At 54.4% G+C, this 69,894-nt stretch overlaps 2 protein-coding genes across 5 annotated transcripts; one reads left to right on the top strand and one right to left on the bottom strand.

Annotated features, from left to right (window-relative positions):
- The first annotated feature begins 16,934 nt into the window (after positions 1-16,934).
- Positions 16,935-32,520, top strand: SLC7A10 (solute carrier family 7 member 10). Its single transcript, XM_027079345.1, has 10 exons — positions 16,935-17,085; positions 25,977-26,181; positions 28,281-28,432; positions 28,693-28,818; positions 28,902-29,055; positions 29,803-29,926; positions 30,009-30,112; positions 30,469-30,916; positions 31,519-31,696; positions 31,939-32,520. The coding sequence occupies exons 1-10, from the start codon at positions 16,935-16,937 to the stop codon at positions 32,070-32,072; spliced, it is 1,776 nt and encodes a 591-aa protein (XP_026935146.1). The 3' UTR covers positions 32,073-32,520.
- Positions 32,521-33,369: 849 nt separating this feature from the next.
- On the bottom strand, positions 33,370-45,713 carry LRP3 (LDL receptor related protein 3). 4 transcript variants are annotated; one of them, XM_027079341.1, is made up of 7 exons: positions 45,162-45,712; positions 43,213-43,260; positions 37,778-37,952; positions 36,217-36,431; positions 34,641-35,757; positions 34,264-34,396; positions 33,370-34,025 (listed from the first exon to the last, which is right to left on the bottom strand). In XM_027079341.1, exons 1-7 carry the CDS (start codon positions 45,232-45,234, stop codon positions 33,441-33,443), a joined length of 2,346 nt encoding a protein of 781 aa, XP_026935142.1. In that variant the 5' UTR covers positions 45,235-45,712; the 3' UTR covers positions 33,370-33,440. The 4 variants fall into 4 exon arrangements, with proteins under 4 accessions (XP_026935142.1, XP_026935143.1, XP_026935144.1 ...); XM_027079342.1 differs by having other exon boundaries at positions 37,778-37,916; positions 45,162-45,711; XM_027079344.1 differs by having other exon boundaries at positions 33,624-34,044; positions 45,162-45,713.
- Positions 45,714-69,894: the final 24,181 nt, after the last annotated feature.

The following is a 69,894-nucleotide window of genomic DNA, read 5'->3' as shown; positions in this document are numbered from 1 at the left end:
AGCCACTGACCGCAGCCCTGAGTGTGGAGTGAAGGGAAGAGGCTGGGCCGTGGAGACTGAGGGCCTCACACTCCCTCCCCTCACAGCCTGGGCTGGAGCCATGGGTCACCGCTCATCCACCCCAGAGACCAGGGCAAGGATTGGTGGAAATGCCGAGAGGTTCAGGGGTCACAGTGCATGGCTGGGTCGGAGGTCAGAGATTTGCTGACAGCAGGCTTGGAGGTATTGATCTGGTGGGGGAAGTGACAGAACTCTGTCCCCTGCCAAGGGCTATGGGCATGGGCTGGGGGTCAGCAAGCTGGACTCAGCAGAGCCCACCCCAGAGCAGGCTCCTAGGGGTGCGGGGCTGGGGGCTGCGGAGCCAGGTCCCTCGACAGGCAGGGGACCAGCTGTCATACCACAAGTGATTTCCGTTATCATCCTTGGGCGGATGGTCCAGCGTGCCTGGGTCTGCGTGGCCAGGGGGACAACAGGGACCTGGGCGGCTGCATGCTCCAGCACCCAAAGCCCTCACAGGTTTGAGACGACCGACCTGGGGGAGCTGGGAACTGAGGAATCAAGAAATCCAACATCCTCTTCAAGGGCACAGCAGGCTGAGGGTCGGGCTGGCTTCCTGGGAGAGGGAACACAGCTGCAGGGACCCTCAGAAGTCTCCCCCAGTCTTACCTGTTCACCCCAGAATCAGGCAGCCCCGCACCTCGGGTCCTATACCCAGCTGGCTTCTGTGGGATGCAGGCATCATTCCAGCTCCCTCCCTCCCCAGAAAGATGTAGTGCATCCAGCCCGATCCCGCCCCAGCCTCTGCCCAGAGCCCTCCCAGAGGCGGCCAGACACCCCAGCTCCGCCTCACTCGTCCCCCACACACACATCCACCAGTCCAGGCCGGGCCAAGGCCTGCCCGGAGCTGGGGAGCCTCCACAACCAAGAGGATGAAGGGCACCTCCCCAAACTGAACTCACCCCAAACAGATTAGACCCAAAGGTGTTTCTCCATGCATCCTGGAGGCTGCCTGGGGAGAGAGGGGAGTGTGTGTGTGTCTGTGTGTGTGCACATGTGTATTCGCGGGTGTGTACATCCGTGTGCTTGTTGCTACGTGTGCACATGTTATTTGTGTGAGTTTATGTGCACTGGGTACGTGTGTGAACATGTGATTGTGTGCATGAGTGAACTGTGTGTGATTATGTGCACGTGGGCGCATTGTGTGTGTGCGTTTGCGTGTACTCACATGTGTTTGGCTCAGGCCCGGGGCTGGGCTGGCCCCCTTCCAGGCGCTGACTGGAGAGACACTCCAGCTGTCCCCTGGAATGGCTTGATCCGGGCTTAGCCAGAAACCCTTACCAGTCCCTATGGCCCTGGCCCTGGCAGCTCTCCTAGAGCTGAGGGCTTCTGACCAACCCCTGCCAAGCTGGCAGCATGGCCAGAGGGCAGCTCCGTCCACTGGGAAGGCATGTGGTGGCCCCTGGCTCAGAGCATACGTAGGTTCGAGGTCACTGGCACTGAGGCAGAGGCACGTGGCACACGGGTCTGCAGCTGTCCTTGATGCCACCAGGGCCTGACTGGGGCCACCTCCTGGCAGTGACCCCTGCTGGGAACATCAGGTACTGCAGACTGGCTCTACAAGCCATTGCGAGGGAAAGGGGTCCCCTTCACTTCAATGGATTCCTCCCTGCAGGGAGCAGTGGATTGATATGCATGGCTTTCAAATTGTGCACTAAGGAACCCTGGGGTTCCTTCAGGTCTCTCCAGGGATTCCCAAAATTTGATGCTCCCAGCTTCCCACCTTCCTCCTCAAAAGAGCATTGCTTTTAAGTACTGAGCTTTTGGAGATATTTCTCCAAAAATATTTTACATCTCCAGGCTGATTTTGACCTTTCAGCTCTAGGAGTCTATTTATGAGTGTGTCTCACTTAGATCTGCTTTTAGAACAATTCACTGGGCTTTAACCCCATCATCTCCTGCCAGGCGCACAATATTACTTTAGGTTGGGTTCTGGTTTAAATACTTCTTGGAAAGCAGAAGAGGCAAAAAAGAGAGAGGGTCCACTTCAGACTGGGCAGGTTTGCGGTCCCCTGGGGCCCAGCCCTTTGGCGAGGGCCGAGTTCATATCCTCCAATAAAAGGGCGTGTTATGTGAGGGGCTCCCAGGAGAAGTGCTGCCTCACCGCTCGGGCCTTGACACGGGGAGACCCTGATAACAGGGCATCTCCACCCAACAGCCCACCAGCTCCCCACTGCCCCAGAGGGAGCAGGACAGTTACAGCTGGTCCTACCAGCTGGTCCTGCATCCGCCCGCATGTTCCCAGTGCCTGCACATAACACATGGGGCACACCACGTTGCCCGCATTTCACGCCTTGCTGTGTTTGCCTGAAGTCATAAAATGTGATTTGCTGGATATGGAACATGGTTCACAGGGGTGTAAAGCGGGGCCAGAGGTGCGGTGGGCAGTGGCTCTGCCACCCTGGGCCCAGCATAGCCCCAGCATGGCCCCAGCATAGCCCCAGCATGGCCCCAGCATGGCCCCAGCCTGGCCCCAGCCTGGCCGACAACTTCTAGCTTAGATTGGCCCTAGGAACCTCCCCATGAGGGCCACTTCCCTATAATTTCCTCCAGAGGGTATGGCCACAACACACCAAGCAGAGTGTGACAAAGTCTGGGGACCTCTGGGGCAGACACACCTGGTTTAGGCCTTTGGCTCTGCTCCGGGGGGGATGGGCGCTAAGGCCCAAGGATGGTCCTGCGGTGGCCAGACAAGGTCAGGAGGGGTGGGGACAGCCTTGACCCACTCATCCCGATTCATTCATTTAGAGGTGGAGAGAATACAGACAGGAACTCTGTTGCCCTTCCCTCTGCCCTACTCCCTCTGACTTTGCTCCCAGCCAAGAAGACACTATCCAGGAGCCTGGAGACAGACCAGCCCTGTCCTGCCCTGGGGAGCCCTCAGCCAGCGGGGAAAGACCCTCTGGGGTTTTAACTGCTTCTCAGACCACAAAGATATGAGGTCCTGTTGGATCCACCACAAGCTGTGATATCCACTCCTTACCAGCCACTACCAGCCCCAGATAGGACAAAACCCTTCAGCCACATCCCAGCAGGAAGGCTCCACTGCTCTGCAGAGGGGATAGTCCCCGAGGACCTCTCCACATCGAGTGTCCTTGGGGAGAAGAAGACAATGTAGCCCGAGGCCTTTTGTAGTCTGTTTCTTCCCACCCCCCGACCTCTATCACTTCATGCCATCCACAAAGGCCTAGGTGTTTCACTAATAACAGGTTCAGCTTGTTCCTGCCTCGGGACCTTTGCACATACTGTTCCAGCTGCCCTGAATGCTCTTCCCTCCAGTTTTCACATGACTGATCCTCCTCATTGCCTCTTCACAAAAACCCTCCCTGGACCCTCCAAAACAGCCAACAGGACCCTCCAAAACAGCCATGATTGTTTTCCTGTGTGACAGAGTCCCCATCACAAATTCTCTGGTTCATCTGTGGGAGACTTTAGCATTCTGTAGCATGCAAGCTCCATGGGGTGGAGTCCAGTCGTCTTGTGTGTGGCTGCATCCCCAGCACCTGGCAGACAGTAGGTCTTTGCTGGGCATCGCACAAGTGAGTGCATGGCAAGAGGGTGGGGACCGGGCCTGAGAGGGCTGGAGTAGGGCTGTGGGAATCTAACTGCCGAGCTGGACAGGGGCAGGCAGGCAGGCCAGTGTGCAGTCAAAGTGCTCACCTGGAAGTACTGGCAAAAAGGTTCCCCCTCCCCCCATAGCAAGACAGCTGCACCACGGAGGGGCCGGGTGGCTGGGAGCTCATGCTGCCTCCCCACCACTCACTAGCTCTGTCCTCAGCTGGGTCTGTGTGGGAAGGAGGTGGGGACAGGGCGGCCTCCATGGAGAATGTCTCCTCCTGGAGGGGGCAGTGCCACCCCACAGGGTAAACACAGCTAGTGGACGCTCAGATGCCTTGACAGACCAGGGAGCGCCCCTTGCCCGTGGGAGGGGGCAAGCCTGGGGGCGAGGAGGGGCTCTGGCCCCTCACCTGGGGCCTTTCATCTGTCCCTTGGGCTCCTGGTGACACCTAGTGGCCAGCATTCCTGATACACTGTTTCCCCCATTCCCTGAACTCTCTCCCCAGGGGATGTCCCAGATGGCAAGGGCACCCCTGCCCTCGGTCTCACCCACTCACATTCTCACGATCCCTGTCTCTGGGCCCACACCACACACTCACTCTCACACCCTCCCTCAAGGCTCGTCTCTCCCACACACAGTCACAGAGCCACATGGGGCCCATGGGGTGTCCCTGGGCCTTCCAGGCAAAGGGTCTTCACCGGAGCCCCACCAGGGGTCAGCACCCACCCGCCAGCCTCCCCACACCCACCCAGGTGCACCATGACCAGCTAGTCCGCCTGGGGAGGAAGACCTGGAGGGGGGACTGCAGTGCCACCCTGGGCTCCCTGCCCGTCCCCTCCCGCTGGGCCTCACAGATACTGTTGATAAAAACAAACCAGGGCAAGGGCACAAAACCAAGGTCGAGAACCAGCAAGAACCCAGGAGATCACCATCCTGACCAGAAGCCCAGGAAGAACCAGCCCATGGGCAAGGCCCGCACAAATGAGCGTGGTGACCCTTGAGGACGCCAGGAGGAAAGGGGCCTGGGAGCCAGGCCCGGCCCAGGAGTGGGCGTGTCTGCATTGGCCAAGAGATACCTCAGCTGAGCCAGGGCCAGGCTGCCTGCATCACTGAAAGAAGCCGAGGAACTGAGGGAAAGGCCTGGTGGACACTTCCAACAGAGGCAGGGGGCACGCGTGGCCAGCAGCCCAGGGCGGGGCCTGGGCCCTGGGACCCCAGACTCAGTGGAGCTGGAGGGCCCCATTTCAGGTATGCTGCCGGCCTTCTCCTGCAATAGCCACCAGGAGAGGAGGGCAAAGGTCACTTTCCCCATTTCCCAGTTCGGGGCACTGAGGCCTGACAGGAACTGACAGAGACGGGAGTTGCTGGTGCCTCCCTTCCTAGACTGTTGAGTATCAGGGCCTCCACCTCCTGTATCCTCCCAGGACCCGGGCGCCTCTCGCCGCCGTGCGCCCAGCTCTGCCTGCTTGGAGGTGGCCTCATCCATCAGCGCGCCCCTCCCCAAACCCCCTCCAGTCCCTGCACCGCAGACAGGAGGTGTCCCAGAAGCCAGGCACCCACAGGACGGGATGGGGTGCCAAGGGCTGAGAGGTGGCCAGGTAGGGGTGGTTGCAGCCTTTCCCTGTGCTGCCCACGGCCCTCGCCTGCTTGCAGGGCATGAACCTTGCTCAGGGACGGGCAGGCTTGTGGGGAGACAAGGACTGAGCTGAAGGCCAGCTCAGGATGCCTCTGGCTGCTGTCTGTGCCCTGTGCTCCACGCCCCAGGGACACCTTAGGGGCCGGAAGTTCCGGCTCCTCAAGGGGTGGATGCCAGGAGCTGGACTGGGGTCCCCTTTGCCCCCTCCCCCCTGTGCTTGTCCTCAGCCCCAGCTCCACTTTGGACTACAGCAGCCCTTCCCCAGTAGACGCTTTTGGGTAGAGAAATTCTAATGTCCCCCCGCCGCTTCCAGCCACCACCCTCCCACAATCCTGTGGGAGAAGGGGCAGAAGCTCCGGGCAGGGAGACGAGATTCCGGGTGGCCCCCCGCCCAGGGCCGTAACCCACTGGCCTCCCAGGCCTGCCCCTCAGCAGGCGCCTCCTCCAGTCTGTGGGGTGGGCCCTGGAGGCCTCAGTGGATGCAACCAAGATTGAAGTCAGTCGCAGTCTCAGTCACGCCACCTTCTTGGAGCCAGACTCTGGGGATGGGGCGGGGGCAGGTGGGAAACGTGTGCTGGGCGGATGCTGCCTTGGGGGCTGGGACACCCGGAAGGCAACGGTGGCCCAGGCCATGCAGGGGAGGGGGCGGTCAGGGAGGGCTCCCTGGAGAAGACACCTGGGCTGAGAAATCTCCTCCAGACCAAGGACGCAGGAGGAATTCCAGGGTAATGACGCAGAGGAAACGGCACTGAGAAGGACGAGACCCTGGGGAACTGGAAGGGAGAGGCAGGAGGGGCGACGTGGGCAAGGCTGGAGCACGGGGGCCCCTCGGGCCATAGCAGGGACGGGCCAGATGTCCCTACAAGGGCCAGTGAGGCAGTGGTGACTGGGCCCCAGGGAGAAATCAGGACGCAGGTCTTACAGTGTGTGCGGGCAAGGGGAAGGGGCTTCTCGGCCTGGCTGCCCCCCCCCGGATCAGAGAACCAGGTGGGTGAGAGGCCCTCACAGTGGCTGTGCTTCTCCCACGGGGTGTTTGAGAAATGGAGGGGAAACTGGGTGTTGTGGTAATGGGGGTGCTACTGGCATTGTCGGTGGGGACTGGCTGTGAGGGTCGTCCTGCCCAGCAGCAAGTTGTCCTGTGCCCACACAGTGTCTGAAGATCCCACCGGACACTCGGGTAGGCGGGTAGTTCACAACTGGGGGTGATTTTGCCCCTAGGGGGGACCTTTGACAAAGTCTGGAGACATTTCTGATCATTACCACCGGGGCTGGGTGTGCTACTGACATCTAGTGGGTGGAGGCCAGGGATGCCACCAACATCCCACCGTGCACAAGAGCATGTCAGTAGTACTGAGACCGAGGAATCCCGGCCAAGGTGAAAACCCTGTTGGTAATGATCAGAGTCCGGAACCTGCTTTCTTTTTACGTGGTTTCCAAATACAGAATTCCCTAGGGATGCAGCAAGCGTGACCATCTAAGCAAAATGGAACCTTGCTTCGTTCGGATGTTTACCAGGAGTTGTTTGCCATTTTGGAAAATCGCATCCCTAAGCCATGGCACCAGCAGCCGTCTGAGCCTGGAAGGATGCTCTGACCCGTCTGCGTCTGCAGCTGCTACAGCCTCGACGATGCTACACAACCAGTATCTTGAGTCCTCTGTAGGTCATACGCAAGCATTTTTTCAAATCAAATACACATTTGAAGTTATAAATTACATTCCTTTTATTTCTCCCTTGTTTTAAAGATAGGTCATTATATTGATTTTTTTTAAATTATGACTGTAGGTTATACTATCTATGAATTTTATTTGGGGATGGCAAGAATTATAAGATTCTTTATAGAAGGGGTAATGAATCTGACTGGATTGACCAGATGTAAGTGCTCACGGGAGGTGGGGGTTAGGGGAGAGATGAGGAAGCCCCAGTGTTCTTGCCTGAGCAGCAGATGGGGGTACCCACCTGGATAAGGAAGGATAGGGGCCCTGGGTGTGAAGGAAGATGATGGATACTACTCATGGGACCATTGGCTTGAGGGGAGTTGGGTCTTAGGGTGGGGCAGCGAGGAGTGGAAACTGCAGACCGCAAATCACCGAGTGAGGGATGGTGGCCCTGGAGGGAGCCCCGGGGGCATTGCAGGGGCAGATGGAGGACAAGGGCCATGGACAGGACAGGGAACAACCAGGCAGTGTAGTCCAGGGCAGGGGTCTGCGAGTAGCTCCCTGAGGGAGGTGTGAGCGGTTCCAGGGCGTGGTGAGAGCACAGCAGGGGTCAAACATCCTCTGACCTATTTGGGGGCCTCCCTTCAAGACCACAGGCAGCTCTGGGAAGAATAAGCCTTGTGGGTCCAAGCAGGGCCATCAGCAGACCAAGGTCTCTGCCCATCAAACTGACAGGCTGGGCTGAGTGCCAGGAGGGACCCCAGGGCAGGATGTAGTGAAGAGCCCCAGGACCAGGAGGCCCACGCCTCCGGGGGGTTGCAGTTTCTGGATCTGACTATCCCAGCTCCACACTTATCAGCTATGTGACCTTGGGCTGATTATTTCCACTCCGTGCCTCAGCTTTTTCACCTTTAAAATGGGAAGATAAGTCAGAAAGAGAAAAACAAATACTGTATGCTAACACATATATATGGAATCTAAAAGAAAATGGTTATGATGAGCCTAGGGACAGGACAGGAATAAAGACACAGATGTAGAGAATGGACTTGAGGACATAGGGAGGGGGAAGGGTAAGCTGGGACAAAGTGAGAGAGTGGCATGGACATATATACACGACCAAATGTAAAATAGGTAGCTAGTGGGAAGCAGCCGCATAGCACAGGGAGATCAGCTCGGTGCTTTGTGACCGCCTAGAGGGGTGGGATAGGGAGGGTGGGAGGGAGGGAGACGCAAGAGGGAGGAGATATGGGGATATATGTATATGTATAACTGATTCACTTTGTTATAAAGCAGAAACTAACACACCATTGTGAAGCAATTATACTCCACTAAAGATGTTTAAAAAGAAAAAAAGAAAATGGAAAGACAACACACTGCCGGCCCCACTCCCATCTACCCCCCAGACAATGCCCTGATTCTATCCCATGGCCTGGCTAGGCCAGCACCTCCCTCTTAGCAGGACCCACCCTTGGCCAAGCTGACCCCCACCCACGAGGCCCTGAGAATCACAGGTCTTCCTCCCTGTAAGATGGACCCAAGGGAACGTGCCATCTTCCTCTTGGGAAAGAGTTCCAATAGCCGTTGGTCCCGAGGGCCCTTGGTGATGGTGCTGAGTGGGCCCGAGGCTCCCAGCCCCACTGGTGACTCATATCAGGACATGGGTGGCAAAGCCAGGTTTGAATCCTCCCCTAATGGAGATCTCAGCCCAGCCCACCCAGAGTGGCTGGTGTCTTGGGCCCAAAGAGGTGGTCCCAGGAAGGTGGCCGGGAGCCAGGGGTTGGGAGACCCCTCTGACATTGAAATGGTTCCTCCCCGGACCCTTCTAAGGGCACCCAGGATCCAGCAGGCCCATCTGGACAGGGTCCCTGGAAAAGTAGGTGGGCCTGCGTTTCTCCAGAGTGGAACACCGTCCACAACCCAGGGGAGTCAGACCCCTGCCCTCTCCACCAGCTCTGGCATCAGTCAGCACAAGGAGTGCCCCCCCCAGGAGGGGGATCCAGGTGGGGGGCGGCACCCAGAGAGCCGTCCTGTCCACAGGGGCCCCATGTTCAGACTTTCTGTGTGGTCCCCCAGTGACATTCCACGCATGGTCCCCAAGCCGCCCGCAAGACGGAGGACAGTCCCCGCTCGTGGAATAATAAGGTCCTGCAGTGTCCCAGGGGCTGATGTGTCTCAAATCCAAAGAGTATCTGGTGACGTGCAAAGTCTTGTTTTCACATTAAAAGCATTAGTTCGTTACAAGTACACGCCTAGATTGCCCCAATGTTTTGAAACTGGTTTTGACATTTCCCGGTATTTTGAGGCACCGGGTCTCCGAGGGGCCTGCCTGGGCACCCCTCTCCACTGCACCCACTCCTGCGCCCGCACCTTTCCCAGGCTCACTGCCTCCCTGCCTATTGGGCAGGTGGGGAAGCTGGGCCCCCGGGGCCTGCAGAGCCCCTGCCCACCAGGCCGTGGTCGGCCTGTCAGGGCAGCTCCGCTCAGCTGTGAGAAAGGCCAGGGCCCATCAGATAAGGCTCTGGGCCCTCCCGCCACCGCCACCGCAGAGGCTCTATCGCCTCCCAGTCCCTCCCCAGCCCTGCCCCAGGCAGGTGTGCTGCGCGGAATGAATTTCACTACGAGATCTCTCTGGTTTCACTATGAGTTTCCTGACCCAGGCCAGCACCTACGGCCCCCGGGGCCTCCCCTGCATCTCTAGGGCCAGGAGGCAAGTCTCCCCACTCAGGCAGCTAACAGGAGGGAGCCTGGGCAGCCCTTGGGAAGGACTTCCCTGGCTCCTAGCTAACTCGAGTGGTCCCAAGAGAGGCTGGGTTCTGGTCCCAAGAAGCCTGGCCAGCCCGGGCCAACACCTTAGGACAGGGTCCGCCAGGGGCCTGGATTCCTTGATGGCGGAGTGGGGCAGGACACAGGGTCTATCCCATGGTGAGGGAGGCTGCCCTCTGGTGGCGCCTTTTGGAATGGCAGATGTCCTTGGCCAGGGCGGAGGGTCCCGGTTCAGGAGGCTGGCCCCGTAGGATTTGGGGCTGGGACAACCAGAAGGGAGAGGAGAGCCCAGTTCCAGAGCAGAGGCCCAAGCCCCAGCTTCTCATGTTCTCTACTGGTTCCTGCTACCCACGGCCCCCACCCCACCTACAGGGGGCTGCACAGGGCTGTGCTTATGAGGGTCTCAGGGGAGGGCATGGGGTGACCCAGGAGGATGCGAGAGTCCCAGACTCCCCAACAGGTCACCCATCCCCTCCTTTTCCCTCTTCCGACTAGTAGGCCCAGGAACCCCAGGGCCTGGGCAAGCTGCCCCCCAGCATGGCTGTGGCACTGAGGGATGAGAACCCATCCCCGCTCCCTCCCCCTCACAGATGTTCAGTGACTCATCCAGCTCAGAAGTCGGGGGCAGAGCTGGGGCTAGAACCTGTATCGCTCAGTTCCCAGGCCAGACACCTGGGAGCCTGCACTGAGGGCTATGCTGGGAGGAAGGCCAGGTGGGCTTTGAGGAGCATCTGGCCCAGCGGGGAGAGAAGCAGTAAGGAGAGGTGGCGAGGCGGGCACAGAAGAGGCTCGTGGTCCAGTCTGGGGACCAGGACGTCTTCCTGGAGAAGGTGGTGAGCTGGCTGACTCACAAGGGACGCACGTGAGCATGAAGGTGTGTGTGAGGGGCTGCAGGCCAGGCAGCCAGCACAGGCAAGGCAAGGTGGGGACTGACATCTGAGCATGCAGAGCCAGGGACAGTGGCTTTAAAGAGGGTGACCACACATCCCAGTTTGCTCAGACATCTGGTTTACACCTGTCATCCTGCTGTGATTATTAACAGCACCCCTTTGCATTTTCAAAAGGGTCCCCGTTTGGACTGTTAGTTAAATGGTCTCCCCACAGAAACACCTCCGTGGAGGGGGTTGATCCTCTCCCCCAGGGCTGCACTGAGCAGGGACAGTTTGGGATGGGGGAGATTTGCATTTTGGAGCAACGCTGGGGTGACAAAGAAGCTGTCGTCAGTCAGGCTCGAGGATACGGTGGGTGGTAGAGAGTATTGGGGCGGGGGGGAGGACGGTGTGGAGGATGGAGGCCGTCAGAGCTCTGGGAGTGGACACTGGGATCTGGGTCCCCATCCCAGGAGGGAGTGGGTGAGGGCTTGGTGTGGTGACACACTCTTCATTTGATCATTCTAGAAGCACCGATTGTGCAGGCTGAGCCCCGGGCAAGGTGGTCCCTGCCATGGACCCTCACACCATGCAGATCCAGAATGTCACCAGAACCAAATACAGAGATTTTTTAAAAAATGTCAGTCTCACAGAATATTTTAAAGTTTGATAACTAACTGAACAGAGGAGAATTGTGGGAGAGGAACAGGTGTAATACAAGGGCCCCCCAAGTCAGAAGATGCTGGGCTAAGAGTGGTGGTGGTGGTATGTGTGTGTGTGTGTGTGTGTGTGTGTGTGTGTGTGTGTGTGTGTGTACACACACATGCACATGCATGTAGGGGGGCAGTCATAGCCTCCGCCCTGGGAAACCAGAAAAAGAGACGAAGATTTCATTTAAAGTTGGCTGCCCCAGATCACCAAGGACAGTGTCCAAGCAGCCCGGTTTCCCCATAACTGCTTTCTCCACTCTGTGCTCCATAGTGACCTTAGGAGAGGGGATTTTCACTAAATATTTAGGCATATAGCATGTGGAAGCTTCATTTGGACTCCTGCCCTGGGCCTACCAGCGTTAGGGCTGGACGTGAGCAGTGGCTGTCCAGGGAGGGTGCAGAGAGGGGAGAGAGGAAACACGAAGGGGCAGCAGCTATGTCCAAGGCTGAGAGCCCCACGAGACAGAAACAGAGAGGGGTTCCCAAGGACCATCAGCAAAGAGATGCTTGAGAATTAGGGAATGGTTTGGAATCAGGATGTGGAAACCAAGGAGAAACAGGCTGCCTGAGTGGCTACCTAGGTTAGAATGTGAGTAACAGGAGAACGGAGTTAAGGCCAGAACAGGTATGGGGGTGCCAAGCAGGTTCAATGACCTTGAGGAGCTGGTGGAGAAAGAATAGACCCAAGGGCCCCCCCCGCCCCCCGCCGCACTCGGATCCTGTCCCACCCAGGGGCCCTGAAAGGACATGTTTAATGTCCTATTCTTGTTGAAGTGAGCATAACCTACATACAAAATATTGTATAAATCCTAAGTGTTCCACTTGATGAGTTTTCACAAACTGCACATACTCGTATAACCAGCACCCAGTTCAAGAGACAGAACATGACCAGTACCCCAGAGCTCTCCTTGTGTCCCTCTCCAGTCTCCACCTCCAATGAGCACCTCTATCTTAACCTTTAGCCTCATACATTAATTTTGGCCGTTTTAGCACCTCTCGTGAATGAGATCATCCCAGCATTTTATATCGTATTCAGCTTCTTTTGCTCAATATTATGTCTATAAGACTTATCCAGGTTGTGGCATGGTAGTAGTTTGTTCATTTCCCTTGCAGTACAGGACTCCAGGATTTGAATGTACTCTGACATATTTATCCATTCTACTAATAATGGTTTTTCCGGGTTGGGGCTACCGTGAAGAGTGGTGTTATGAATAACGTTGTAAACGTCTTTCAGTGCGTTGCTATATTTATTTCTGTTGGGTATATACCTGGGAGTGTATCTTAGCCCAGGCTCTCCAGAAACAGAGCCCGAGGCAAAAGCTTAGGTGGTGCTTTTCGATCAGGGGGTGCGATCACAGGGACTCAAGAGCGAGGGGAAAGGGGGTGAGGCAGGGAAGACAAGAGAGCCAATACAAGGATGAGTTTCTGAACTGACCACAGCTTGGTGCCAAAAGCATCTGATTGCTGGGCTGTTGGGACCCTCTTGCAAGAGGCTTTATAATGAATAGGGTTCATGACAGTCCATCTGGGATAAGAATGGGGGAGAATTTGTCCACTGGCTTCCACCTGCCATCGTCCAAAGATGGGCCAAAGTGTGTTAACTCCCCTACATTTTTGGTTACAGATTTGTGGGTACCAGTTTCATCCCTCACTGTCTCATGCCTCAAGGGGTAGCAGAGAAGCCCTGGGGAGGGGGGAGTGATGGGAGGTGTCCGCAGGTTGTACTCGAAAAGGAAGGAAACGTAACCAAGGCCTCCAAGGTGAGGCTGGAGGATCTGAGGTGGTACCCAGCAGGTGTCTGACACAGAACGGAGAAGCTGGGCTATAGGGATTTAGAAATATCGCCAAATCGTCTTCCAAACTGGTGGCACCAGTGCACACTCCCTCGGCAGCGTATGAGAGCCTCAGTTTGCTCCACATCCTTGCCGACGCTGGTGTTTAATTTTAAGCACTCTGGTGGATACACAGTGGTATCTCATTCTGGTTTTAATTTGCATCTCCCTGATGACTAATGAGGTTGAACACCTGTTCAAAAGTTCACCAGCCATTTGGACATCCTCCCTTGTGAGGCACCTACTTAAAAGTCTTTTTCCTTTTGATTTGTAGTTTTCATATTTTTAAGATACAAGTCCTTTATCAGATGTATGTATTGAAATAACTTCTCTCAAATGTGGCTTACTTTTTCCTCTCTCAATCATGCCTTTTGATTAACAGAAGTTTCTAACTTTAATGGAGTCCAATTTGTCACTTTTTTACTCATCATGCTTTTTGTGTCCTGTGTAGGAAAATGAATCTATTCTTTCCCCTAAGTCTTCTTCTAGCTGCCTTCTTGTTTTACCTTTCACATATACATTTTGTTTTCATGCGCACATCCATGGAATTGGTTTTAGGGGATGGTGTAAGGTAGAGATGAAGAGGTTTTTTTGTTTTTGTTATTTTCCAATATGGATACTTCATTGTTCCAGCACCGTTTACTGAAAAGTCTGTCCCACTTCTCTCCCCTGCTCTGCGATGTCAACCTTGTGGTGATAAAACAGGAGTCCATAGATGGATGAGTCTGTTTCTCATTTTCTATTCTGTTCCTAGTTGATCTGTTTATCCTTGCACCTGTCTCCCTAACTGTAGTGTAAGTCCTCCAACTTTGTTCTTCTTCATATATGTTTTAGAGTCAGCTACTTTACTAAATTAACTAACCTTAAGTTTGCTTATAAATTTTGTTTGGATTTTCTACCCAATCATGTCATATGTAAATGACAGTTTTATATTTTCGTTTCCTAGCTTCATACTTCTTCAGGTCGGCTTCTTTCACTTAGTAACATGCATTCAAGTTTTCTCCATGTCTTTTCATGGCTTGATAGTGCATTTATTTTTAGTGCTGAGTATTATTCCACACGTGGATGTACCACAATTTATCCACTCACCTACTGAAGGACACCTAGATTACTTTCAAGTTTTGGCAATTCTACCTAAAGCTGCTATAAACATCCATGTGCAAGTTTTTGTGTGGATAGAAGTTTTCAACTCCTTTGAGTAAATACCAAGGAGCACGATTGCTGGGTTGTATGGTAAGAGTATTTTAGATTTGTAAGAAACTGCTAAACTGTCTTCCAGAGTGGCTGTACCATTTTGCATTCCCACCAGCAATGAACACCTGTTACTACACATCCTCACCAGCATTTGGTGTCGTCAGCATTCCAGATTTTGGTCATTAAAAGGTTGCGCCTTATTCCTTCTTTTTCTTGCCTTATTGCACCAGAGAGGACGACCAGCCCAGTGGTGTATAGAAAAGCTAACCTTCTTTCTCATCTCCAGTCTCAGTGGAAAAGCATTCAACATTAAGCACAATGTTAGCTGTAGGGCTTTTGTTTGCTGTTTTTTGTTTCTTGGAGGGTTTGGGGGTTTGGTAAGATACCTTTGTCAGATTGAGAAAGTTCTCGTTTTTTTTTTTTTTTTTAAAGTAGCTGTGCCGGGTGTGAGGGGGCGATGGACAGTGTCAAGGTTCACAAACCTACAGAGTGAGCCATGACAGAGACAGGCCTTCAGGAGGGCATGAGCAAGTTCTCTTCTATGTCTAATTTGCTAAGAGTCTTTTGGTTTGTTTAAAACGTGGAAGACTGTCTTCTGAATGTGTTGAGAAGATCCTATGGTTTTCCTTTTTTTTTTCTTCCTGTTTACGTGGTGACTTCTACTGCTTGTCTTTCGGATGGTAAAACAATCTTGCCAACTCTTTGTTCCCATCAGGGTTTGCAGGTTCTAGTTTATGACACTAAAAGCACCTCCTGAACTGTGGGCCTGGAAAACAACATGCAAATTCCATCCTGTGCAGTGCCCTAGAGTCACCGCTTCTCCTCGAACACTGACCACACATTTCAGGTGCCGTGAGAGGCTCCCCTTCGAAAACCACCAACCCCCGGGGGCACCAGCCCCCGCAGGACCCTCTCCCAACAGACCCTAGCGTTGCAAGGGCAAGTGCGTGCGGAGAGTGAACGGGTCAGACACCCCCACCCCCCCAAGACAATTAAGAGTCTGCACAGCTCGTGCGCCTCCCCCGCCCCACGCCTGCGCCAGTCTCCTTTAAGAGAGTCGGCCTGAACGCGTCTCTGGGGCGGGAGGCGGAGGGCGCCAAGAATGCCGCACTCCGACGCGAGCGCAAGGGCTGAAGCTTCGCCGGGCGGCCTCCCCCTCCAAGTCCCCCCAGGGTCTTCCCGCCCCTACTCCCAGGTCCCCGCCCCCGACTTCGAAGGTCCTCCTCGCCCGCAACCCCCCTGAACCGCCACGCCTGCCCCCCATGCTCCTCCCACAGCCCGGGACCCGACCCCAGACGCCGCCCCAACCCCCGGTCCGCCCGTCGGACCAGGGCGACCCCCACCCCCACCCCGCAAGCCCCGAGGCCGCGGGCGGGGGAAGGACGGGGCGCCCGGCGCGGCCTCATCCACATGCAGGGGACGGCGCGTCGCGGCGGCCGCCAGGAAGGGACAAAGGCTGTTCCACCGCCGGCCGCACAGTGCCAGGCTCGCCCCGCCCCGCCGCCCCGGTGGCCCCCGACGCGGCCCCCCTTGCGTCTGTCCCGCCGGCCCGGCTGCACAGTCCGGACGGCTTCCGGGAGGAGGAGGCAGCCTCCCTCGGACCCTGCAAGCCCTACCTCCTCCTGCGACCCCAGGGGCCACAGCCCCTTCTCCGTGTCTCCCGGGCAGTTGAGGTGGCCTCGTCTCTTGAACTGAAGAGACTCAAGAGACGAGGGGCCTTCGCCAAAGACCCGAGTTCTAGTCCACTGAGCCCCGACTCTGTGGCCAGGCGTCTGCGGGCAGAACCTGCCGGACCCAGTCCAGAGCCGGGCTGGGCGGCGGAGGGCGGGGGAAGGTAAGGTTTAGAGCAGAACCCCTTCCAGGACCCCCACAGGCACTGGGTCCCCTCTGGATGACGGTGAGGGGCTCCAGAGTCTTCACCCCAACCCTGTCTCCCCAGACTGTTGATGAGGGGGGCTTAGGGTCTCGTGACCCCAGGGGATCCTGGACAAAGCCCCCACCCCTCCGAGAGCTATACCTCACACACCCCAATCAGCGTCTGGAAGCCAAGGAGGCATCAGAAAGGGTTTGCACTTGCTCTGTGACCTTCCTTACTATCCCGGCGCCTCAGCTCTCACCTGGAGAGTGAGCCCAGTCTCCACCCCTCTCCCCGTACACACACTCTAGGGGTCCGCGCCAGGATTTAAGGAGTATGGCCGCTCTGGCGCACAGCAGGTCTCAATACACAGACGGCTATTATTTTTGCCAGCTTCCTCAGTCTCCTTGAGGGCAGGGAGAGTCCTGCCTTTGAGCCCTGCTCCCCCGCCCCCACTCCAGGCCTTCTTCCTAGGCCTTCTTGGGTCCAGGAAGTTCTTCCTAGGTCTGCCCCAAGTCCTCTCCTTCCTTCCAGGCCCGCGTTGGGAGGGTGGGGGCCACGGCGGGGAGTTCCCTTTAAGGAAGGTGGGGGAGGGGGCTGCTGGCCGGTCCTCCTTCCGCCCCTCCCTGGGCCCCGCGGGCCGGGGCTCAGGGCCAGGGCCCCGGGCCAGCGCATGCGCCCGCCTGTGGGCGCTGTCCGGCTTGCGGGAGCGGCGCGCACCGACAGCCGGACGGACGGGCTGCCTGGCGGCTGGTCGGACAGACGGGGCAGCGCAGGGAGCTGGGACGCGGCGGGACAGCGACATGGCCGGCCACACGCAGCAGCCGAGCGGGCGCGGGAACCCGGGCCCTGCTCCCTCGCCCTCCCCTGGCCCGGGCCCCGGGCCCGGCGCCTCGGAGCGGGTAGCGCTCAAGAAGGAGATCGGGCTGGTGAGCGCCTGCACCATCATCATCGGTGAGCGGGCGCGGGGCGGGCGGGTGCCTGGGGCGGTAGGGCCTAAGGGAACAAGGAGCACCCCTCTCTGGGCGCGCCTACCGGTCTGAGACGGTAGAACATGGATGAGGGGATGCCCGCCCGGGGCACCTGCGGTGTCTCCCCTCACACAGCAGCCACAGGGCTTCTTGTTTCCACCTCCCCAAGTGCCCCGAATTTTTGCGCTTGAAGGAGGTGCAGGTCCCATCCACCGCTGGAATCCTCCTCCCACCTTTACTTCGCCACGGACTTCCGCAAGGCAGTTACCCTCAGTCTTCTCGTCTGTAGCATGGAGATGGCTGTGGTCCTGCCTTGAGTGCGGGGGTCTTGCAAGTGTGGGAACTCGGTAAGCTGACCCCCGCTAAGGCCCCAAGTTCTGAGTCTTGTGGCTTAAACTGAGTTCCTACTGTGTGCAGGGTCCAGGTGCCGTGCCATGTGAATGATTTATTCTTCGCAAGCAGGAGGGACTGTGGGTAGCCTGGACAGGTAGAGCCAGCCCAGAGGGGAAATCGGTTCAGAGTATATAATTAGTGCAGAATTCTGCAGCAGGACCCTGGCAGAGGCGGAGGAGCAGCCAGTGACTGGGGGAGGCCCAGTTTGGGTGGGCAGATCCAGCCTGCGAAAGGCCAGCTGCTTCCTGGGCTGGGATCCCATCTGCATCCTCTCACTCTCTAGCCCAGCTTCTCCACCTGAGAATGAGTCTGTGCATCCTTCCCCCACTTGGGGATTTCTGGGTAGGCAGAGGGCTCAGGGCACAGTGAGACCAGTGGTGGGGTTTTCCTCCTTCTGTCCCAAGTCAAGAACACTGATGCCTTAGGAACTGGCTAACCCAGACCTGTGCCTGTATCCACACCAGGTGCCTCAGACCTTCGTGGTGGGAGGAGTCTGTTCCGTCTCCTGTCTCCCAGGAGACACAGGCTGCAAGGATGAATGGCAAGGGTCTTGACCACTCTCACTTTACCAACTGCCCAGTCTTCCCCTCCCCAGCCAGCGGGTGCTGCTTGTGCATTCACTGCCCACCCATCCTCAGACCCTTGGAGATGGAAAAAGCTGGGGGCTCAGGAGGGCAGACTGGTGTCTTCACCTCCTCCTCCTCTGCCCCCACACTGGGAGCTCCTGGGCCAAGGTTGGGGTCTAGATCTTGGCCACCCCCTGCACTCGCACTGAGAATTGCCCCAGCACACAGCCCCTGTGCAGGTACCTCTCTGTCTCACCCACTTGCACCTGGAAAGGTGTCTTCTAGGAGCTGGTCCCGATCTGGTCCAGAGACCTTCTTGGGCAAGAGTGCCCCTGCTTGACCGCTGAGAGGAAGGGCTGGTTCCAGGGATTTGGCCAGGGTACTGGTTAGAGCTTTGCCCTGGCCCACACCCTCTCCAGGAGCTGTGCCTTCAGGAAGAGGAAGCCCCATACATCATGGGTGGGCCTTGGGGTCAAGGGGCTGACTGTGTCTGGAGCCAGCCGCAGTGCCCGGCAGGTGCAGGGAGAGACGTGGTCCTTGCTGGGCTGCCTCAGCTAAACCCAGCACCCTCGAGCTATATTCCTACTCCTTCTCCTCCCCGCCTCCCATCCCCCTCAGGTCAGGCAGAGGCTGCTGGCTCCTCTCTCCTCAAAAGAGGGCCCTGGTGGTGATGGTGGGAGTGGATGAGGCTAATTCTGCAAGAATTTTTCTGTGCAGTACAGCTCTGCCCTTACAGCTCCCCCACTTTTCGTACCATTTTTGCTGTTCCAGGTCCACTGCCCCCTTGGCTTCAGGGCTTGAAGACTGAGCTGGGGTTAGGAGTGACTTAGCCAAGAGTGGCGGACTCAGGAACAGAACCCAGATGACCTGACTCCAGCCCAGGACACTCAGGGGTGGTCCTACAAGCCTGCCTGGGGAGCTTTGAGGGGTTTCAGCAGGCAGGAGGCTGGACTGGGCAGGAGACAGACAAGGGGAGAATGGACCTGGTCCAGAAGGTGACAGATGACGGAGGAGGCAGGGGTGGGCTGAATCACTGCACTGCCCTCCCCAGCCTGATGCCCAGAAGGCCCCCACTTCCTCCCCTTTCACTGTTCCGGTAGCCCAGACTCCCACATCTTTCCCCACCTTCCTGCCCTGGGGAGCCTGGTCAAAGTAAAAAATGTCTCCCAGGTGTCATAGTTTAGCCTTAAAAGTCTTGAAAACTTTATAGCTTCCTCCATAATCTTTCTTGTTTGATAGCAGCTTATTATCTCCAAAACTTCCAAATAGACCCTCCCAGCAGATCCGATAATTCTCTCCCTTTGTAACCCCTGCCCCAGGCTGAGGAGTAGGAATGGAATGACATAAAAGGGCTTTGGGCTAGAGCAAGACTCCACCTAAAATGTGTTTAGGACAGCACCTGCTGGCTACAGCAAGCACAACTGGAGGGGAACGGGCCAGCCTGGAGGAAAAAGAGCCTTCTGGGGCAGACACTGCGCAAGACATCACCACATCCAATGCCTATTCAGAAAAACGTACCTTACCTCATTATGAAAACATGTTCTCCCTTTATCTCATTTGATTGCCTGCCTTGCAAGATGGGAATTTTTATACCCATTTTACAGATGTAGAAACTGAGGTTGGAAGTTAAATGACAATGCTGCAAGTGGTGGACTTGGAATTTGGAACCAGAATTGGACTCTTCTCCCAATCCAGTGCCTTTCTTCACACTGCTCTGGTGCAGGGCAAAATTGGGGCCAGATGCAGAGCCCATGATGGGGGAAGGTTGAGGATTGAGCTGGGAGCTCATCCAACCGGGATTTAGTGAGCTCGCCACTCTACTATGGGTAGATGAACAAACAGGTGGACAGAGAAATAGCCTCTGACTCCCCCACCCCCACCCAGGGCTGTATGTACAGGGTCTCTTGTCCTGACTCAGGGACCACAACCAGCTCCCTCCCCATCCACACCCAAGGAAGGGTCGTGCCCAGGTTCAGCAGAGCGGGAATCAGCCAGGTCTACTGACCAGACTGTCCTGTCCTTCGCTCTCTCCCTTTGACTCAAATATCCAGCCCATGTTTGTGGATCAGGCTCAAATATGTTCTAGAACTCAGGGACCTCCTTCACGAACCCTGTCTCCTTAGGAGCCAATCTCTACTCATCCAGCCATGGCCAGTTCCCTCCGTTGTCTCTGGGGCTGGAGGTGCTGGGCTGCTCAGAGGATAGCCCTCTCCAGAACCCCAACCCACCCTCCCCGGGACCCTGAGGGGACATAAAACCACACAGGAGGCTGTCTGTACCTCACCATAGCCCCAATTTACAGATGAGGAAACTGGGGACCTGAGGCTGCAACCAGCCCAGGGTCAGATGCCCTTGGTGTGCTCTAAGACACCGTCGGGGGCTGAAGCAGCTCTGGCTACAAGGATGGGGCCTGCTAGCTCTGGTCACGCTCATTCATCTATTCAACAGGTAGGTACTGGACAGTGCTGGGCACTGTTCTAGGTGCTGGAGACACAACAGGGAACAAGACAGACAAAATCCCTGTCCTCCTGGATCTGACATTCCAGCATGGGAGTCAAAGAGCAAACAGATGAGCAAGCTGAATGTTTAGCTGCCAGGGTAATGATAAGCGCTAAGGTGAGAAAGTGAAGGAGGGAGGATTGTAGGTAGAAGATGAGTCAGGAGTGAGATGGGGTGCAGTCTGTGTAGGCCTTGCAGCCGCAGTAAAGACTTTGCCTTCTTCTCTTTGTCAGGTGGGAGCCTGGGAGGGCTTTGGGCAGAAGAGAGATGGCATGAGATGGCATGGGGCGGGATGAGATGGGATGGGATGGCGTGGGGTGGGATGGTATGGGGTGGCACGGCATGGCATGGCCTGGGGCTTACTGTGGAGAAGAGGCTGTGGGCAGAAGAGGCAGAAGCTGGAAGCCCAGTCGGGAGGGTACTTGAGTCACCTGGGTAAGAGATGATGGTGGTTCAGAGCAGCATGGCAGCAGTGGAGGTGCTGAGAGGAGGTTCAGTCCTAGGTGTGTTTGGAAGATTGAGCCAAATGTGTTGACCTGGACACAGGGTATAGCAGAGTGGAGTCTGGGTGACAGCAGGGTGGGGCCTGCGCAGCTGGGGGCATGGTTTGCCATTAATTGACCTGGGAAGACTGTGAGATGAGCAGGTCCGGGGGAGAGAGTTCCACTCTCCTGCTCACCCCTCTCCCAAAAGGAAAGTGGGTTAGGCCGGAGGCGCACGCTGACCAATTGGCAATTCCAGGCATGTCCTGGAAACGTCCCCACTCACCTCCCTGGAGTTCTGCCAACACCTCAGCGGCACTGCTGTCCCCCTGGAGGGGTGCCTGACATGCTCACCGTAAGGACGCTGTGCTGGGAGTCACAGGCTTCACCCAGAGCAATAGCAGGGCCCCCAAAGCAGGGCTCTGGCTGCTGACCCCAGGGTGGTGAGGTCCCAGAGTGTTCAGATCCAAGGGCCAGCTTGGGTGGCCTGGGGTGTTTCCAAGGTAGATGACAATAGTGAGACCCATAAGCACTTCCTGGGGCCTCTGATGGAGCAGGCAGTGTGGGAACAGACCCACATCACTGCCTCAGTTCCCCATCTTACAGATAAGAAGGTTCGGAGAGTGAAGTACCTTGTCCACAGCCTCCCATCGTGAGGGATCTGGGATTCAAACCCAGATGTAGGGGTTCTCAACTAATAATTGGCCCCGCCCATGGCCTCAGGGGCCTTGGGACTTACCAACGGGGATTTGGAGCTCTTCCCCAGAGCCCTCATGGGTCACATCCTAACCGGGAGGTGCTGGGACTCATTGCCCAGGGCAAGAGGAGGAGGCCTGGCCTATGGCCAGCCCCTGATCAGACCCAGGAGCCCTGAGCTACTCTCTGCCAGGCCAGCAGGCCAGCGTGGCAGGAGGAGGCCCCGCCATGGCCCTGCTCGCTGAAGAGGCCAGGTACGTGTAAGGGGACCTAGGCCCTGGGGGTTCCCTGTCCTTCTAGGGGGCTTGGACTTCTCATCTCAGCAGGCCAGGGCACAGACCCCGCCCTCTGGGAATGCAGGGTCCACCAGGATGGCAAATAAAGTAGTCACTTCCTGGCCATACTCCAGGTACCATGGGAGCGGAGCAGGGGCCAGGTTATAGGAATCAAGATGGGAGATCAGGGAGGGCTTCCTGGGGGTGGCGTTGCTTCTGGGAAGCCATTGAGCTGCGGAGAGACCTGCCGCAATGCGGGACAGAGGGCTCCAAGCAGAAACTGTGTTTCCTCGGGCCCCGTGCAGATGTGCAGGATGCGTCCCTCCTGCCCAGCAGTGCCTCAGCCAAAGTCAGTGTTGCACCAGCCCTCTGCTGCCCCCTAGCTCAGTGGTCCTTACTGGCACAAGGGGAAACTGAGGCCCAGGGAGCAGCACGGGCCTGAGGTCACACAACAGACTCCTGAAAGTGTTCTAGGGATGAGGGGCGGTGCCAGCAGCCTGACAGGACGTCCCTGACCCCTCCCCCAGATCCAACTCTGCACGGCCCCCACACACACACCGAGGGCAGCTGGCCCCTTCCACCCACACGACCTCCGCAGTCCACCCCTGTGACCTCCGTGGTCGGCTCATGCCTCCCAGAAATAGGTCAGCACTCACCGCGGCAGCCGGGGGAACAATGGCTCTTTCTTCGTTCCTTCACGGAGCCGGGTAAGCCCCATCAGGCCACACATCTTAATGTGATAAAAACCACCCAGCTTGGCCTGAGGGAAGGGGGGCGGGAGGAAACTGGAGGGGGGCCCCCTAGTTGAGGGACTCACATCCTCGCCCACCTTCCTCGGAGCTCTGGCCCCGCCAAGGACCTGCAAGGACCACAGAGCAGCCGTCCCACTGGGTGGATGGGAACACGGAGGTCTCAGAACCCACCTTTCTCCAGCCTGCCGTCAATCAGACACCTGACCGGGTGCTCAGCAGTATCTCCCGGCCCATCCCACAGTGTGTGGCTCCTGCCCCCCCTCCTCTTCCTCCAGAGCAGGATGCCCCAAGGGTTGGGCTTGTCCACTGCAGTTCACCCAGTCGGGCAGAGCTGATTCTGCTGGCCCTGAACATGAGGGCTGAGAAGGGAGGCCTGGACCCACCACCAGGAGGCATGGGCAGGCTCGCCTGCAGCGCTGCCTTGCAGCTCCGTGGTCCCTTCTCCACAGCTCCTGACATCGTTCAGTGCTGGAGACGCCCACCCCTGTCCTCAGCAGCATCCCTCCTCCTCCCTGCCCGCTGCCCCTCACCCAGGCCTGCCGCCCATCTTGCTCCTCGCAGAGCCCAGTCCAGCCCACACGGTGCCAGAGCGGCCAGTGGACCTCCATGGGGCTTTTTGCCACCTTCCAGCACAGACCTGAGGCAGATGCTGGAGGCTGTCCAGGCCCAGAGGAAGAGGCCCCCAGAGAGCTCAGAGCCACCTGCTGGCACGTGTGTTCCTTTGAGCCACGTGGGGAGAAGTCCTGCACTGTAGCCTGCAGCCATGTGTCTAAAACAATAGCGATCCTCACCCCGGCCCGTCCGCGGAGTCTTCAGCCGCTGGGCACAGACGAGTGATGTGTCCCTTTCAAATCCCAGCCTCCCAGGTGTGGCTTCCCCGAGGGCTACCCTCGTGAGGCCCTGTCAGGCTGAGTTGCGTAGGGTGGTGGGCGTCCCCACGAGGTGGGTGGCTCAGGGCCCTGGATGCACCCAGCTCCTTCCAAGGCCACCCAGCCCCCACTGGCTTCCAACCTCCCTGGCTTTTGGCAAATCCCACTCCACCAGGTCCTGAGAACAGAGGCTCTACTGCTGGATAGAGCGAACGCCAAGGCTCTTTAGAAGCCGAGCAGCCCACCCAGGCCCTGGGCCCCGTGGTAGATGAAGGAAGCGGCCCCTCTCTCCCTGGAAGCGAGCTGAGGACACAGCTTACCTCTGGGGCTGGGAGGCAGGAATTCTTTCCTCCTTATCTGGATGTATTTAGGGCTCCTGGGACGTGACTAGAAAACTAAGTGGGGCGTCGTGGCCGTCCAGACTGGAAATCTGTGCCGGCCGGGTGGGGGTGGGGTAGGACTGTGGACAGGGAACGCATGCAGATGGGCCGCCCCAGCTGTGTCCTCGTCCAGACCCGCCTGTGGGCCTGGCAGGTGGAGCGGGCAGGGTCTGCCCTGACGGACATGCGCTCCCCGCCCCCGGGCCCCGGCAGGTGGGGCCCATCTCGTGGAGGGGCTGAGCCCCGGGTCCCAGCAGTGTTGCTTTTTTCTTCATGTGGCCTGTGGGTTCTGGGATTATTTCCTCTTGGGCAGGCCCTAGTCCAGATCACCAGTGATGTGGTCTGATTCACTTGCAGAGATGGTGAGACCCGGGTAATGCAGAACATTGCCCACTTTGCCCTAACTGCCAGGGACCTCAGGGCTAAGCGGGTGCTCAGCGTTTTACTCATCCTGGGAACCTGCTCTGCAGCCCACAGCGTGGCCCTCGGAGCGTTTCCCATTGTTCTGCGCCCAGACCCCATGAGTGCCCCACAGTGCCCATCCTTCCAAAACTCAGACTCAGCCCATGGGCAGGCCAGGCTTTCTGTGACCCATGACCTGGCAGATTCCCCTGGCACCCACGTCTTGGAAGCTAGCCACCCTCTCTGCTACTGCCCACAGTCCCCTTCTGGGGGGGGGTCGAGTGGAGACTGCTGCCCCCCACTTCACAGAGGAGGAGTTCAGTCCTTCAGTGGCATTGGTGCCACTTTGGGCGTCGGGCCGTTCACTCATCCTGTGGTTTGCTCAACAGATGTGTATTGAGCACCAACTGTGTGCTGGAGGCCCAAGGTGAGGTCGCAGACGGTACACACAGAACCACGCAAAGATACAAAGGACATCTGGATACAGCTGTGAATGAGCTGAGGCTTCCCATACAGTACCTTGCTGAATCCTCACAGCAGTCCCATTGTATAGACGGGACTCGAGAGGTTCCCTGTCTCCTGAGCCCCAGCCAGAGTTTCCCACTGTGGTCCTAGGATTAGAGCAGTGACCCCTGTTTGCAACCAGTGAGCTGTTCCCAAAGGAGAGGCGTCTGTGTCCAGACCCCAGGCTGAGCCAACTGAGTCCTGCCAGCATGCCATCATCCACCCCATCCCTTCCGTGACGGCGGCTAAGCAACCCCCAGCCCTGAAAATGCACCAGCTCCTCTCCCTCACCCCACTGACCCTTGCCCAGGACCTGAAACATTTTAACAATGCCGGGAAACCAGGTCTCTTCCGAGTCTGTGTCCACAGCATGGGTCCTAGGTCAGGGAGGAGCCCAGCGGGCAAAGGGCTCTCTAATAGGGAAAGAGGAGATGGAAGGTAAAGAAATAAAGTACGGAGCAGGGTCTGGGGCTGTGAAGTGGGAGGAGGAGCCTTACCGGTGTGGTCAAGGAGGACTTCGTGGAGGAGGTGCCAGTCCCCAAGCCACTCCATGAGTTTGAATTTCGGCCAATAGGAAGGTGGCAAGAGAGTATCATGGTCAAGGTCTTGCTTTAGGTGGCCAGCTCTGGCCAGGCTGGGAGGAAGCCAGGTGGCTGGAGGCTGACAAGCCTGGAGGCCTTGGCCAGGGGCGAGGGACTGGGCCTGGGCCCTGGGGGGATGCACTGGAGTGGCTGCCACTCTGCCACTGCTTGTGCTTGCCCCACCTCATGGCTGTTAGTTGGGGGCAGAGGAACTCAGAACAGGACCCATCTCTGGCAGTGGAGCCTGTCTGGACAAAGTGCCACTCGCCATGCCAGGGGCTGGGGAGGGGAGCTGAGGTGGCCAGAGTGGGACTTGCAGGGTTTGAGGGACCCAGGAGGGTGCCTCCAGGCCCACCCTCCTCCTTGAGGGAGCAGCCCGGGCTCCCCTCCTCACTGCAGCATCTGGAGCTGCACAGAGAGGCTGCCCTGCTGGGGGCGCCCAGACCTGATGCCTCCCCACCTCTTCCCCCCACAGGAAACATCATCGGCTCGGGCATCTTCATCTCCCCCAAGGGAGTCCTGGAGCACTGTGGCTCCGTGGGTCTGGCCCTCTTCGTCTGGGTCCTGGGTGGGGGCATCACTGCCTTGGGCTCACTGTGCTACGCGGAGCTGGGAGTCGCCATCCCCAGGTCTGGTGGGGACTACGCCTATGTCACCGAGATCTTCGGGGGCCTGGCTGGGTGAGTGTGGGGCACCAGCAGCTGTGGGGTGGTGACAGCCTCTCCAGGATAGACGGCCAGCTGGGCCCAGGACCCCAGTGTCCTCCTCTGCTTCTCACATTGCAGGGAGGTCATGGGAGTAGACGGAGGGAAGGGGAGGTGTTGGGCAGCCTTCTAAGGCCAGGGTGGGCGGGACCAATGCCCACCCTACTCCAGCTGGCCCCTTGACCTCTCTGTGCTTCCTTTTAAATAGAGCTCCTCTAAGCCCCACTCCCCACCCAGGTGCTTATGGGTGGGGAGGACCTTACTATGGAAACCTCTCTAGATCATGCCGACATCCAGTCAGGGACACCTTGACGTTAGTAAACTAAAGGCAGGGTGGGGGGTGCATGATAGTCCTATCAATGCCCTGCAAGACGTTCCCTTTAAATAGCTCCCGAGGTTCCTTTATTCACGTGAACGTTAGCTGAGCACCTACTGTGTGCTGAGGGCCAGGACGCAATGATAAAAAGATCCATCCCGGGCTTCAAGTTGCTTACAGTGCAGAAGGGAAATAATCCTTCAAATGTGATTAAGACCAGGAGGATCCTTGCTTTGAAGATGTGTGAGAGGCTGCAGCCCAGCAGCTAAGAGAACGGGGTGCCCACCCCCCAGAGAAGACTCCCAGGAAAAACCACACTTGTGCCCAGGCTTGGAGGAAGGGTGGGGTTTTGTTGGCCGACCAGGAGGGGTAGCACATACAGAGGGTGGTGGCCTGGGCGAGCTTGGTCTGTCTGCCACGGCCACGGGTGAGGTCAGATCCATCGTAGACGCCAGGGCTTGTCGGGGACGGGGCAGCTGTAGGTGGAGGGCCATCAAAGCTATTGCAGCTATCCAGCTGAGCCATGCTGAGGACCAGAACAAAGGTACAGGAAGATTCCGGGACCATTCAGGAGTCTAAATCGGGAGGACGTGGTGGCCAGTGTGGCATGAAGGAGAGGCTTGGAGAGACCCCATAGATGGTGGTTCCCGGGACGGGGAGAGGGAGATTTTAGGTTGGGGTCTCACGCATAGGTGGGGTCGGTGGCATGTCCGGGGAGACGCTGAGTCAGGCCTCGGGTGGGGGATCTGGAGCGCAGACGAAAGGTCTAGGCTGAAGTATTTAAAGTTTGGTTCCGAGGGATGTGGTCAGGGGCCTTTAACAGGGCAGTGGAGGATGGGGCCCTGCTGTTCTCCTCTGGGGAGAGGGTCCTCAAAGGGGCCTGGGACCCGAGAAAGCAGAAGAATTTTGCTGCGTGGCAGAAAACTCAAGAAGATGGAAGGGAGAGGAGGACCCGAGACCCACCCCAAGGGCACCCAGCATCGAGGGTGGGCAGCGGGGAGCACCCAGTATGGGAGGAGGGTCATGGAGCTAGGATGTCCCAGAAGCCAAAGGGGGAGAGGTGGTGCAAAGCGAGAGGTAAGGAAGCAGGGCTACAGAGCAAAGGTGAGGACCGAGAGGAAGCCACTGAGCTTGGTGTCCCCGGATGAGGCAATCCCTACCCTCAGGGTGGGACGGACAGGGGACTAGGACCACCCCCACGGACAGGCACTCCCCTGGGTGCAGACGGAGCCCCCAGGAACAGGTCGGGCCTCACCCCCACGTGGGCACCCTGCAGAGGTGAGATTCTGGCGGATGGGATATAAATCCCTGTCACCCCAGCCAGGGGTCTTTGCAAGGTCCAGTCCCTCGGGGATCACAGCTCAGAGTCAGCCACCTGCAGCCACAGGGCTCTGCTGAGAACTACAGCTGGAGCTGTGACTGGAGGTCGCGGGACAGCCCACCGCAGCTCAGGAGCAGCCTGTGACCGGGGACTAGGTGGCCATTAGGAAAGTGCTTGGTTCCCGAGTCTCTCTCCACACCTGCCCAAGGGCAGCCCGTAGCTGTTTGCGCTGAACGCTGTCTCTGTTGAAACAGTTCATAAATAGAGCAGAGACCTCAACAAGGTTGGCCCTGCCTCCCTGGACCAAAGCTGGTATCTGGCCCCCACAGCAGCTCCGGGTGCCGGGGCCCAGGGTGCAGCCCCACTCCACATATCCAGGCCCCCTTGGCTGGGAGGGTGCCGGGAGGCCCCAGCCACTCGGGCCCTCACTCCTTCCAGCTTCCTGCTGCTCTGGAGCGCCGTCCTCATCATGTACCCCACCAGCCTGGCCGTCATCTCCATGACCTTCTCCAACTACGTGCTGCAGCCCGTGTTCCCCAACTGCATCCCCCCGGCCGCCGCTTCCCGTGCGCTCTCCATGGCCTGCCTTAGTGAGTGTCCACAGTGGGGCCGGGCTGGGCGTCTGTCCCCAGGGCCCACCCTGCTCCCTGCCCCCGTGGGGGGACTTTCGGGGGAGGTCCCTCCAGCTGTCAGTCCCCGTGAAGTCGGCCTCAGGGGTTGGGCTTCTGGCACTCCAGCAGCTGCAGGGGACGCCGCCCTCCTGCAGCCCGGGCTGGCCTTGGCTGTGGCCCACCTCGAGGGGCTTGGCCTTGGGTGCCCGCCCACCCAGCCACCCGCCCCTCCTCCTCAGTGCTCCTGACGTGGGTGAACAGCTCGAGCGTGCGCTGGGCCACGCGCATCCAGGACGTGTTCACCGGCGGGAAGCTGCTGGCCCTGTCACTCATCATTGGCGTGGGCTTTGTCCAGATCTTCCAAGGTAGGGCCGGGCTGTGGGGGTGGGGGTGGGGGCTGGGCACAGGGCAGGGAGACGACGCTGACCCTTGACCTCCGGACCCCCAGGACACTTCGAGGAGCTGAGGCCCAGCAATGCCTTCGACTTCTGGATGACGCCATCCGTGGGTCACCTGGCCCTGGCCTTCCTCCAGGGCTCCTTTGCCTTCAGCGGCTGGAACTTCCTCAACTATGTCACCGAGGAGCTGGTGGACCCTCGAAAGTGAGCGGGGCTCCGGCCAGGCCCTGGGAAGGGGTGTGGCGTGGGGTGGGAGAGGCGGCCTCCCCACACAGAGCCGCTGTCACCTCTGGCCGGCCTGGTCATCTGCCTGACCGCACTGCTACCCACCGGGAACGGCTCTGGAAAGGCAGCCGGGACGCTTGTGTTCCAGCCTGACCCTGTTCTGTATGGCTGTGGATGAGTCACGGCCCCTTGCTGGGCCTCAGAAACACTGAGTATCATTGTCTCGCTGTAAATGGATCCAGCTATCTGCATTTAGCCAACAATTACACATGTGCGCACAACATGGTCCCTAAAAACGAAGCCAATGGCTCCCTCTGACGCTCAGCTGGGACCTTGACCGTGAACAGTTACAGCTGGAGCTGGGGCTCATGGGAGTCCCGGGGGACCCTGGTCTGAGCTCTAAGGGCACTTTGAGGATTTTCAAGTCTGATTTTGGCTCTATGCAATGTCCCAGACATTAGATCCGCCCCCCTCCCCAGGATATGAGTGGCCCCTTCTCCATCTGCCCTTCCTCCCACCAGCCTGTGCCAAGGCTGGGCTGGGGACTAGGGGGGAGACGGACAGCAGTGCTGCCCCCTTCGCTGCCCCAAGGCCCCCAGCAGACCCAGGCGGTGGAGGCTCAAAGCTGCTCCCATTGCTGGGTCCCCTGCCACGCCCCACCACCCTGAGGCCCCGTCCCCCAGCCCCGCAAGGGCTGATGCTGACACACTGCACCACTGTCCCCAGGAACCTACCTCGCGCCATCTTCATCTCCATCCCCCTGGTGACCTTCGTGTACACCTTCACCAATGTCGCCTACTTCACTGCCATGTCCCCCCAGGAGCTGCTGGCCTCTAACGCAGTGGCCGTGGTGAGTGGGGCCCCGCTTGGTCCTGGCTCCTGCCCGGCCTCCACCCCGCCTCACGCGCCCCCTCTCTTCTGTGCCCACCCAGACCTTCGGGGAGAAGCTGCTGGGCTACTTTTCTTGGGTCATGCCCGTCTCCGTAGCACTTTCCACTTTCGGAGGGATCAATGGCTACCTGTTCACCTCCTCCAGGTGACTGGACTGGGAAGAGGGTGGTCAAGGTGAGGCAAGGCGGCTGCCCTGGTGCACACGAGCCGTGCTGGGGGCCGGAGGAAGTGAAGTCCTGCCCGGTGGGGCCCACCTGAAGCTGGGACCATGAACTCCCCGGAAGCAGATGTCTGATCCCAATTGCGAGGAACAGAAAGCAAGAGGGAGGCGGGCTAGATGAGGGGAAGGACTGCCGAGTGGGGCTGCTGGGGCCCAGAGCAGGGAGTCGGAGGTGACGGCTCAAGAGGGCCATCAGGTCTAGACTGAGGTCGGGATCTGGCCAGCAGCGAGGCCCCAGGCTGGGCTCATGGCTCCCACACACCTCTGTCCCCACCCCCCAGACTGTGCTTCTCTGGAGCCCGAGAGGGACACCTGCCCAGCCTGCTGGCCATGATCCATGTCAGACACTGCACCCCTATCCCTGCCCTCCTCGTCTGCGTAAGTTGGGGGACCCAGGCTCGCAAGGCGGGGAGCCAGGGCCACGCAGCAGCATGGGTAATGGCAGGGATGAGGCCTGGCCCTGGTGGGGGCGGGAGGGCCGGGCTCGCTGACCTCCTGGCCCCAGTGGGCAGGCCCGGGTCCCCTGCTGGGCTGACAGGAGGCAGGTGGGAGTCAGCCCTCAGCCCAGTCCTCTTCCAGGGTGGGGCGACGGCAGTCATCATGCTTGTGGGAGACACGTACACGCTCATCAACTATGTGTCCTTCATCAACTACCTCTGCTATGGCGTCACCATCCTGGGCCTGCTGGTGCTACGCTGGAGGTGGCCGGCGCTCCACAGGCCCATCAAGGTGAGGCCCGGAGGGGACCAGCCAGCCACGTGCCGGAAGAGGTCAGGGCCACCCCTTTACCCGTGTGGGCACCCGGGTCGGCGACGGCAACGATGGTGAGGCCAGCCTTTGCTGTGTGCTGGGCCCTGCCCGGGGCCCTGTGTGCACTGGCATATCCAGTCCTTAAGGCAGCCCCGTGGGGTGGGTGCTGTGAATACTCCCACTTCACGGACAGGAAAATAAGGCTCAGACATTACGGTCACACAGGACTCCACGAGCCCACAGAAAACAGAAGACCCAAAACCGAGCTAAAAGGAAAGTCCTCCCGTTTGCATATAAATCCTTGAGCTGGAGAAGTGCTCAGGGCCTGGAATGTGAAACACCCCAAAATCATTCGCCTTCAGCCGAGTGCGAGTGGCAAGCGCACGTACAGTAGCTGTGTGGAGCTCAGAGCCGCTGAAATTGACAGGCCCTCAACAATGTGGCCAGTTGGGCTGCTGGCAGAAGGGGGCCCCTCGGGCCTCAGCTCCCAGGAGAGGGGGGAAAGGGCCTCAGACCCCCGGGGCGGTGGGGCAGGAGAGCCGGGGTCCCGCGCCATTGGCACTGCCGCTCGCTGCCCCCAGGTGAACCTCCTCGTCCCCGTCGCATACTTGGTCTTCTGGGCGTTCCTGCTCGTCTTCAGCTTCATCTCAGAGCCCATGGTGTGCGGGGTGGGCGTCATCATCATCCTCACGGGGGTGCCCATCTTCTTCCTGGGAGTGTTCTGGAGAAGCAAACCAAAGTGTGTGCACCGACTCACAGGTGAGCCAGGCAGCTCCCCGACGGGGCGGGGCCTGGAGATGGAACCCTCTAGGGGCTCACCCTAGAGCGGGGTCTCCCGGCAGCTGCGGTGGCCACAAGGGGCCCAACCGCCACCAAGTGTCTCCCCGTGGCTTGGCCCAAGTGTCCAGGTCCCATGCGCAGAGGGAGCAGCTCCCTGAGGACCCCTGTCCCACAGGGTCAGACCCCAGGGTCCATCTGTCGGCCTGTCTGTCTGTCCTCAGAGTCAATGACACGCTGGGGCCAGGAGCTGTGTTTCGTGGTCTACCCCCAGGGCTCCCCGGAGGAGGAGGAAAATGGCCCCTGCCAGCCCTCCCCACTGCCCGCCGCCACGGACAAGCCCTTGAAGACACAATGAGACATTGTGGAGCCTTGAAGCAGCTGTTTCTGTTTACATGTTGTTTATGAGGAGGTGTTTTTGCAAAAAAAAAAAAAAAAAAAAAATTTTTTTTCCTGGGGAAAAAAAGAGATCCTACTCTTAGAGGCCTGTGGTAAGGAGCCCTGAAGATGTGGGACTGGGTCCCCTGTCAGCGCTGCCCCGCTAGCTTTTCCTGGAAAGGTCTACGAATAAAACAGGGCTGGTGGTGTACCTGTCTCAGGTGAGTCCCTGGTGGGCACCTCTCGGTGGTGGGCACCCCTCGGTGGGGGGCACGCGTGGAGCTGGCTGGAGAAGGGGGCCCGGCAGGCCCAGGAGGAGGCCCTTGGCATTCGGGGGCTCTGCCGCTTCAGCCAGGCACTCCCTCTCCGGGGCTGGCACCGTGGGGTCCGGAGCCGCCCCTGCCCCAAAGGGACATGGAGGATTGGGAAGCCGCTGGGTGTGCCCCTCCCCCAGGCCCTGCGACACCTGCTGGAGGCCCGGTCACCCAGGAGAGCCCGGGATTCCCACTGGAACTGCCTTTCTTCCCATAAACCCCCACGGAGTGAGTGTCAGGACTTCAAAGCCCACGGCCTGGCCCTGGTTTACAGGTGGGAAAACTGAGGCTTTGCGACAGGACGGGATGGATTTGCCTGCTGGCAACTGGTGCCTCAGCCTCTGTCCCCTGAGAAAGCATCAAGTAACATCTTCCGGGGCCCTCAGGACCTGCAAGAGACCCCGTGGGCTTTCTCTACCCTGTGCCCACTTTCCCAGCCCCGCAGTACTGCCTGGGAGATTGACCCCTCAGCCAGAGGGCAAAGGGCATCAACCTGGCCAGGCCCGCGCTGACCCCACAAGCATGAGGTTGGGGGCAGAAGCCTCCTAGCCCAGCTCCTCCGGGGTCTGCTGTGAGGATGCAGGAGGGTTCATGCCACCAGAGTGCCCACCGTGGACTAGGTCTGATGTACCCGTGTCCCTGTTCAGTCCAGGGACAGCTCTGGTGCCCCACAGGGTGAAAAGGGAGAAGCCACAGGAGACACTCCAGGGGGCCCTGGCCTGGCCCCCCCGCTTCTCTGGAAAGGGATTCCCAGAATAGAGTCAGGGGAGGTAGGCATGGGCCCCAAGGTATCTTGTGTACCCTGGGGCCCTGCAGAGGGCGGGCTCATCACTCCACCCTCGCCCCACGTTCAACCCCCTGCAGTCCCCTGCCCACCACGCCCAGCAGGGGGGCCAGGGCGCTGGCCAGGAAGCCGGCTGCGCTTCTGGGTGGGCCTCTCCGTAAGAAAGAAGGACACGGAGGCAGGGTAGAAACGACTGTGTATTCCCTGGTTACAAAGCGGGGCTGTGGCGGTCATCAGCGTGTCCGGCGGGTCAGCAGACCAGCAGGGCCTCGTCGTCACTGGCCTCCAACGTTGGGGAGCAGGGTGGCGGGGGGCTCCTGCAGACACCCAGTGGCTCTGGTGGGTGGGGGCCTAGGGTGCTGCCGGCAGTGGGGGCCGGGGGGTGAGGGCCCTGGGCCGAGCAGGACGCCCGAGGCATGTCCACAGGGGCTGGGTTGTCCACCAGAGGGTCCCTGCCGGCCTTCCTGTCCTTGTGCGCTGGCCTGGCCTCTGGGTCCCGCAGGCCCGAGGGGGGCGGCACAGAAGGCCCCACCTCCGGTGCGTGGCTAGGGGCGCCGGGGGGCCCCTCCCCGGCTGCCCCTGGGCTGCCTGTGTCTGTTAGGGGTGCCGGGGGGTCTAGGCCAGCCCCCGGTGCCGGCTGGAGGAGCCCATCGCCCAGCACCGTCTGTGAGGTGCGCGCAGCCGTCAGCAGCGGGATCTGTCCGCGCGGTGCCCGCGGTCGGTGAAAGAGCCGGTTCCAGAGGCGGCCAAGGCGGCGGCGGGAGGGCCCGCGGCGGGAGGCGTGCCGGCGCATCTGTCGCCGCATGGCCGTGCGAAGGTTCTGTAGCACCGAGGCCTGGAGGGTGGGGCGGCGGCTGAGGGGGCAGAGGTCAGAACGACCCCCGAGGACCCAGAGACCAACTTGTCCCCTCCCCGGCCATGGCCTTCTATGTCACCCTGTCCAGGCCTCATCTCCCGCCTCCCTCGACCCCTGGACCAGCCTGGCCGCACGCTTTCCGACCTGGTCCCTCGGCCTCCCTGTCTTGGGTGTTTTCTGAGGTCTGGCCGGTGGGGTCTCACGCCCTCTGGCTCACCTGTGACGCACTGTAGACGGGAAAGTCCTCCACAGGTGGAATGAGGCCCTGTGCAATGAGCTGCCCATAGGACGGGGGTGCCTCTCGCCGCACAAACTCAGCCTCCAGGCGTGTCATCTGGGTCTCAAAGGCCCTGAAAGCAAGGGCAGAAGGGCAGCATGGCGGGGCTGTGGGGACACCCCACTTCCCGCCTCCCACGGGGGCTCCGCAGCAGGACGCGGGACCCCGTCCTTCCATCCGGACATCCCGAGGTGCCCAGACCCGAGAAGCCCCGTGTGGATGAGCCCCAGCTCACAAGCCCACAGCTGTACGAACAGTGAGCCCAGGGCCTCGCTCCAGAGACAGGAGGAAAGCGAGGCCCTGGCCCCGCCGCCCACCTGTACTCCTGCGTGCGCAGGGAGTAGAGCTTGAAGGCGCAGCCCAGGGCAATGACGAGTAGCAGGCCGCAGACCAGGCTGCCGATGAGCGCAGCGGTGATGACCTTGCGGGGCACGGCCGCCAGGCAGCCATGCTCGTCGCTGCCGTCCTGGCAGTCCTCCTGGCCGTCACAGCGCCACGTCTCGAAGATGCACAGGTTGGTGCCACAGTGGAAGGTGCCCGGCTGGCAGGAGAAGCAGTTCTTCTCGTCGGCGCCCCCGGGGCAGCTTTTCTGATTGTTGCAGCGGTCAGCCGGCATGTAACAGAGGCCGCTGCCACCCTCACAGGGGTACTGGTCGGGGGGGCAGGCGGGGCAGCCCTGCTCGTCCCGGCCGCTGGCGCAGTGCCACCAGCCGTCGCAGCGCTGCGGCTCCGAGAAGCAGCCCTGCTCGCCCGCGTCGTCCACGTCGCCCTCGCGGCTGCTCCCGCACGGCTGCTCCCACGGAAGGCAATAGCCCTTCACCTGGTAGGTGGCGTTGAAGCCGTGGCCGGCGCTGCGGGCACGGGCGTGGTAGGCCACGGTGAGGCGGCCCTGGGCGGCCTCGAGGCTCACGGGCCGGTGGTTGCTGCGGTAGGAGAGCGTCTGCAGCAGGCGGTCCCCACGCTCGCCCAGGCCCTCGTATACCTGCACGTAGTCGTCATAGCCCAGCCGCAGTTCCAGCTGCAGCAGCACGCGCCGTGGGTCCTGTGTGTCCACCAGCCACGTGCAGTGAAGGTCCGAGGGCCCACGGGCCGCGCCGAACAGGTCTGGGGAGGCGAAGGAGCCGTAGAAGCTGCCCAGGCGCCGGCCGCAGGCCAGGTCGGGGCAGCCAGCCTCGTCGGAGCCATCACCGCAGTCCTGAGTGCCGTCGCAGCGCCGCTCGGCGGGCAGGCAGCGTGTGGAGCGCGCCCCGCTGCAGGGGAAGGTGCCCCCGGGGCACAGGCTGCCCGGCGGCTCGGAGGCAGGCGCCGAGCAATTGCCCTCGTCAGAGCCGTCACCGCACTCATCCACGGTGTTGCACTGCCACGGGCCCGGCAAGCACTTGCCGTTGTCACAGCGGAACTCGTCAGCCTGGCAGGATGCCTGGCCCAGCTTCCCTGTGGGGTGAAGTGCGTAGTAGACACAGTCAGGGGCAAGCAGAGCTGCCCTCCAGCCTGGGGCCAGCAGCCGGCGTGTGGTGCCCCATCCCAGCGGGGCCTCTGCAGGGTCCAGGGAGAGGCAGGATCCCCGGAGAAGGGCCCTGGACTCTCCATGGCCAACTGAGGGGCAGAGACCCTCCAAATGCCAGGGCAGGCCCAGGTCCTGACCTGAGCTGGGGGTAAGGGCTGAGCTCCCCACTCTGGCCAAGTCTATGAAGTGGGGTCAGTGACCTCGAGGGGCTCCAAGCCACCCTGAGGCAGCAACATGACCAGTCTCCGTCCCAACACGGGGCTCCAGCTGACAGGCCTGCTGGGGGAGACCCTGCAGGGAGTGGGTCGATGGAGGGTGCCGCCCTGGCCCCCCGGAGCCCATGTGCACACACTGAGGCGCCCCGCCCGCCCTGCCACCGGCATCACCTCGGATGTATGAGAGACGGAAGCCCTGGGCCTGGCCGGAACTGGAGGCGTCCGAGTGGAAGAAGATCCAAACGTGGTCCCGGGCAGAGATGAAGGCGGGTGGGATGGCGGAGCCGCAGAGCCGGAAGGCCTCCTGGCGGGGCGGAGCCGCTGGGCCCAGCATGAGCCAGTCCAGGGAGCACTGGTGGGACTCCTCCACGTCAAAGTTGCGGAAGCTGCGGGGGGCAAAGAGGGCCGCCGACATGGGTGGGTGGCCAGGGGCCAGCAGGGAACGGTCATGCCTGAGCTCACGGCAAGGATGGCCAGCCCCACTGTCCCTCCTCTCCTCCACTCCCGGCTGCTCAGTGGGCCCTCCAGGGGTCTGAAGGTGGCTCCGTGAAGAATCAGGACAGTGTGGACAGCCTGGGTCACGTCAGCCCCAGTGCAGCCTCTCCACCCTCGGTCAGCACACACACACACACGGCACCCCAACCCAAGGCCAGAGTGGAGGGGGAGGCAGGAGCCCCATCGTAGGCAATTCCCTCCACTTACACTCTCCCCTGAAGGACAAGGCCAAGGGTTCAGATCCGCACCATGCTGGCTCTGCTGGGACAGACCCTGCATAATCCCAGGCTTGTGCACCGAGGGGACCCGTGCGCACCGGGCTGGCCTAGGCTGGGGCTGGGGCACAGCTCAGCACCTGGGGAGAAACACTGGCCCTGGACCCCCTGGCCCAGGCTCTGGGATAAACAGCGCCATGGAGTTCTCTAGAGGGGGCCAGGAAGAGTCGAGTCTTTGAAGAGACTCCCAGAGGCCACAGGGAAACGGGCACAGACCCTGACGGTGCCCATCACATCCCTGTGCCTTGGAGCCACTGGGGGCTTCCGGGCTTTGCATTTAGGAGAGTGACTCCCCATGATCTCCCCAGTCCAGGGGTCCAGCCTCAGTTCCACCATCTGATCACCTCACCCCGTTTCCCTCTGCATGTCCCCGCAGCTCAAGCGCCTGGGCTCCTGCCTGGTCCCCGTTCCTGCCGAGACCACCCCAAGGCCCCTGGGGAAAATGTGCTCTGGGCTCAGTGCCAGCCTGGCCTCAAGCCACCCCTGCAGGACAGACAGGACACCTCTGCCACCTCACAGACAGCTGGGCCATGGCCACCAGTCCCAGGGCTCCCCTCCCTGGCAGGCCTGAGGTGACGGACAGCCCCGCAAGCCCATGAGAGAGGCTCAGGGCAGGACGAGGCCCAGGTCTGGGCAGCCAGCAACAGAGGCCCACATTCACGTGCTCACATGCACACAACTCATACATGTAGACTCACACACGTACTTGCACACATCCACATCTGCTCACTTGTGCCCACCACACCTACCCACACACGTGCTCACACATGCACACACACCTGTCCTTTATACCTGCTCAGATGGGGCTCACGCACATAAACAAGCACACGTGAGCGCTCACACGTGTGCACACGCATCTGGTCACTGGCTTGCCACATGCCCTCACATGCACACCATCACACTCACATTCAGTGTGTGTAGGCCCACATTGGTTCCCTCTGACACCCCCGGGGCCCCCATACCTGATGGTGATCATGTCCCCACGGTCACCCTGGATGTACCAGCTGCAGTTGGTGCCCGGTGGGTAGTTGAGGGGCCAGGCTGGGCTGTAGATGACACCGCGTCGTTCCGTGTGCTGCTCCAGTTTCCCGCTGCAGGCGGCTGTCAGGAGAGGAGGCTGAGAGGTGCTAGCCTCACCTTTGGGTGGGAGGGGGTAGTGAGGGAGGGGGACACTTGAGCCCCCCATGGCTTGAGCACAGGCCTTCCCCGGGGTGGGCTCAAGTCCAGCCAAGGTGATCACAGCCAAGAGGAAGGCCACAACTCGACACTTCATGGAAGTGGTGTGTCTGGCGTGGGCCAAGGAGGGCCCACCTTGTGCCCCAGAGCCTAGGTCTTATCCCTCATCCCCAGCAGGGCTGGGAGTGGCCCACCAACTCCCCTTGGTGCCTCTGGAGAATCTTGCAGCCCTAGGCAGAGGCAGACCCACTATGGTTCCCTGCCTGTTCCCCTCCTCCCGCCCCGGGGCTGACTAAATACAGGCCTCAGCCGGGGAGGGAAGGGGCTGTGCTCACCCAACACATATTCACTGAAGACCTACTATATGGCAAGCACAAGCGGTAGGCATGCTCGTAAGACAGGCAAAAGCCTGGCTCTGTGGAGCTCACAGGCTGGGGAAGGAGCAGGCTCTGCAGATACCCTGGGTAAAGTGAAGATTATAAAACAGGCCTGAAAGGAGGACCCGATGTCCCAAGGTGGCTGGAAGTGCAGGCTGGGTCAGATGGTACCTTGTGTGGCATCTGGGTTCTATCCTGAGCATAAGTGGGAATCCACCAGGGGTGGATGTTGTAACCAGATGAGGAAACCGAGGCTCAGAGAGGGTAAGTGAGCTGCCCATGGCCACACAGCAGGTAAGTCAGGGCCCACCCTGGTCCTCTAACGGGCTCGGCCTCTCACTGCCAGCCTTGAGCCGACGCACTGATGAAGTGTCTACCGTACACTGTGTCAGGGACGAGCTCAGGGCATCACGCCAGCCAGCACGGGTGACGAGTGCCTCTGTGCCCAGCCTCACCGGCCTCACTTTACCCACATCATTACACATGCCCTCTGCTTCCCAGCTGAGCCCACCCAGCCTAAAGGTGGCAAACCCTGCCCCGGTGTGCCCTGGCCTTCCCAGGACCAGGAAGGCCCTGCGCTTGGCTGCCCCCACCCCTCACAGCCCCTCAGTCATACTTCTTCATCTGATCTTCCCGACAGCCGGCAGCACAGGTGGGGCCCGTTATACAGATGGAGAAACTGAGGCTGGGGGAGACAAATGATGACACTTTTCCCGAGCCCAGCAATACCACCTCCTCTCTCCCACTGCCTGGCCCCTTCCACCGTTGCCCTGGAAGTAGGGTCTCTCTGCTAGCTCTCAACAAGACTCTGAAACCCCAAAGGGCTCAGGTACAGAAGGGAGAGTGAAAGCCCTCCAGACACCTCCCACAGTCTTAGGAGGGTACGCGCGGAGGTCCGGGTGATCCAACACTGTGACTAGCAGGGAGTTAGCCCCCGGCGATGGCTCACAGGAGCATCAGGGGACTAGAAGAGAAACACCCACCCTGACCCTAACGCGAGGCTGACCACGCTCAGGTCACCATCAGAGCGACAGTCGTGGGTCGGCGAGGTACCAGCCAGGGCTCTCCGCTGGGCACTCAGCGTGGCCTGGGAGGCCAGCCTCCCCGAGCCTCAGATCTCTCACAGCCCAGGAGGGTAAGGACTAAACAAACGGAGGGGCGGCCGGGGGCCGGAGCAACATGTTCCCTCTGACGGGTGAGGCCGCCGGCTTTCTGGGCCTCCCAGAGACGCTGGGTGCCGACCTGGGGACACCCTGGGAGGCGTGAGGTTATGAAACCCAGAAGAGGCTTCTCCTCCTACAGGGTGCTGGGCGGGAGGTTCCCAGGCAGGGCTGGGAGCACATCTGCCCCCCACACGGAGTCTCTAAAGCAGAGGTTACACCTGGAGTTGGAGGCTTCACCAGCCAGTGTGGGAGTCACCCCCTGTCCCCTCCGCCCCCAGGACAAGGCCTGAGGCAAAGCAATACCTACCCTGGCCCAGACGCTTCCCCTATGAGATGCAGCACTCACGGAGGCCGGGTTTCCCACACTGGCCAGGGAAAGCCAGGCCCGCAGGGACCTGTGTCTGGCCCTTCTTTCATGAGTAGGGAGGCCTGTGTCTCCAACCACCAGCCTAGTCAGGAGCAGATGACTGGACAGCTGCCAGCCCAGCTCTGCCCCTCAGCAAAGCCCCTGACAACACATTCCCCAAACAGCCTCACCCCTGAGTGCGCCCTGGCTGCCCCAGAAATTCCCACGTCGGGGGCAGCCGTGTCACTCAGTCACTTTATTCTTCTCCAAAGGGGGCCACAGAGACCATGATTTCTGCAGCCGTCGGCCTGGCCCATGCAAAGTGACCACGGTGCAGGAGGGAGGCCAGAGTCCGTGCAGGGCCCCAGACTGGACGCTGCCTGGCCATGGGCCTGGAGGGCATCATCCGCTCAGACCACCGGCCCCAGGCTTTCTAGTTTCTGTGACAGCAGGGCTCACCCACATTCCACCACCACCCCAGGACCCCAGCACAGGCAGGGTAGAGCCTCGTGAATCCAGTCCGGGGGTCCACACTGCCAGATACACCGTTGCACCCTAGGCCCCAGCTTGTCCATCAGTGAAATGGAGTCAGTGGGCGCTGCTTGTCTCAGGGTGGCTGGGAGATCTGAGGAAGCGGCAGTCTCTAGGCAGACATGCACGTGCTGGGTTGAGGAGGGGGGATGCCCAGGGGAGGTGAGGGTAGTGATGGGGTGTGTGATGATGGGCGGGCAGCAAGGGGAGCTGGGAGATACCGATGCAGGGTGGAGGGTCTTGGGGGGTGTTAGGGGCAGTCAGAGAGGTCTGTCTGAGCTTAACTGGAGGTGACCTGTGTTCACTCGGGCAGAAGACTGCTCGGCCCTCGGGTCAAGGTGGCCTGCTCAAGGGGGCAAGGGATGACTGAGCACTTTTAGACCAGTGTCCTTCTTTCCTGGTCCACAGGGACGTCAAATACTCCTGAGAGGGTACAAGCAAGGCCTGAGGACGCGCAGCGCACAGATCTGGTTTCCAGAGGCCGTCGTTACTCCGGACACCCTGCTGGTGTAACCAATGACAGGGAGCTGGGAGCCCCACCAAAGCACTTGGGCGCAGCTGCCAGGTGAGGGGAGAACAGCCTGAAGACCCTGCCCAGGCTCACCACCCCACCGGGTCACAGTGGCCACAAGGCGGAGCCCAGAGTCTGGGGTGCGGGAGGTGGGTGGCCCGACCCAGTTAGTGCCTGACAACCTGGGGCAGGACGGGGTCTGAGAGGTTCCCGGGCAGCCCAGCTGGGCCCTGCGGGGGGTCTGAGCCCAGCGAGGGCTGGGAAGGGGCAGGCCAGACAGTGATGATCTGGCCTCCTCACAGGAGGAATCGCAGGGAAACCCTGAAAACTGCAGCGGCATGAAGCTTTGGGTGGAGGGAGGCACCTCTGGCAGCGCAAACTGGTCTCCACTTCCCTCAGCAATGCTAGAGGGTCAGCAATGGGCTCCAGGACAGTCCCAGCCCCAGATCACCACCTGGGGCCGCACAGGACACCGGGGGGCGCCATGCACAGGCAACCTGGACCCTGCTGGTGGCCACACATGAGGGTGGACCCGGATGGCTCTTTCCCGGCTCTAGGAGTAGACCTTGTCCCTGGAGCATTTCTTTTCTAAACGTCTAGCCACATGCCCACCCGCTACACCAGCAGGAGGGCCGGCCTGGGTTCACATTTGTAAGACCTGACACCCTCACGTGCCCTTTCCCCATGCCCACTCTCTACCATAGCCACAGACACCTGACCCAGGTGAGGCCAGTCAGTCTTCTCCTGGAAGTTGGGGTGGAGAGACTGGGTGGTCAGCTGTGGGGGCCAGGACGCCAGGCAGGGCCGAGGCTGGCTCAGTGCTGAGCGAGGCAGGGCCCTGGGCCAGCAGAGTCAGCAGAGGAGACCAGGCTGCCGGAAGCAGGAGCTGGTGGGCAGGGAGAAGGGGGCCGAGGGTGCGTCTCAGAGGTGGGCCCGTGAGAGCGGCTTCTGTGGACCCTGAGCCTCCCCCTCCCAGGGGCCGCAGCCAGCAGAGAGCCCTCTCCCTGAGCCGGCCTCCGTGGGTTTCTGCTGCAAGCCGGGCCCTGAGCAGAACTAGAAATCCCGGGTACCTCCCGCCCCACGATGCAGCTCAGCACACAGCGAACAAGTCCGCGGCGCCCCAGACTCCAGCTCCCAAGGCCCTTCAGATGTCTCACAGGGGCACCAAGGGCCACAGGGGCCTGGGCCTATGCATTCACCAACCCCTGGCAGCCCCCTCAGCAAAGGACAAATGCTCCTGATGGCCTCAGCCTCCCTGCCGCTCCTGGCAGCCTTTGCTGTGCTCAGCACGAGGCCCAAGCACAACGACGGCCAGTGGACGGACGGACCCACGCGGACAGGCAGGAGGCAGCCGCGGACTTCTAACTGTGTTTTCTTAGACTCCATATGTCTATCTGGCATCCACTAACCACAGGGCCAAACTCTCAGCCAAAGTGTTTACCTCTCTCCTGCAAACCAGTTTGCCTGAAACTGGTCTTCCCCGGGCAGACTGGCTGATCCGAGGCTGAGTCTCCTCACTGCCTTCTTATCTAACTCACACACCAAGCCAGTATTTCATCCCAGGGTCAGGTACCAGGCACCGAGAGACCACCCCCATAGCCCAGAGCCCTCGGGAATTATTCAAATTAGCCAGTCCTAAGCTGCTTCCCCTGCCCTGCCCTGCCTTTCCCACTGAAACGCCAATCAAGCCTCTGGCCTGGGCCTTCCCCTCACTCCTCTGTCTGCCTTGGCCAAACCTGGTATTTCCCCTGTGACCCTATGTGGCATGGCATGTGCCCTCCTCACAAGACACATAAGCACTAAATCCCTCCATCAATGGCTTTGGTCTCTCGGTGCTGTCACTCAGCCATATCTTTATCAGCTAAATCCCAGGTATAATTTTAAAGCAGGCAGGCATCTCATGGCGCCCCATGGCCCTCTGGGAACCCTACAGGAAGCACAATCCGTCAATCGTGTGGGCGGTGACAGTTTCCTAGCGGTATTAGGCCACCATGTGCCAATGCTGTGCTGAGCACCTTACCTCATTTGCCCATTTAACCCTAATAAGCAGGCTTTGGGGTAGGGCCTGTTATTGCACCCATTTTACAGAACAGGAAACTGAGACTCAGAGAGGTGTAAGTTTGCCCAATGCCAAACAGCTCCTTTGTGATGCAGAAAAGATTCCCAGGGATTGAGGTAGAAAAAGGCCAGGTGACCTCAGGGGTGGAGCCAGGATCCTGAAGGCTGGTACTCAGAGGTCACTAAGCCAGGAGGGCAGGGAGGAAGGGAGGAAGGGGAGAAGCATCTTACTCACCTAAGGCAGGAACGGCGCTGCTGAGCCTCCCGGTGAGAACAATGTTCACTGCGGGAGACACAGAGAGAGTTCAGTGGATTGGGGGAGGGGGGTGGCTCTTGGGTCTCAAGCACCTGGGGCACAGGTCAACACAGCCCAAACTCCAGGCTGGTTCTCTTCATCTCGCAGGGTAAGGCCCAGAGTGCTGCCACAGAGACTTGTGCTCCCACCCCAGTCCTGCTGGGATGGGCAGAAGCGAGAACCTCGGGGATCTCAGCACCCACCTGAACACCCACAGCGGAAGAGAGCAGGGTGCAAGCCTGACTGCACCAGACAGCTCCTGCCACTCGCCACACTTGGGAATTCTAAGTTACTTGGGAGGGGGTGTGTTTCTGTTTCCTCTCAGGTTTGGGAACCATGGGCCTGGACCATCCTTCAGAGAGAGGCCCTTGCTCAACCTGGGCTTGTCAAGGGCTCTCCTACCACCCTGTAGGGCTTCCTCCCTCTGAGCGGCCTCTCCAGCCAGGGAGGGAGGGAAACAGTTCTGATTACACCCATTTTACAGGCACTCACAGCTAACAGGGTTCAAGGTCCTCCTCACTGTGCCATGCTGACCTTGAGAAGAGAGGCAAAGAATTTGCCTGCCACCTACCCCTTCAAGTACCCACCACCATGGGATTTGCCCTTTGCTTTCATCTACTGCTTTCCCGCAGGGGTGATGGGAACGGAAGATATGGGCAAACTCAACTTCCAGGGGTTCAGGGTGCCTCCTTCCCCAACATCAAGGATGCCAAGGGAAGCAGAGAGCATCTCTGCAGGGGTCAGCCCCCATCTGGTGAGGAAGCAGGGCCAGCTGCCGCCTAGCAGGACACCCAGGCTCTGCTGGGCTATGCCCCATCTGGGCAGGGAGGGCCTTGGGAAGGCCGGAGGGTCTGCCCCTTGCCTTGCTCCCCGGGGAAGCCCAGCACCCAGCAGCACGTGACCACTGACAGATTGGAGAGTGGGCACTCTGGGGGCCGTGGCCTTTACTGAGACCCGCTCACACAGCTAAGGCAGGGGCCTTCCCCCAGCTCCTGGGTTCTTGGGGGTAGAGGAGGGTGCAACCTAAAATGAACAGGCTTCTTTTTTACTGTCATTTCACTGGCTTCAGCCAACCTATTGGGGTTACAGAGCCTTCACTAATGACACCATAGGGTGTCCCCTAATGACCCGGGACTTAGATAATGGCCTCCCTCCTTCATCATGGTAAATAAAGGAGCCATGTGGCTTGAGGATTTAACTCCTTCCTTCCCCTCTCCCCCACACAAGGCCCTGGAAAGGTGGACAGAAAAACTCTGGTAGGGCTGGAGGGGTGGCAGGCCTGGATGGGTCCCTCGACCCTCCCCAGACACACCACCTGGGCTGATGAGGCCTGCCCCGCTGGGTCTGTGAAGCAACAAAGGGAAAACAGGAGTCATTCTAGCAGCTGCCTCCTGCCCGGCATCCTGATCCCGGCTCCGGCTAGCTCCCGCCCCCAACCCACTCTGGGCAGGAAATAGTTCCTCGTTGAGGGGGCCACCGGCCCCGGCCCGGCTGGCTTCGCCTTTGTCCGCAGCTCCGGAGGCCCCCGACCCCCCGTCGCCACCAGGCTAAGCACGGGCAGCCCAGGCAGAAAGCCACTGCCTGCCAACCCCAGGCGCCTGCACAGCGGGCCGCCCTGCGCACCGCTCACCCGGGCTCCCGGACGCTCTTCCGAGCCGGGCGGGAGCCGGGGCTCCGCGGCCGGAGGCGCCCTCCCAGGCCTACGACCCCAGCAGGCCGGGGTCCTGGGAGCCGCAGTCTCCGCGGCCTCCGGCGGGAGCTCTCGCAGTGCCCGCTCCGGGAACTCCAGCCGCGACCGGGGAAGAGGGGCGCCGCGGGTGCGACCAGGGAGAGGTGTGGAGCTACAGAGGCAGGGGACAAACCCCGGCGTGCCCGCGCGGCCCACTCACCCAGGCAGACGACGGCGAGCTGCGCCCGGGCGCCCGGCGCCGCATCCGGCCCCGCGGCTGCCCGCTTCTCCATGCCGGGGCCGGGCGGCCGCCCGTGGACGCCGCCTCCTGCCCCGCGCCTGCGGCTCCGGCTCGGGCTCGGGCTTGGGCTCCCGCGGCGGCTGCGGCCCGGGTGCGGGCGGCGGCTCCGGCGGCGACTTTGTGAGGTGGCGGTGCAGGCCCGCAGCGCGTGCGGGGCCACATCGGCCGCGGCGTCACGGGCCTCGCGGGGGCTCAGCGGCGGCCGCCAGGGAGGACCCCTGCCCGCCGCTGCCCCTGCGCCCCGGGAGCCGCGCCGCGGCCGGCCTGTGCCCGGGGGCCCCCGGCGTGCCCATGCCCCGCGCCGCGCAGCCCGCCCGGCCCTGGCGTCCCCTGGCCGCCCCGCGCTGCTCCCAGCCCGCACGGCCGGTGCCGCCGGTGGAGCGTCAGCGGGTCTGTGGGTCCTGCCGCCCGGCCCCTCGCCCGCCTGAGCCCGGAGGCCGCGCCGCGCCAGCCACGTGACGCGCCCGCCGAGCCGCAGTGGCGCTGGCAGGACGGTTGCTGGCTGCTGGGGCGGGCCGGGGGTTGCGCGCCCCGCCTCGGGTGCTGGACAGCTCCGCGCAGGCGGCCCCCGGCCAGTGCGTGCCCTCCGGCCCCCGAGCCTGGCTCTCCAAGCCGCCCTCCTCGCCGCCCAAGATTCGATCCCTCCCGGAGCCGGCTGTGATGGGAGGGGAGGGAAGGGATAATGGGTAGAGGGTGGCAGAGAAAGGGGCTAGCGGGGCTGATTAGGGGCTGAGGGAAGGACGGCGCGTGGTGGCGCAGGACTAAGGCCTGTCTTCCGCGTGAGGTTCTTGCCACTCCGACCTGCCCCCCTCATTTGCTACAACACAAGTAGCCCTGCCACATGCCTGAGATGAATCGCTCTGCGCAGAGCGAGGCCTGTGAGGGACATTGGTGACCACTCTAAGAGGCCCTGAGCCCACCCAGTCATCCCGACAAGGGCTGGGAAATGGAGAGGAGGCCTGTTTTCCAGGCTTGGGGCCCCGTCTGGGAGAGTTCTGGGCCCAGTAGAAGCAGAAACCGGGGACACGGTTTGAGGAGGCCATATAGGATTAAGCAGGACCAACCCTCCTTCCGAGACTGATGTGAAACCAGAGGTCCCCAAAGGTTCCCTCCCTGGCGTGGGAGGCTTGCCATAGCCTGTCCCACCTGCCCTGATGGAGGCTCAGGACCCCTCTCCCCCTTGATTTCCTCGGTTTAGGAAAGAAGGTAGAGAGACACTGATGTTATATTAGTGAACACTGTAGACAGAGTAACTCAACTAACTCATTTTCACTGCACAGGCCAACTGGATTTTAATTTTTTTTTAATTTGGGGGAAAAAAAACTACTTTTAGGTTTTTTCTCTTTCCTTGTTCTCTCTCTTCCAATTCTTCTGGTGATTTTTCCAAAGCAGACTTCTTCTTGGGAGATGTATTAAAGGGTTTAAAAATCAAATAATGGGATAAATGACTCATTTATGGTAAAGGGCATTAGCCTGCTGTAATTTGGTTTCAGAATTTCCTCAGGCTGCTGACTGCCTTGCAATGGGCGTTTATGCTCAGCAAAAATGTTCAGCAGACGTTGGGACACTGACGGTGAAGGTCTGCAGTTTTGTTTCCATTTGAAGATGCTTCCTACTTCAGTGTATGTTTTGCAAGCTCTATAAGGAATCCAGGGTTGAGGCCAATGCCCTGGGAGTCCTAGTGGAGCCTGCAGCAAAAAGAAAAATGTGATCCCCTATATACACTTACCAAACTATCAGATATCAAATATCTTGAACCAAGTGGGAAAACATGGCTATACATAAAACTCCAAGTTGCCCAATCTGCTCACACCCTGCTGTCAACCCTTATAATCCCACACAGCAGGGGTATGGCAGCTCAGGAGCCTCAGGCCGGTTGGAAACAACTCTTCCCACTGCTCAGTAGAGCAGGGTCATAAAACAACAACAACCGAACTTTATTTAAACTTTTGCAAATTTGTTCAGCATGAATTTTTTTTGCATTTAGATGTTTTAAAATATGATTTATCTTGATTACTGGGGGGTTTTTGGCACAAACTTAGTCCCCCTGCCCATATCGAGACCTTAGCTCTCTGATACCCCTTTCCGGTTTTGTCTCACAGTGGTCTAGCGCCCTCTAGAAGCTGCCGCCCCAGGCAGGGGCCTCTCTAGAGGTCCCCAGTGTAACCCTGGCTCAGTCCTCTCCCCCAACACTTCTCACTACTTCTGGAGCAGTTCCTGGAAGCCTAATCTCTGCGGTAGGACTCGACACCCTGGCTGCAGTCACTGGGTCCCCCTCAACTTCTTAACAAGCATTCTACCTTGGCTTGCTTGTATCCAGGAGGTTTGTGTCCCTCACAACCCAAAATCTTCCAGCTACTGGAGAATTTAGTACTGGAGAGAGGGTGATGCAAGTAACAGACCCTGAGACCATGCAGACTGGTGGGGGCAGACAAGGGAGCAGTGGGGCAGAGGGATCCAGACAGGGAATCAAGGTCCTCCTGGCAGGAAGCTGGCCTTCCCAGTTAGGAGGAAGCAAAGCTGCTGTCCCTCACACATGTCTCATGAGATTCAGACTGTGGGCCACTGAGGCCCTCAGCAATCTGCTCCAGGAGTGAGGAGAAGAGGGCAAGCAGAGAGGAGAAGGAAGGGGCATGGAGGTGTCCCACATAAATCCCCGTCTGGAAGAACCCACTCACCAAAATGCAGGCACAAACTCAAGCCGGCTCTTACCCAGCTGGTTGCTGGACACGATGTAGAGGATGCCAAGTTGGATGGTAATTATCTTTCTTTTCTTTTTTTCTATTTTGGCCATGCTGCACGGTTTGCAGGATGTCAGTTCCCTGACCAGGGATTGAACCTGGGCCACAGCAATGAAAACGCCAAATCCTAACCACTAGACCACCATGGAATTCCTGGTAATTGTCTTTCTTGATCTCAAATAGTTAATTTCTTTGAGGATCAAAGGCCAAATATGGCTTTGGCAAGCCAAGCTGGAACAAGGGCTTATGACCACCTGGTCCAGGTTTACTGCAAGTGACTTCCAGGCGGGCAAACTCTTCATTGTCCAGACACCTCCCACTCTGCCATCTGCACCTTCCCTATTGTGCCCAGTTCAGTTCTGGCTGCATCATTTACCGAGTCAATAATTTCTACTCTAATCCCCTGAGGCCAGTCCATCACTAAGTCCTGATAGCTCGTCCCCACGATGTATCTCGAATCTATCCACTTCTCTCTACCACCAGGCCACCTCCCTGGTCCCAGCCACCATCTCCTCTCTCTTGGGCCTCCTACGTGGTCCCCTGCCTCCCAATCAACAGCTCACTTTTTTTGTGTGTGTGTGGTACGCGGGCCTCTCACTGTCGTGGCCTCTCCCACTGCGGAGCACAGGCTCCGGACGCACAGGCTCAGCGGCCATGGCTCATGGGCCCAGCCGCTCCGCGGCACGTGGGATCTTCCCGGACCGGGGCACGAACCCGTGTCCCCTGCATCGGCAGGCGGACTCTCAACCACTGCGCCACCAGAGAAGCCCAGCTTACATTTTTAACATGCAAAGTGGACCATGCTCCTTGCAGAAAATGCTCCAGGACGGACTTCAAAGTTTTTAACCTGAGCTTTGTGATCCTGTGGGACTAGCCCTGCCTACCACCTCTCCAAGCCCCCTCTCCACCCAACTCGTTCTGGCCTCAGAACGTTTCCACCCTTCCCAGAGCTAATTTCTACTCTTCTTTCTTGACCAGGAAAACAGTCAAGAAGCAGAGCCAGAGAGCATTTGGAGAGATGTTCTAAGCCTTGTGAGCAGCCCCTCCAGTGTGTGGACGTTCTGACTGACCCCACGTGTCCAGGGCCCCCTTGGAGAGACGCACTCCAAGCACCTGAGGCCAGCCACTCACTCGAGCCAGTGGTGGAGGGATTGTTCTGTATTCATTTAAGATAAGTCTCTCCCTTCCCTGGCGGCGCAGTGGTTAAGAATCCTCCTGCCAATGCAGGGGACATGGGTTCACTCCCTGGTCCGGGAGGATCCCACACGCTGCGGAACAAGTAAGCCCGTGTACCACAACTACTGAGCCCGCGCTCCAGAGTCCATGCGCCACAACTACTGAGCCTGCGCTCTGGAGCCCGCAAGCCACAACTACTGAGTGCACGTGCCACAACTCCTGAAGCCCGTGTGCCTAGAGCCCGTGCTCCGCAACAAGAGAAGCCGCCAAAATGAGAAGCCGGCGCACCACAACGAAGAGTAGCGCCCACTTGCCGCAACTAGAGAAAGCCTGCGCACAGCAACGAAGACCCAGTGCAACCAAAAATAAATAAATACATTTCTTAAAGGTTTAAAAGATAAGTCTCTCCTTGGGCAGAAACCATCCTCGGACACTTTATAAGATCCCTCTGGGACCCAGCAGAGGAGCCTCACAGGACAGGGGCTATTTTGCTCTCATATACATTAAAATCTGTGTTTCTCAAATGATGTTTTAAAATGTGAGCCATTTAGGTAGAAACTAACATGAAAGCCTGCAACTGGGATTTCTGAACGGCAGTTAATGTTGTACAACTTTGAAATAAGATGATGGAAGGACAGGAGAGGAAGCAAGAAAAGAATAGCTTTAGAGAAAGGGAGTTAAGGTTTATTTGCATTAAAAATACTAGAAATATCAAAACCACAATGAGATACCACTTTACATCTATTAAGAGAGCTATTACAAAAAGAAAGAAAGAAAATAACAAGTGTTGGCGAGAATGTGGAGAAGTTAGAACCCTAGTGCGTTGCTGATGCGAATGTAAAATGGTGCAGCTGCTGTGGGAAACAGTTCAGCAGTTTCTCAAAAGGTTAAATATAGAGCTACCATATGATCTAGCTAGTCCACTTCTGGGTATATACCCAAAAGAATTGAAAGCAGGAACTCCAGGAGGTGTTTGTACACTCGTGTTCATGGCAGCATTATTCACAGTAACCAATAGGTAGAAACAACATAAGTGCCCATTAATAAATGAATGGATAAACAAAATGTGATAGAGATAGATAGATACAGATATAGATATAATGGGATATTATTCAGCCTTAAACAGGAAGGATGTTCTGATACAGGCTTCAACATGGATGAACCTTGAGAACATTATGCTAAGTGAAACAAGCCAGTCACAAAAGGACAAATACTGTGTGATTCCACTTGTATAAGGGACCTAGAGTCGTGAAATTTATAGAGACAGAAAGTAGGAAGGTGGTTGCTGGGGGCTGGAGGGGGGAATGAATGGGGAGTCATTGATTAACAGGTACGGAGTTTCAGTTGGGAAAATGAAAGAGCTCTGGAGAAGGATGGTGGTGACGGTTACACACAATGTGAATGTACTTAATGTCACTGAACTACACACTTAAAAATGGTTAAAATGGTAAATTGTGTGTAATGTGTATTTTACCACAATTAAAAAATACTAAAAATAAACTGGCAAAGTTCGGGGTTGTGACACCATTTCCACTGGGCTCTGTGGGGTGAGTGGGCCAGCCTGAGTTGCTGTTTTGGATTTAGTGTGGCTCAATACTGGAACCTCCCAGAACCTTGGTCTGCCAGGGGTGATGGGGGAAGAGCAGGCCTCAGAGCTGAGCACCTCCTCCACCCTGTGCAATGCCCAGGCATCCCAGCCACAGCCCAGTGATGGGCCACATCTGCAGGCACATCTGGTGATGGGCTCAGCACGGCGAAGTGCATCTAGCCATAGACACTCTCCAAGCCATTGCTGGTTCTTCCAACTTTAAGAGAATAATAGAATAATAGCAGTAAAATCATTTCACCTTAAGTACTGAGCAGTAATTTTCAAATTATAGGCCTGGAACAGTGATAGTAAGTATGAAGTATGTCATAAAAGCACCATTCCAAAAAGAAAAAAAAGATTCTACTGCAATAGAAAGGTTAGTGCCAGGTCACCCCCTTACTTTACACAACCCTCTCCACTGTAATTTTGAACAAGGAGTGTGGTTCCAATTTTCAATCAGAAAGCTCTCCTCAGCGTTGCTGAACCACTCAGAAGTGCCCTGAAACAATAATCATCTGTATATTGATTTGGGGGAGAATCAATCCAATTCAGTCCACCTCACTAAATTGTTAATGGAGCAAAGTACATCAGAACCCCGAGGTGGGTTAACAGATACTGTTTGTTCTTTAACTGTGCAGCTGCCAGAGGAATAAAGGTGACAGGTTGAGAGCCTGAGTCCAGAGGCACGTGTGCAGATCTGGGAAACCCAAGGCAGGAAGGGTAGACTAGAAAAGCCATGGAGACAAGCCCTCACATCCCAAAGTGTCTCCTTCGTGGTCAAGGTCAAGAGAGTGGAGGCCAAGCTCACTTCCAGCACACGGGGGAGATGAAATCAGCCCACTGAGGGACTCCGGGTGGCTCCTAGGGAAGCCACACGTCCCTGTTAGAGCTCCTAGGACTCCTGGGGGACACATGGGGAGCCTAGTGCAGTCCTGCTCACTCGCCAGGGCTCAGAGGACCCCTCCTCTACCATGCTGGACAGTGAGCCTTTATTATGGACTTAATGGTTGTATTTAAGTCAACTCATTTTACTTAAGTATTACTGCTTCATTTTCCTTAAGTATTTACTTGAGCTATCTCTATATAACTACACGCATGACCCAAACAAAACATTGCACATTTTGTTGCCTGCACCCCTGTCTTCTCTGTCTCTGTTTCTCTGTCTCTGTCTTTCTGTCTATTCATCTCCACCAAGGAGAGTTAGGAAGAAGGCTAGCACATTCATGACACACTAGCTTCAAAGCAAAGATTTTCTCCTCAATCAGATGAGAAACACTGGAGAAGAACTGAAGGGAGGGCAGCATCCTGGCTTTGTGGTTCAATAGTATTTACGGCAGGATGTGACAGTCGTGATCCAGATCATCCCAGTCCCCTAGAAGTCATCCCACACGTCCCGTACCCCACGACACGCAAGCAGGAAGACGGGCACGATTACGCACAGAGGCTTTGGAGTCAACCTGCGGAGGATTCAACCTGCCTCCCCACGCGATCCCCACAGGAGCAGGTTTAACTTCTGTGAACCTTGGTTTCCTCGTCTATAAATAGGACCACAACAGTACCTACTTCACTAGATCACGGTAATAACTCAAAGCACTAATAACAGTGCCTGGCACAGAGTAAGCGTTTAGTAAATACTAGCCATTATCCAACTGCACCCCCTTCAGAAAAACTCCTATTCAGTCTTCAGAACCCAGGCCAGCTATACTCCGTCTGCCCTCCCAGAGGAAGATAAAACTCCCTCCCACCTCACTGCTTCTTCTGTACTTCAAACAGTGTTCTGGGGCTGAACACATCATCCTCTTGTCTTATTTACAGTCTTATTTCCATGGCTGTCTGTGTCCTTAAGCTGTCAGCTCCTCCCTAGAGATGTTAAGCTACCTTTTACATCCTCATCATCCAGGGCGGCTCTGCTCACACCTACCTAGTAGGTAATTAGCGGGTGTTTACTGACTTGAGTTGAAGCAGGTGGTATCATGGCTCAGGCTGCCTACAGAAATACTGTTCTTTTATCGTGTCTCCAATCTCTCATTCCATAAGTCCCAGCCTGTAGAAAAGGAGTCTATCCAGCATCCCTTGGAATCAGTCATCACCTCCAGAGAATCTTGCCCCAACCCATTATCCATCCCTAACCCAGCCTGAGTTTGGTACACATACCTTCTCTTCAATTTTATACTTTTACTACATAGTATATACCCATGACCAATGTATCATATTGTTTTACTTAAGTGGTTACATATTGCTGTATCCTCTGACAACTTGCTTTTCATCCAGTGTTATGTTTACAAGCTTTATCCACATTGATATGCTTAGAACTAGTTTATTCAACTGGGAGCCAAGGGCTGTCTGATCTTGAAGCCCTAGAAATTGGCATCCAGCAGGAGCCATTCCTAGATATTCCTATAGTGTGTGCTACAACTTGCCATGGGCTTCTGGATTGAAAGGTTTTGGTGTGAACAGAAATTTTCAATTCACTTGGGCAAATACCTAGGAGTGGGATTGCTGACTGTATTGTAAATATATTTAACGTATGATTAATGTATGGTTAATGTATGATTAATGTATGGTTAATGTATGCATAAGAAACCACCAAAGCTCACTCAAGAAGAAATAAATAGTACTATTTATTAATCTATTTTTTAAATTGGATTTGTAATGGAGACCTTCCAACAAAGAAAGCTTCATGCCCACATGGTTTCATTGGTGAATTCTATCAGACAATTAAGAAAAAAATCATATCAATTCTACACAACCTTTTCAAGAAAATAAAACAGGAGGGAAACTTCCCAAGTCACTGTATGAGGTCAGATTTATCCTGATACCAAAAACAGAAAAAGAATTTACAAGAAAAGAAAACCATGGACCAATATGCAACACGAACATAGATGCAAAATTCCTCAACAAAATATTAGCAAATTTAATCCAGCAATATATTAAAAGGATACTAAATGGAGTTTATCCCAGCAATACAAGGCTGGTTCAACACTGGAAAATCAGCGTGTGTAATTTGTCAAAAATCCATAGATCTTTTACCACAAAGAGTAAATTTTACTGTATAAAATTATTTAGAGGGCTTCCCTGGTGGCGCAGTGGTTGAGAGTCCGCCTGCCGATGCAGGGGACGCGGGTTCGTGCCCCAGTCCGGGAAGATCCCACATGCCGCGGAGTGGCTGGGCCCGTGAGCCATGGCTGCTGAGCCTGCGCGTCAGGAGGCTGTGCTCCGCAACGGGAGAGGCCACAGCGGTGAGAGGCCGGTGACCGCCAAAAAAAAAAAAAAAAAAAATTATTTAGAAATCACCCAGAATGTCAGGGGAATCCAAGATGAAATGCACACTGTGACAAATAAATTTGTTTACAAATGGATGGTTTAACCACACTGAAACTGGTGAAGAAAAAAAGAGTTAAGACAGTGTATATTGACTAGATACTGTAAGACTAAAGAAAAAAAGAACTGTACATAAACTGTGCTCTGGTTGGCAGATTTGTTTCTCAAACAGATACAAGCTCTGAATTCTGAAACCATTTTACATGTCTGGTAGAGTTGAACAAATAAGTAAATGTATTGGAGATAATGACAGAGACAGGTTTTTCACTGACTGAGAATGAAGTTACCGAAAAAGCAAGGGGGGAATGCAAGAAGGAACACTGTGGTGCTGGACTGCAGTTAGAAATATCAGTATGAACTCATGTGTTAAAGTATCAATATGTACCCAGACAGACAGAAAATAGATATGTATATATGCATGTTTAGAATTCCCTAGCTCTGTCTGCTGAGAGGGCCTAGAAGCAGTGACACCTCAGTAGCAATGAGCTCACCCAGCACCCAGAACTTGGTTTCTAAATACTATTCTCTAATACAAGGAACCAGGGGTCCCTGGGGAAGACTGTCCAGGGCTGGGACTGAGAATACACAGATGAGCTGGCAGAGCCAGAAAATAACAAAGACAAAAAAAAAGAAAAGTACTGCATGGTGTCCTCCCCAAAACCCATAATCTCAGTCCATTTATGAAAAAAATTTAGACAAATCTAAATTGAGGGACATTCCACAAAATACCTGGCCAGTACCTACTGGAAGAAACTAATGAGACAGGAAGACTACATGCCATGTGAGATCCAGGTTGGATCCTGGAACCAAAAATGGACCTTAGTGCAAAACTAGGGAAATCTGAATATAGTCTGCAGTTTAGTTAACAGTGTTGCACCTATATTAATTTCTTTGTTTTGATAAACACACCAAATTATGTAATATGTTAATATTGGGGATCTGACGAAGGACTCTCTGTACTATTTTTGCAACTCTTCTGTAAGTCTAAAATTATTTCAAAATAAAATGTCTTTTTTAAACCACAAATGGAAACCACCACACATATTGGAACAGCTAAAATAAGAACATTGGCAATACCAAGTGCTGGTAACGTGGTAGAACTTGAACTTGAGTTCTCATCCATTGCTGACGGGAATGCAAAATGGCATAAGCATTATGGGAAAGAGTGCAGTTTCTGATCTGGTCATAGGTAAGTGAAACATACACTTACCTTTGACCCAGCAATCCCACACATAGGTATTCACCCTAGAAAAGTGAAAACTTATGTTCACACGAATCTGTATTTGAATATTTATAGCAACTTCATTTATAATGGCCCCAAACTGGAAATAACCCAAATCTCCTTCAACAAGGTAAGCAAACTGGTACATCCAGACAATGGAATATCACTCAGCAGAAAACCAGGAACAAACTACTGTTACATACGGCAACATGGACCAAAGAAACCAGACTCAAAAGGCTACATACAGTATGATTCCAGTTATATGACTCTCTAACAGGCAAAATTCTAGGAGTGGACAGTAGATCGGTGGTTTCCAGACGCTGGGATTTGTGGTGGGGTTAACTACAGGGGATATTTTTGGGGTGGTGAGACTTCTTCATCATGATTGTGGTGGTAGTTACACGACTTTATGCATTTGTCAAAATTCAACACTATACACCAAAAATATGTAAATTAGGGCCTTCCCTGGTGGCGCAGTGGTTGAGAGTCCGCCTGCCGATGCAGGGGACACGGGTTCGTGCCCCAGTTCGGGAAGATCCCACATGCCGCGGAGCGGCTGGGCCCTTGAGCCACGGCCGCTGAGCCTGCGCGTCCAGAGCCTGTGCTCCGCAACGGGAGAGGCCACAGCAGTGAGAGGCCCGCGTAACGCAAAAAAAAATATATATATATATGTAAATTATTGTTTAGTTATATGCAAATTATTATTTAATTAAACATTAAAGTTTAGTTTAGGCTAGTATATACAAAGTCAGAGCCCTCTTGATGTCTCATTCCAGTCTCCTCCCCAACTTTTCAGAGGTAAACACTGAAATGAATTTCCTATCTACCCTTCTGACCCCTAAAAAAAAGGTTTTTTACATACCTATATGTGTGTACCATGGAAAATATACCACGTGAGTCTGGGTTTGTTTTTTAAGCATCATAAACACTATCACATCGCATGCATCTTCTTTCCTCTGGTTTGGTTTGGTCTGGTTTGGTTTTGTCCCTTCAGAAGGTCTCTCGAGTCATTCAGGAGATGATGCTGATGTGTCGCCAGGGTCACAAGGGGACACTGTGGGATTCGCCCACCCAGCCCTCCCTCTTTTCCTCCGGGTGACAGCATCTCACCCAGGAAAGCCCTGAGGCCCAACTCTGGCTCACAAAGCTCGGCCCAAGATTTCGAAACTGGGGAAACTCTACCCTTGAGCTGGTGGGGCGGCAGAATGTCCGTCTAGAGCTGCTAGCAACCAACTCCCCTCCCATCTGGAATGGAGGCAACCCCAAGGGAAGCAGAACCAAGGGATGGAGAATGAGCAGGTCCTGAAGCATTTTGGAGAGCCTAGGCCACCCAACCAGAAGCCAGCGCCACCCAGGGACTTCCCTGGGTCAGGACCCAACCAAGTTCTCTTTTTCTTCAGTGGAAGGAGTCCTAAGGAGCACGCAGGGAACCAGGTGCTGGGCTCCCACCCGACAGGTCGCCTCCCTTCCCGCCAGGGCTTCGGTCCTCTGAGCTGCCACACAGGATGCCCTCGTGCCCTCCGTCCCATGTGCCTTGACACTGTCTCCTTCGACTGGACCCGCCTCCAAAAGACACTGATGAAAACACCAGGAAACAACACCCAGCCAGCAGCACACGCTTGGCTTACAGCCACTTTATCTGTCAGAATCAACTGGCCCCTTTGCTACCTACATTTGCATGTTCTGTTCCATCATGTTGCTTGTTTAGCATTTGGGTGGTGGATGTAGTTTGAAAGAATTATACTATTATTTCTAAATTGTTAGCAAAATTATAGACTATAAGATGCAACAATAAACGTGGTGGGTTGTGAATATAAAATCCAGCATTCTCTCAAAATTACTGGGAGAAGTTGTACGTGTTTATGTAGATAATAAATTGTTACACACTAATTACAAATTTGTTCATTTTAGAACGTAAAGAAATGATACAGGTCTCATAATTACAGATCTCTTCACTTGTTTACCTCCAATCTCATTTTGAAGTGCTGTGATCTAGAATAAACTCTTAGCTCTATAATGATATTTTACAAACTTAGAAAACGTGGTCTAGAAATCCTTGCTTGATGAATACGTTTATATAATTATATTCTGTTCTATAAGTCATGGTGATTCAAAGAAAATTCTTTACTGTCATGCATTCAAAAGAGCTTTGGGACTCATTGAAAGAGGGAAATCAGAGGTGCACCTCCACCATGAAACTGCTCAGCCTGGCCTTCTCCAGGGCTTGATTTTCATAGGTATGGACTTACTGAGTCACTGGCCTGGCAGCCATCCCAGGGTGGCCTCCATCTCTGAAGCCACCCTTAGCTATGTGCCCTTGGGGCTGACCCGAGGAAGCTCTGCTGAGGAATTCATCAGCAGAGTCGCTCCCTGGAGCATCAACTGGCCTCCAGAACCCTCCTTAAAGCAAGGTTCCCACGCTCCTGGATGCAACTCAGTCCCAGGTACACACAGGTATGCCAGGTAATCTGATGCACATAGCAGAGGGAGCACAGCTAGTGGTTGACTTGGTACCGTTTTACTGTTTAAAGTACAAGCAACAAGGTCCTACTGTATAGCACAGGGAACTATATTCAATGTCCTGTAATAAACCATAATGGAAAAGCATATAAAAAACAAGAATGCATATACATGTATAATGGAATCGCTTTGCTATACAGCAGAAATTAACACAACATTGTAGATCAACTATACTTCAATTAAAAATAAAATAAGATAAATAAAACAAAATAAATAACTGATTGCAACAGCCTTCTAAGAAGCCACTCTCTGTTCAGAGGGAAGTGATGGAGGATCTCAGGGGCACAGACCGGTGAGGAACAAAAACATCAAGGCTGGAAACCAGTCCACACTAATTCTTACACCTGCCCTTTCCTCCCCAGCTTGATGCCCCTCCAGCCTGAATTAGCCCCCCACCCAGACCTTCCAACCTCATGTTACAGCTCCCAGAGCACAGAGTAAATAAATAATTCTACGCCTAGTAGATACTTCATGTTTGCTGAGTTTAAGTGAAATTTTGATGAGTTTTTGTATTAAAATATAATCTAATTAATTATAAGAAATATAATGTGGTGTGAAATGTTTTTTTCTGTTTCTGTATTAGTTACCTATTAACTTAAATAATAAAACCTTATAATTTGTACAAATACACTCAACAGTACAGTTTGATTGATAAAAATAACCACATGATTGAGCAGAGCTGGGGTGAGAGAAATTCATGACTGATTTTGTCTCCCCCAGCTGAGAACCCAGCACAGTGGAGACCCAGCCCTGGGCCCTTCCCTGACAGTCAGGCTTCTTCCCCAGAGGCTGTCAGCGGGTTCATCCCCAAGGCTGAGGCCGCCAGATGATCATTAAATGTGAAACCCTTCCCAGGAAGCAGCTAATGGGGTGTGCACATCTCTGTCCTCCTGGCCCAGATGAACCCCTATCTGGAGCCCCTTAAGCTGGAATTACACAGGAGGTAGAAATAGGGGGTGATAACACAGCCCCCAGATGGAGGCCTGGCCCGCCATGAGGACACAGGCAATAGGAAGGAAGAGTGAAATCCGCATGGAGCTGGTGGGGCAGACTGGGGTAAAGATCCAGATTGCTGCTAACACGACTTTGATTATTTTAATATTTTAATTGAGATTAACTCTCATGCAGTAAAATACTTACATCTTAAGTGTACAATTAAATGAGTTTTGAGTCTTTCAGGATCAAGTACGAGGTGGGAGAGTGCATTCTTGGTGGTTCCGTACGCCACAGTCAAAGGAGGAATTGGGCCCACAGGGGGCTGGGGAGGTGGCCCGAACCCACCAGCCGACTAGCCCCCGGGTCCAGACTTAGGGCCCTTGGTGCCCTGACTCGGATCCCTGGATTCAAGTTTGCTCAACACGGGAGCATCCCCTTCTAAGTCAGAAGGAACACCTCTGGGATTAGATTCACGGAGGATTTCAAGCTCTAACCCTGGTCCTTGATTTAACTTGGAGGGACATCCAAATTGTCTCTTCTACTTGCTGTACCCATGAAGAGAAGCAAAAGATTCTCTTTTTCTGAGGCAGCCCAGGAATTCTGGCAGGGACATGCTGACCAGCTCACCAGGGACCAATCCAACATTTATGATGTGGGTGGGGACACAGTCCCAAATCAGGAGCCCACTTGGGATTATAATCCCCTAGGGGGAAAAGGGCCAAGAATCACAAGGTCCAGTGCCTATTAGAAGGAATGAGAAAGTGTATTTGGAAGCCAGTCAACTATGAAAAGGTCAAGGAAGTTACCCATGAGGAAGAAAATACCCATTCTCTTTCAGGGACAGCTTGTGGAAGGTTGTTAGAAAATCTACTAACAGAGACCTCTCCACTCCCAAGGGTCAATCCCTGCTGGGACAACACTTTACCAGTCAGTCTGCCCCTGATATTAGGCAAAAACTCCAAAAGTTACAATTAGGCCCTCAAACCCCTATGTCACAACTCCTAGAGGTAGCCTTTGGGATATCTAATCATCACAATAAACTGAGGAGGAGGAAAGAACTCAACATGAAAAAAGGCAGGCCAAGGTTCAAGCTAAACTGATAGCCATTGCTGTCAGCCATGCCTTGCAACCTCAGAGCAACCCAAAGGGTGAAAGAAGTTTCAACCATCAGCCTGGAGATGAGACCAACAAGGCGGAATGCTTCAAATGCAAGTCAACTGGCCATTGGGCCCATGAGTACCAGAAGGAGACCCCCGGGCCAAGCCCAGTCTGCAAACAGACCGGTCATTGGAGATGGGAATGCCTGCGGTCCCCAAGGGGAAGGGGGGCTCCTGCTCTTGAGATGGCCAGGCTGGAAGACTGAGGCAGCCCAGGGATCCTGGCAGCTCCTCCCATGAGATGTCTGTCTCCATCGAGGAGCCCCAGTGGTCCTTGATGTAGCAGGTAGGAAGATCCATTTTTTTAATTGATACAGGAGCCATTTACTCTGTCCTGGTTTCTCAGGCTGGGCCTCTTTCCTCTAAAAGCTGCACAGTGACGGGTGTCGATGGAAAGCCTCGCACCCAGTACTTTACTGGGCCTCTCACTTGCCAATTGGAGCAGCATTTGATATTACATGGCTTTTTAGTTGGGCCTGAGTGTCCTACCCCACTACTGGGGAGAGATCTTCTGGGCTCTCTCAAGGCCATATTATGGTTAGGAGGCCCCGAGCAGCCCCTTATCTTGACCCCAGCTAAGGCAGATCAACAAGAAGAGGAAGGGCCTATTCCCAGCCATATTCTACAAGCAGTAGAATAACTACAGTATAACTGATGAATGGATGGATGAATGGATAAAGAAGATGTGGTATATATATATATGAATGGATGGATAAATGGATGGATGAATGGATGAATGGATAAAGAAGATGTGGTGTGTATATATATATATATATATATATATATACACACACCATGGAATGTACTCAACCATTAAAAAGAATGAAATAATGCCATTTGCAGCAACATGGATAGACCTAGAGATACTAAGCAAAGTAAACCAGAAAGAAAAGACAAATACCATATACCATATGAGTCCCTGGGAGGGCCATAAATGCCCAACCTGCGGAAATCAGCCTTAAGCCAGAAGCCACTTACCCTAACAAGAGACAATACCCCATAAGGTTAGAGGAAAAAAGGGGTTACAATTCCTCATAAATACTTAAGACATGGCCTCTTGGCGCCCTGTCAGTCTCAATGCGATGCCCCTATTCTGCCAGTTAAGCCAAACGTGTGATACAGGATGGTGCAAGACCTGAGCAGTAAAAGACGTCGTGGTCCCTATTCACCCCCTTGTGGCCAATCCTTATAACGTACTAGCCCAAGTCCCTGAAAATGCTAAATGGTTTGCTGTGCTGGACCTCAGGGCTACCTTCTTTTACATCCCAGTTCACCCCCCCTCACAATATCTGTTTGCCTTCAAGTGGGCTAATTCCCACTCGGGCCAGATGAAAGAATACATCCAGACAGTACTACCACAGGGGTTTTGGGACAACCCACCTTTGTTCAACCAGGCCCTAGGAAAGGAACTAAGGGAAATATGCCTAAAAGAAAGGGCTATTCTACAGTATGCGGAGGATACATTATTATGTAGCCTTACCATGGAAGCCTCAGAGGAGAACATCATTGAAGTTCTTAATTTCCTTGGGGCCCAGGGTTACAGGGTCTCCCAGAAAAAGGCACAAATCTCAAAGCAACAAGTTAAATACCTGGGTTACATTATAAACTCTGGAAGAAGACAGCTGTCTCAAGATAGAAAACAAACTATATTAGGTCTCGGTGCCCCAAAGACAAAGAAACATCTCCATACGTTTTTAGACATGGCAGGGTTTGCAGAATCTAGATCTCAGGATTTGGGCTAATGGCTAAGCCCCTCTATGAAACCACTAAAAGCCCCGATACAGAACCATTACTTCGGACTGGAGAACAGGAAAAGGCTCTTAATAGTATCAAACAGGTCCTCGCTAATGCTCCTGCTCTGGGTCTCCCCGATTTTAAAAAGCCATTCATTTTGTACATGGCTGAAAAGCAGGGGACAGCTCTGGGAGCCCTAATACAGAAGCTACGTTATTTTTCCAAACAACTAGATTCTGTGGCCCGAGGTCGGCCTGGCTGCCTTTGGGCAGTAGCTGCCACCACTTTATTAGTGGAAGAACCTAACAAGCTTACCTTTGGACAGTCACTGGAAGTCTGGACACCCTCCCCCCATCAAGTTCCAAGGTATTCTAGAGATCAAAGGTCACCACTGGCTAACTGGGGGCTGCTTTCCTAAGCGCCAGGCTTTACTTCTTGACTCCCTAGAGGTAACCCTCAAAACTTGCCACACCCAGAAAAGGGAACCCTCTTACACTCTTGGTGGGAATGTAAATTAGCACAGCCACTGTGGAGAACAGTATGGAAATTCCTCAAAAAAACTCGAGTTCCCATAGGATCCAGCAATCCCACTCCTGCGTATACCCAGACAAAACTATAATTCAAAAAGATACATGCACTCCTGTGTTCATAGCAGCACTAATTACATTAGCCAAGACATGGAAACACCATGGAATGTACTCAACCATTAAAAAGAATGAAATAATGCCATTTGCAGCAACATGGATAGACCTAGAGGTACTAAGCAAAGTAAACCAGAAAGAAAAGACAAATACCATATGATATCACTTATATGTGGAATCTAAAATACAACACAAATGAACATATCTGTGAAACAAAACAGACTCTCAGACACAGAGAACAGACTTGCGGTTGCCTGGGGGAGGGAAGGTTTGGGAGTTTAGGATTAGCAGATGCAAACTATTATATATAGAATGGATAAACAACAAGGTCCTACTGTACAGCACAGGGAACTATTCAATATCCTGTGATAAACCATAATGAAAAAGAATATATATATATATGTGTAACTGAGTCACTTTGCTGTATAACAGAAATTAAACACAACATTGTGAATCAACTATACTTCAATAAAATTTTTTCAAAGATTGCCACAATAAGTAAATAAATAAATGTTTTGATAAATACATACCCCTACCAAGATAAAGAGCACTGCCATCACCCCAAAAAGTTTTTTTTGGTGCCCCTTCTCAGTCAATCCCTTCACCATATAGGCAACTATTAATCTACTGTCCCTATGATTAACTGGCACTTTCTCAAGTCTTATGTAAATAGAATCGTAAATTCTGTACTGTTTTACTCTGCTCAATGTGAGATTTCATACACATGGATGTAAGTGTCAGAAGTCCATTCCTTTTGGTTACTCTGTAGAAGTCCATGGCCTGGATATGCCGCAGTTTATCTCCTGTGACAGACAGCTGGGCTGGTCCCAGCTTTTGTTACTGTGCTTAGAGCATCTGTGAACATTTGTGTGCAAGTCTTCTTGTGGATATTGTTTTAATTTCTCTTGCTAAATACTAATTTTTCTTGGATAAATACTTGGATTGTTGATAACCTGGCTTCTCAAATTCTGATAAGATGACATAATTTCTACTGTTCTGCTAACCCCACTGGGCCCTTCCTCTGCCAAAAATTATTTTGTTACTCATATGTATTACAGATATCTCTTTCTGGTTTGTAAGTTATCTTTTTTTTCCCCTTAAGATTAAATTTATCATTCAATACCCCTATTTGCACAACCCAGAATCTGCCCAAAAATCTAACAAAATGTTGAAGGGACTATAAGCAAACTGTAAGAGAGTCAGGCAACAGGGCTGCTTAAAAAAGACACATCCAGGGGTTTCCGTGGTGCTGCAGTGGTTAAGAATCCGCCTGCCAATGCAGGGGACACGGGTTCGAGCCCTGGTCCGGGAAGATCCCACATGTCGCAGAGCAAATAAGCCCGTGTGCCACAACTAGTGAACTTGCACTCTAAAGCCTGAGAGCCACAACTACTGAAGCCCGCGTGCCACAACTACTGAAGCCCGCTCGCCTAGAGTCTGTGCTCTGCAACGAAGAGAAGCCACTGCGATGAGAAGCCTGTGCACCGCAATGAAGAGTAGCCCCGGTTGCCGCAGCTAGGGAAAGCCCACGTGCAGCAATGAAGACCCAACGCAGCCAAAAATAAATAAACAAATACATCTATTTTCTTAAAAAAAAAAGACTGTAAAAGCCACATCCAAATATCAAGGGCATTCCTACACAGCAGGAGTACAGGAATTTTAAAATAATAGGAAAATTATCCCACTCACCATACCTAGAAATAAACCCAGCAAGAAATAATACAAGACCTAGATTAGGAACAGTGTAAACTGACCAAAGGACTTGAAAGAGGACATAAATAAATGAAAAGACAAAAGACTCTGTAACAAAGTTCAAAGGCAAGTGACAGAATGAGAGATAAATATTGATTGCATCTACAAAAGGCAAGGGATTCTTATCTAATGTAAATTCTGCCTGCAAATCAAATAAGAAAAGCAAACAACACAACCATAATACTGAGCAAAGGACATGGACAGGCAATTCACAGAAGGAATGCAAATGGCCAATAAACATAGAAGGATGTCCAACTCCACTTGGAAGCACGGGAAATATGGGTTAAAACAAGGAGATGGCATTTTAAAGAGCTATTCCTGATATTGGCAGACTCCAGGGCTGACAGGTATGGAGGAGTAGGTTTTCCAGAACAGCTGGAAGAGGGGAAAAACGTGTGGCCTATCCACACTACCATCAGCAATCCTTTCTCAACTTTGTCTTAGAAAAACCCATATGCGCAAAGAAACCTGTGTGTGAGGCGAGTAACATCCCAGATTTGTCCATGGTCGTGAGATTCAGAGAAAACCCCATACCACCACAATGCCCACCAACAAGGGAGGGGTCCTTTGGTTCATGCAACAGCCACAGCCAAGCCAGGAACACAGGAGAATATAAAGAATTTAGGGGCACGCACCTGGAAAGACTTGCAAGACGAATTTGTTGATCCTTTATGTGAAAAACACATGTACATGAGATTTATCCCAGGAATGCAAGGTTGGTTTAACATCTGAAAATGAATTCATGTAATATATCACATCAATAGAATAAAAAACAAAAACCACATAATTATCTCAACAGATGCAGAAAAAGCATTTGACAAAATCCAACACCATTTCATGATAAATACACTCAACAAACTAGGAATAGAAGAGAACTTCTTCAGCCTCATAAAAGGCATCTATGAAAAATCCACAGCTAACCTCATACTTAATGGTGAAAGACTGGATGCTTTGCCCCTAAGATGAGAAAAAGACAAAGATGTGTGCTATCATCACTTCTATTCAATATTGTACTGGAGAGACTTCCCTGGTGGTGCGGTGGTTAAGAATCAGCCTGCCAATGCAGGGGACATGGGTTCTGAGCCCTGGTCTGGGAAGATCCCACATGCCACAGAGCAACTAAGCCCTTGCACCACGACTACTGAGCCTGTGCTCTGGAGCCCGCGAGCCACAACTACTGAATGTCATGCACCTAGAGCCCATGCTCCCCAACAAGAGAAGCCACCACAATGAGAAGCCCAAACCACAACGAAGAGTAGCCCCCACTCGTCACAACTAGAGAAAGCCCGCATGCAGCAACAAAGACCCAAAGTAGCCAAAAATAAATCAATAAATAAAATAAATTTTTTTAAAAAAATTGTACTGGAGGATCTAGCCAAAGCAATTGGGCACAAAAATGAAATAAAAAGACATCCAGAATGGAAAAAAGAAGTAAAACTATTCACAGATACATGATTTGTATATAAAAAGTCCAAAGGAACTTACTAAAAAAGTATTAGAACTAATAAGTTCAGCAAGGTTTCAGGATATAAGATTAAGATACAAAACCAATTGTATCTCTATACATTTGCAATGAACAATATGAAAAAGCAATTAAGACAACAATTCCATCTACAATAACATCAAAAAGAAGAAAATACTTGGGAATAAATTTAACAGAAGAAGTGCAAAATGTATACTCTGAAAACTAAAAAAAAAATTGTTGAAAGAAATTAAAGAAGACCTGAATAAAGGGAAGACATGACATGTTCATGGATTGGAAGACTTACTATTGTTAAGGTGGCAATACTCCCCAAAATGATCTATGAATCCAAAGTAATCCCTATCAAAATCCCAGCTGGCTTCTTTGCAGAAATTGACAAACATTCTAAAATACATATGTAAATTCAAGGGACCCAGAGTAGCCAAAACTATCTCAAAGAAGAATTAAGTTGGAGGACTCAAACTTCCCAATTTCAAAACTTACTACGAAGCTGCAGTTATCAAAACAGTGTGATACTCACATAAGGACAGACATATAGATCAATGGAATAGGACTGAGAATCCAGAAATAAGCACTCATATTTATGGTCAATTGATTTTCAATAAATGGTGCTGAGACAACAGGATGTCCACATGCAAAATAATGAAGTTAGACCCTTACTTCACATGATATACAAAATTAACTCAAAATGAATCAGAGACCCAAATGTAAAAGCAAAAAATTTAAAACCCTTAGAAAAAAACGTAATTTAAAACTTCATGACCTTGGATTTAGCAATGCAATCTTAGACACCAAAAGCATAAGCAAAAAAGGAAAAAAAACAGATAAATTGACTTGATCAAAATTACAAATTTTTGAACTTCAAATGACAGTATAAAGAAAGTGAAAACTCACAGAATGGGTCGACATATTTGTAAATCATATATCTGATAACGGACTTGTATCTAGAGTATATAAAAAATAATTACAATGCAATAATAGAAAGACAAATAACCCATTAATCCTTTAATGGGCAAAGGATCTGAATAGACATTTCTCCAAAGAAGATATACAAATGGCCAACATGCACATGAAAAGATGCTCAACATCATTAGTCACTAGAAAAATGCAAATCAAAATCACAGTGAGATACCACTTCAAACCTACTAGGATGGCTATAAAAAGGTAATAATAAGTGTTGTCAAGGCTGTGGAGAAATTAGAACCCTCATAATTAAGGGATATGGGTTTTTTAGGGGGGATAATTTTATGTGTCAACTTGACTGGGTCACCAGCGTGGCTAGATGTTTGATCAAACATTATTCTGGGTGTGTCTGTGAGGGTGTTTCTGGCTGAAATTAACATTCGAATTGGTAGGCTGAGTAAAGCATATTACTGAGTAATTACTGAGTAAGTTAATTACTGGGTAAATACTGAGTAAAGCATATTACTCCCTAATATGGGTGGGCCTCATCCAATCAGTTGAAGACCTAACATTAAACCCTTATGAAGCACTTTCTCTATGTGAACTAAGGTCATGAAAATAAGTTATGAAAATAACTCATTTAGTCCTTAGGACAACCAAATGAGGTAATTATTATTATACTTTCCATTTTACATGTGCAGAAACTGAGTCACAGAGAAGATAAGAAATGTGCCCAGAGTTTATCACTGGTAACAAATACACACAGCTAACAGCTAGTACATGGCAAAGCAGCCTGGTTCCAGAGTCTGTGTTAACTATAACACTATATTGCTTCTCACCTATTTTGTTCTATACATTTCTTATTTGAACTTTCATCAGAAGGATGTATTGGTATGATTTCAAAACTTTATTTAAATCATAATTTTGTCATCTAATCAAGACAATTCACTCAACACTATCAAAGGAGTCATCAATCAGTGAAAACGGTGCTGTCACCACATTCCAATCCACAGTCACCATAATGAATTCCAATGAATTCCAATTCATTGGAATTCCAATGAATTCCAATGAATTCCATAATTCAATTCCAATGAATCCACTTCCATTGAAGTGGATTCAATGGGTTGAGGGGAATGCTTGCAACCCCTCACACACACCCCAGTACTCTCACTTATTCTGCCTCTCTTAAAACCTTTCAAGGATCCAAAAGCTTTTGCATTAAAACAGTGGTTCTCAATTGTTTATCTTGAGATCTCTTTGTACTCTTAAAAATTATTGAGGATCCCAAATAAGTTTTTGTTTACTTGGAATATCTATCAATAATTGAAATATTAGAAATTAAAACTGAGAAGAATTTAAAATATGTATTAATTCATTTTAACATAACAATAATAAGCCCATTACATGTTAAATAACATTTTTTATGAAACTATTTACAAAATAAAACAAAACTGAGTGAGAAGGATGGCACTGTTTTACAGTTTGCAAATCTCTTTTATGTTGGGTTTAACAGAAAGCAGCTAAATTGTCATATCCACTCCTGCATTCAGCCTGTTGTGATATGTTATTTTGGTTGAAGTAGAAGAAATATGTCCTCATATGCCCTTTCCATAGATGGAAAAGGGAGGAGTATTTTAATAGCCTTTTCCAGAAAATTGTGAATACTCTTCTTTTATACTACACCCAAACTGAGTAAATGGTAGTGTGGAATCTGAAACCGTACCAATGAACTTTTCGTACTCTGTTACATTAAAATACACTGGTAGACTGTCCTCTTTAAATGGATCATGCATCGGTCATTTGGAAAATATTGGCTCACTGAATTACGCATATCTTCCAAACGTTGACTTATCTCATTATACAATGTCAAAAGTATATATTCATTAATATAACCACAAATCTCATCAGAAAGATTTTAAATATTGGAAAACTGTCAAACTCACGATGGTGTATAAAACTGTTCTAAAATTTTAGTTTTCACTTGGAAATTCAGATGTTATTGTTGGCAACAAATACTGTCAGTTGTTTTCTTTGAAGTGATAGGTTCACTTTATTCATTTTCAAGAAAATATCTATTAAATACCCAAGTTTGAATAAGCATAGTTTGCCTGCCAGTTATCTTCTCAAGTAGAAATGGTGTTCCACGAAAAACATGGTCTTGTCAGCTGACAATCACACAAGTACTTTTTCTCAGAACAACCACTGTACCTCGGTACTCAGCAGAAGTGCTTTCTGCCTACTGCCCATTTCCTCACACAAAATATTAAAAGTACTTGTGTTAACATTTAATAAAATTAATAATGCTTACTGCTTCATAAGCACATTCTTAAGGGAAATTTTTTTTTTCTGTGGAAGTGTGGTAGTGTAGAATAAATATAATGACAACTAGGGCCCCCTGGTGCCACTGCCTTGATTCCTGCCCAGGTGCCAGCGGACTGCTGTAGCACATCAGTGCAAATGTCAACACAGTGATAAAGCTATGTAACAGTATCATTATGAAAATAGATTTGACCGCCTGAAAGAGTCTTAGGGACCCCTAGGGGTCCATGAAGCACATTTTGTGAATTGCTGCCTTACAGCATTTGAAAAGACAGGCTAGCTGTCCAAAAAAACCCTCAAAATGCATAATCCAATCAAGAGAATGTAGCCAATTTTTTAAAAGTCATGTGTCCACAAATGCCTATTATATTCCAAGAATCATTAGGTAAATAGATATATGTGGCTCCCCACCTCTCGGGGCTTAATTCTCTGAGAAAATGGACAATAGACAAGGTGATTTCAGACCGTGAAAAGGCTGTAAAGGAAATAAGCAGGATGAGGTATTGGACGCTGGCCTGGGGGGTGGCAGAGACTCCTGGACAGAGCGTGGTGAGGGGAGGCCTCCCAAAGAGGTGATACACTTGCTAAAGGCCAGGAGATGACAAAGACCCATTTCTGCAAAAGGTGCAGGAAACAGCATTCTAAGCACAGGGCACAGCAAGCAAGAATAGCATGGCATTTTTAAAGAAAAGAAGGAGGGGTGCACTCAACCCTGGGCCTATTTGTCTTTTTTGGCTTTGCTCACTGCCCAGGAGTGCTCACCCTTGCAACACCTTCAGTTAACTGCTGCACGCAAGACTGGTGACCCGCAAATGCTTTTCTCCAGCTGACCCTCCCTAAGACCCAGACTCACACCCACAACCAACATCTCCCCTTAGCCACCTAATAGGTAAATGCTCAAAACTGACCTGGAATACCTCAGGCTAGCAGTAAAGATGAGCCAGAAAAAACAAAACAAAACAAACCCCAGCGCCACAGTGACTCAAGCCTTATTACCAATAAACTCATCTCCAATTGGATTAGGAGGATGCTCCCAACAGAAATGCAAAGCTTCAAAGTATCCCCACAGGTTCTCCTGTGCAACGCCAATCAAAAACAACCAAGCTGCAAAGGGCGAGAACTGACCCCCAAAGAAGAGGGAGGAAACACACACACACAC

This window comes from Aethalodelphis obliquidens, unplaced genomic scaffold, assembly GCF_003676395.1.
Source record: "Aethalodelphis obliquidens isolate GAN/ISIS:26980383/991018 unplaced genomic scaffold, ASM367639v1 scaffold43, whole genome shotgun sequence".
Classification (NCBI taxonomy): Eukaryota; Metazoa; Chordata; class Mammalia; order Artiodactyla; family Delphinidae; genus Aethalodelphis; species Aethalodelphis obliquidens.
Note: the sequence above shows the minus strand (reverse complement) of the source record. Positions and strands in the feature narration are given on the sequence as shown.

Coding starts and splice junctions, on each gene's coding strand:
- LRP3 (XM_027079343.1), bottom strand. CDS start 38,088: ATGAAGTGTCGAGTTGTGGCCTTCCTCTTGGCTGTGATCACCTTGGCT. Junction 36,432..37,777: donor GGGGACATGATCACCATCAG/GTATGGGGGCCC, acceptor TGCCCCCCGCAG/CTTCCGCAACTTTGACGTGG. Junction 34,397..34,640: donor CTGCGCACGCAGGAGTACAG/GTGGGCGGCGGG, acceptor CCTTGCTTTCAG/GGCCTTTGAGACCCAGATGA.
- SLC7A10 (XM_027079345.1), top strand. CDS start 16,935: ATGGCCGGCCACACGCAGCAGCCGAGCGGGCGCGGGAACCCGGGCCCT. Junction 26,182..28,280: donor ATCTTCGGGGGCCTGGCTGG/GTGAGTGTGGGG, acceptor CACTCCTTCCAG/CTTCCTGCTGCTCTGGAGCG. Junction 30,113..30,468: donor TACCTGTTCACCTCCTCCAG/GTGACTGGACTG, acceptor CCCACCCCCCAG/ACTGTGCTTCTCTGGAGCCC.